Raw genomic sequence first — 72,089 nt, 5'->3', positions numbered from 1 at the left:
ATTATATTCAAATTTAAAACTATTCGCAAAAATCTTGGCTAACCGTCTTGCTGGGGTGATATCACATCTGGTCCACCCAGATCAGGTGGGTTTCATGCCGGGTAGACAAGCCTATGACAACATTAGAAGAGCAGTCGATACTATCCAATTTACCAATACCTCTAAAACCCCAGCTATGGTTATGGGCCTGGACGCGGAAAAGGCCTTCGACCGCATCTCCTGGCTGTATATGTAATGGACCCTGGCACAGTTTGGTTTCAGAGATAATTTCCTATCGGGAATTAATGCATTATACAACTCTCCCACGGCCCGCGTTCTAGCCAACGGCTGCTCTTCTCAACCCTTCACGATACATAATGGCACTAGGCAGGGTTGCCCCCTATCCCCGCTCATTTTTGCCCTCATGGTAGAGCCCTTAGCCTCCAAAATACGTGGTTGCCCGGACGTCTCGGGTATCACGGTTGGCCCTGATGAATATAAAATATCTCCCTATATGCGGATGATATCCTCCTCACTGTCTCTAGTCCACTTATCTCCCTCCCCAACTTGTTCCAGATTTTGCAGGATTTTAGTGTCATCTCCAACTTCAAAATTAATGACTCGAAATCGGAAGTTTTAGATTTCTACCTCCCTGGCCCACTTAGTCCTTGGCCTCGAGCTTCTCCTTCAGATGGAAACACCTCCATATGAAGCATCTGGGGATATACCTGACCAAAGAGTACTCCCAACTATATACCTCCAATTTTCCTAGACTTATCAATTCAATATCAGCGGATCTAACAAAATGGTCGGGACAGTTTATCTCCTGGACTGGCAGAGCAAATGCTTTAAAAATTAATGTTTTGCCTCATTTGCTTTATCTATTTCAAGCCCTTCCGATTATGATTCCCTCGCATGTCTTCATAAATTTACAGGAAAAGCTGTTTTTGTTCCTGTGGGCTGGTAAGAGACCTAGAGTTCGGCTTAAAACTTTGTACAGTGGGGCCAAGGAGGGAGGTCTGGGGGTTCCAAATTTAAAGTTTTACTACTACGCTGCTCAATTATCGCAGGCCACTCAGTGGCATGTAGATAGCTCTATTAGGCGTTGGGTACAGCTTGAGTCTGTACTTACGCAGCTGACTTCGGTTTCCACTTTGCTCTGGATTCCTTGAGCTCAGCGGCCCCCCAATTTGACCCGTTTCCCATCTATTGCTTTAACGCTCACTCTCTGGGATAGGCTTTGTAAGACCTTTTCGTTAGTCTCCTCCCCTCCCACGCTTTACCCCCTTTGGGATAATCCAGCATTCCCTGAGGGTATTGGCCACCTCATTTATAGAAACTGGAAATCTCATAACCTACTGTTTATTAATGACATAACCCCATTACGAGGATTTCCAGATTTTGCCGCCCTTCAGGACAAATCAACTTGCCGTCCCAATGTTTTTTCCAATATTTGCAGCTGCGTAGCTTTCACTCCACCTGGTCTCGGAGAGTTGGAGTTTGGTCCGGTTCTGCTCTAGAGCGGCTCTGCCTTCGTCGGCCACCGTCCAAGGGTCTTATCTCTACGCTATATCAGATGATGCGTAAACACAAACAGCCCCCTTTGGCCAAACATGAGATCGTCTGGGAAATAGATTTCCAGGAACAGTTGGGTACTGACACATGGGTCCAAGTTAGACGAAGTATAGTAGCCTCCTCAATAGCAGTGAGACAGAGAAAACTCATATAAAATCTACGCGAGATGGTATTTAGTTCCGTCTCGTTTGAAGCGTATGTTCCCTAACTCTTCGGGCCTCTGTTGGAGGGGATGTGGGATGGAAGGCACCCTGCTCCACACATTTTGGGAATGCCCAAAAATCACTCCGTTATGGCGAGCGGTCAAAAGATTGATCATTACTATCACTAAAGGGGGGTACTCACGGAGCGATATTCTAAGCACCGCTGGGTGAAATGAGCACCTCCCCGTCTCCCCCCGCACGCTCAGCACAGATCGCGCTGTGCTGAGCAGCGGGAGAGATGTGTGCTGAGCGGTTCGCTCAGCACACATCTCTCCCGCATCGGCCCGTCTATATGGACCTTAACACTAGTATCCCCTTCTCTCCTTCCTTTTTCCTTCTCCCACGGGAGATCCAGGGTTTAGAGATAGCGGATCAGAGATTAATCTGGCACATCACCAGTGCAGTGAGGTGCAGGATAGCGTTTCATTGGAAATCCGATACCATTCCCTCCATGGCTGCTATTACAATGAACATCTGGAACACCTATCAGATGGAATTCCTGTCTAGTATAGTGGAGAGTAGATCCTCCACTTTCTCTAAAACATGGGCAGCGTGGCTACGTTTTCACGATGCTCCCCCCCCCCCCCCTTTCACCTGTGGTTTGTAAAGTAGCATGGCCCCATAGGCCTCTCTGTTCCGCCTCTCACATGTGTTTTTCAGTCGATTGAAGTGTTGTCTCCTAGCGCAGATGCCACAAAGGCGATTTTTATCTCTTGTTGGTTATGTTCACGATTATGCCTATGGATAATTTTCTCCACTCAATGTAGTGTGGTTGCACGATCCCCCCCTCCCCCCTTGCCTCCTCTTCTCCCCCTCAATCCCCCCCTTTAGATGGTTATTGCATTACCACTGTTATTATTGCATTTTTGCTGAAATGTCTATGCTGTATTCCAAATGAAAATCTTTCAATAAATTGTTCTATAAAAAAAAATATATATATTGTATTAAATGACCTTCAGGCTGTGTGTATAAGGTGTATATGAAATATAAATGAATTGTGTGAATGTACACACACTTTGTTTAATGCACAGTTATTAAAAATATTAGCTAAAATGACCTTCAGGCTGTGTGTATAACGTGTATATGTAACATAAATGCATTCTGTGCTTAGACTTGGGTCCCATCACCATGATATCTCATTATGGTATGCAATTATTCCAAAATACAGAAAAATCCCATATCCAAAATACCTCTGGTCCCAAGCATTTTGGATAAGGGAGACTCAACCTGTATTACATTCTGTCTTAAGCGGATTAGTAATATAGGTCTGCAGCCATTTAGACTTTTAAACTTGGTATCATTTTTTGTCTAACAAGCAATGGTTAGTTAGTACCAAGATTGCAGCTGAAGCGGGTTAGTGATGTAAGTCCTTTCTATTAAGGAGATGACACTCCCACTTTTTCGCTGTCAGGAATCCCTCCTGCAGTTGTGAATTCAGGTGTCCTGTATCCTTACAGGGAAGACAAGGTTCACACACTCCGGTTGTATGGCTGTTATTTTCGTTATAGGAGCAATTTACCATTACCCGAACCTCCAGGTAAATTAGTCCAAATTGGTACAGCAGTCCAGGGGCAGCTTATGACTCGATTCCCTGCCTCAATACAATCAGCGGCTTCCTCAGATAAGGCTTGTCTGGAAGGATAGAAAGTATACACCTCAAGGAACACGATCGGGCTGATCAAACAAGGTATATACTAAGGGGCCCTATACACGGGAGAGATGTGTGCTGAGCGAAACCACTCAGCACACATCTCTCCCGCCGCTCAGCACAGCGCGATGTGTGCTGAGCGTGCGGGGGGAGACGGGGGGGGGGGGGGGGGGGGGGCGCTCATTTCACCCAGCTGGTGAAATGAGCGACCTGCTAGATTGCAATCTAGCACCAGCGATAGCGATGCGTGGGGCTGCGCATTGCTATCGCTGTAGGGGGTACACATGAGTGATCTATGCTTAAACTCTAAGCAATCTAGTCAGACTGCTTAGATTTTAAGCATGGATCTTTCCGTGAGTACCCCCCTTAAGGAGCAAAGGTATGAAAGTCTAATGCTTGCGGACTCTAATGCTCGTGACTTACATCACTAACCCGCTTCAGCTGCAATCTTGGTACTAACTTAAGGGGGGCACTGATGCGAGAGATGTGTACTGAGCGATCTTAACACAGACCGCTCAGCACACATCTCTCCCCCCACTCAGCACAGTGCGATGTGCTGAGCGAGGGGGGGGTGGGGCGATGACGGGGGACCGCTCACTTCACACAGCACTGAGGTGAACGACCCGCAAGATTGAGCCTGCATGCAGCTCAATCTAGCACCGGCGATAGCGATGCGTGGGGCCGCGCATCGCTATCGCTGGGGGGCATACACACGGCAGATCTAGTCAGATTGCTTAGATTTTAAACACGGATCTCTCCATGTGTACCCCCCTTAACCGTTGCTTGTTAGACAATAAATGATACCAAGTTTAAAAGTCCAAATGGCTGCAGACTCATATTACTAATCCGCTTAAGACAGAATGTAATAACACTAACCAACTATCACATGATTGACGTTTATAGTATTATACAGCGTTCTTCGGCAGGATTTTGATCCAGCAAATGTAGAAGGGCTGACAGGCTGATGGGCCAGACTGACCATGCAGAAAGACTGGGGCTGGCCGTGGTGCTCAGCTTTCAGGCACTCTGCTCAGCTGCCTGGCTCTCATAGATGGCTGGCAAAGCACCTCCTAGTGCTCTGCTCGGCTGCCCGGGAATAGAGAGATGGGGGCTTGCCGGGAGCCCAGGCCCCCGTGACAGGTGGCACGCCCCCATGAGCCATAATCATGCCCCCTTTTCATGCGCGATCACTCAGTTAATTACCAGAGCACAGTCCCAGTCCATCACTGACTGGGGCACATCAGATCTGAAAATCTTGGTGCTTTTTTTTTGACATTAATAGTTTTTATTGAAGTCACTTTTATGGGATACAGAACAAAAAGAGGGGTTACATAACAACACAATATAGAGGCAGATATAGAAGGGGGTACATTGGGGGTGGGGGGGAGGGGGGGGAGCATCCAGACTAAGGGTGAGGATTAGAACATCAGAACCAAATACATATAATTCAACGGTTATATTTATGTACAGGAGAAACCTTTACGTTGCATCAGGAAAAACATGGCTCTAGCCCTGGGGGTCAATGCATATAGTTATAGATTGGTAGAAAGTAGGGAGGAAAGTCTAGACTAGGGTTGCCACAGTTTGGGGTGGGGGGGTATAGAGGTACGCTTAGTAGGGAAGAGTAGTCTAGCAATCAACACTATATATATCTTCAGATAATGTCTGGTTGTTCGATTAAGCTAAATGGGGTTGGGTTGTGTGTATGTGGTTTATGAAAATGTTGGGATCCTTCATCAGTGGAGACATAGCGGCGCCACAGGGACCAGCTTGCTTTGAGAGGAGTGGTATCGGTGGGAGGAGGGATATATTCCGTTTCCATGAGAAAGTGATGGTTTATCTTATGGATAACTTTTAGCAAGGTAGGGGGTGAGGATTGTTTCCAGAGTTGAGCCAGGTTGGCGCGGGCGGCTATTAAGATGTGACCCAGAACATATCTGGCGGATGGGGGGACAGAGGGAGGTACTACGTGAAATAGTGCTAGGATCGGGTCTGGCGTGGTATGAATGGACAAAACCTTGTTTATCAGGTCAAATACCTTTGACCAATAATCGGCGATCACTGGGCACAACCAGAATATATGGTAGATATGGCCTACCGAGCCACACAGTCTCCAGCACTTATTGCTATGGGAGGGCCAAAATTTGTGGAGCCGATCAGGGGTCAGGTAGAGTCTGTGTATCAGTTTTATATGCATTTCAGTGTGGTTTAAGCATTTGGACATGGAGTAAGAAGTTAAAAAAATGAGGCGCCAGCCATTTGGCATCAGGGTTCTTCCCAGGTCTTGTTCCCAAGTCAATTGGGCCTTAGATTTGGTGTAGGAGGTAGGGGTTATCAGTAGTTTGTACCAGTACGTAATGTCGCCTTTAGATTCAAGTAGGGAAAGGCGAGAAAACAGAGTATAAAGTTGTGTGTAGCGTTGAGTAGGTAGAGGGGATTGATTTCCACCAGTGCGCAACTTGCATATAGTGGAAGAGTTCTGTGGCGGGTAAGGAAAATTGTGACTGAAGAGCTGAGAAGGATATTAAAGAGAGTCCGTCAAGTAGGTCACCTAGGCAGAGTATACCTGCACGTCTCCATTTGGATAGATTAAGATGGGGTATCATTAGTGCTAGTGTAGTAATGGAGATCTGAGAAATGTGAGAAATAGGGGATGGAAGATCGGCAGATAATTTGTCCCAGGTTTGAAGTGTGGCTTGCGTGGAGGGAAGAAGAGTCATAAGGGTGGGTCGAAGCGGCTTTGGGATGCAAAATAGATCAGCTAGAGGGATTGGGTTCGCTCGAATTTGTTCCAGCTCCACCCATCCTAGGTGTGAGTGGGCCTCAAAAAAGTATTTAACGGGGGCCAGAAGGGAGGCCTCCTGGTATAGGGGAATATTAGGCAGACAGAGACCTCCGAATGCTCGCGGGAGGACCATTCTGGAGAGAGCCAGCGAGGGTGGTTTTGAAGACCAGACATATTTAGACATGAGAGAGGAACATGTCTGTAGGGACTTTTTTGGAAAAGTATATGGGATTGTGCGGAAAAGGTACATTAGTTTGGGTAGTAGGGACATTTTGAATGCTGCCATACGTCCCAGCCAGGAGACCTCATAGGATGACCAGGATTTTGTTAGGGCTTCTAGTGTCTCTATTAGGGGAGAGAGATTGACGGTGAAGACGTCAGTAGTGGAGATAGGGATGTTTATACCCAAATATTTTATCGTGTGTTTCCGCCAATTGTATGGAAAGGAGGATTGGAGGGTTGAGAGGGAGTGGGGTATGTTGAAGGGGAGGGCGTCCGTTTTGGTAGTGTTGAGTTTATAATAAGATGCTAGGCTATAGGTATCGAGAATAGAGTGTAAGACAGGTAGAGTTGTAGCGGGTTCAGAGACAAAGAGGAGAACATCGTCTGCAAAGAGGCTCAGTTTGTGGGAGGATGAGCCAAATTGTAGAGCCGGGATAAGGGGGTTATCACGTATTGTGATTGCAAGGAGTTCGATTGACAGGACGAATATTAGGGGGGATAGAGGGCAACCCTGTCTAGTACCATTTGTGATAGGGAAAGAATCGGACAAGAAGCCATTGCTGTACACCCGGGCCATAGGAGAGCTATATAATGCCAGAATAGAGGTTAGTATTCGGTCTCTAAAACCGAATCGGAGGAGGGCTTGCCGCATGTATTCCCAATTTAATCTGTCAAAGGCCTTCTCAGCATCTAAGGACAGCAAGAGAAGGCCCTGATCCCTAGACAGGGAGTCTATCAGGTTAAAGACCCTACGCGTGTTATCAGACGCTTGTCTTCCAGGCACAAAGCCAGTTTGGTCCGGGTGTACCAGCAGTGGGAGGAATCTATTAATGCGTGTTGCAATCATTTTGGCATATAGTTTGATGTCGCAGTTAAGTAGGGCGATAGGTCGATAATTTTGCACATAGGCGGGGTCTTTTCCGGGTTTAGGGATGGTAACAATCCGCGCTTCCAGGAGTTCTGGAGGGAGAGAGCCGTGGTCAGAAAATGCATTGAAGAGGGCAGTTAGATGGGGGGAGAGAACGTCATGGAAAGTGGCATAAAAATCGGAGACAAATCCGTCTGGACCTGGGGCCTTGTTTCTAGGAGTGGATTTAATAGCTGCAGAGATTTCCTCCGCCGACCATGGGGCATTGAGTGTAGTTAGTTGCTCCTGGGTGAGAGTAGGGAAAGAGAGGTTATCTAAAAAAGAAGTGATAGAAGAAGAGGTGGGTTGAGGAGTTGAAGGGTCAATTGCTAGATTATATAGTTTGGCGTAATATTGTGCAAATTGGCTCGTTATGTCTCTGGGGTTTAATATTTTCTGTTTGGTGGGGGAGTAGATACACTTAATCTTGTTTCTGGCTTGTTGAACCCGTAATTTACGCGCCAACATTCTGCCGGCTTTATTGCCAAGAAGGTAGAATTTGTGGCGCATCCTATTCAGAGCCGCTTGAGTGCGGGCAAGAAGCGATTTTTGTAGTTGACCTCGAATCTTGGAGATTTCATTTTTAAGAGTTCTAGAGGGATGGGCTATATTTTGAGTTTCGAGATCTAACAGTTCAGCTTCCAGATTCGCTTGCAGTTGGCGGGCTTGTTTTTTGAGGGTGGCACCTGCTTGAATAGCAGCTCCACGAGTGACAGCCTTAAAGGCACACCAGTGGTTGATGGAGGAGGTGTCCTGGGGAGAATTAGTGGCTAAGTAAGAGTTGATGGAGTCAAATATAATTTTTTTAGACACAGGGTTATTTAAGAGGTACGGGTATAAACGCCATTGGCGGGGTGGATTGCGGAGGTCGTGTAGGTTCCATTTCCAGAGAACTGGGGCGTGGTCAGACCATGTAATTGGCAAAATATCGACGTCTTTAGTTCTCTGGAGAGACCATTTGTCGCATAGAATCAGGTCTATTCTGGAGTAGGTATTATGGACAAGGGAGTGGAATGTATATTCCCTACCCGAGGGGTTGAGTCCTCCAGACATCGTAAAGGTCGAATTCCGCAAGTAGATTACGAAAGGCTGAGAAGGGGCCAGAGTGAGCGGAGAAAGCAGATTGGGAGGGTGAAGGGTTAAATCTCCTCTGTCATTGTGCATTGTGTAAATATTGTTTCTTTTTCTTTTGCCTTGGATTTAGCTTGCATTGCATAAAATAAATATAGTTCCACCCATAGTTTGTTGGGAACTGTGTGAAATCACCACCCCTAGATGAAGTACTAGGCTGTATCCTACATCCCCCCCATGTAGCCTGTTTTATCCCTCCTATGCAGTAAAGTTAAACCAATAAAGTATTTACTTTTGCCTACCCCTCCCTGGACATTCCAATCCCTCCCTAGACAATGATGCCTTATATACCATTGTTATGAACAATAAAGGCAGAGTGATTCTTAACTACATGGTGTCGTGTATTATGTGTAACGTTAAGGATTGCTCTCACTGACGTCAGTGGCCATCACATCGAGGTAATCAAAGAGAGGTAGGGATCCTTTCAGCTGGGGGCTCTATGTCCGGAATTCAGTGATCGTCCCTGAATGGTAAAAAATAGAGAATTTATTGTCTATCTTTGCCATACAGGATTGCGGTCATACACTGAAGCTGAATCCGTGTCAGTGTTCCGGGAACACGTGACAAGGTAATATTTAAGTCCGGGACTTAATATTACGAAGTTTTATGTAAAAAAACATAAAACAGGTATCAGGGATACCATAGAATCTTTAATGTCTGGGACTTAAAGATACGTCTGAGAAAAGCGCAATTCTCCAAAGACGTTAGTATCTGGGATACTTAAAAAAAAAAAAAAATAGACCTGGGGTCTATACGTAACATAGACTATACCTCGATCTGATCGTCTATATATATATTCTTGTATGTTGTAGTGAGATAAGTTCTTATATTTGGTTCAGACGGCTGGTAAGTTTTCGTCTGCCAGATATCTTTACTCAAAACTCTTTTCTTGCTTCCTGTTTAAAACGCTGTATTTTTTCTGACATCTTGTACGAAGGTAAGCGTACCCGTCAAAAGATTTCATGTTCTCATTATACAGATAATATTGTGATATTGTCAATGACTAATTAACTGGTGTTAGCTAATGCATGCATAGAAAGTTTTTAAATTGCATTTTTTGTTGTGAAATTGCATAGAACGTATTTTTGTTGTGAAATTGCATAGAATGTTTTTTTTGTAAACTGCATTTTTGTTGTGATATTGCATAGACAGTTGTTATAAGTTGTTGTAGAAATTGCGTAGAAAGCTGGTGTAGATTGTATTCTTTACTATGGGAGGGGGTCAGAGTAAGACAGTCATTTATCCTCCACCTTTACCAGGGGAGACATGTAAAGAGTATGTTGCCCGTAACTCCACCACAGATTATTATTTAGTTAACCCTTGGGTGGATAACTTAGCAGGATGGACAGAGAAAGTTGGCAGCCCCAGTCCATTCCCCCGTGACGGTATTAATTATCCCTTTTATATGGACATGGTCAAAGGTCTTTGTCTGGAAGATAAGGAAGCCTGGCCATGGTATGATCATGACCCACAATGGGACATGACATATATGCGTGCTGGAGGAGAGCAATGGCTCACGATAGCACCTCATTGGTATGACAAGAATATCAAGCAGAAACAGCGTAGAATAAAATCTGTAACTTCCAGACTGCATAAAGCTGAGGAATTTAGAAGCAACAAGTTTCTGAAAAATTCTTCTCCCCCGCCTTACACTCCCCTATACCCCTCCTTAAAAGACACAGATCTTTTAGCTGCAGTTGCTTTGTCACGAATTCCGATGCAAAGGGGAGGGGGAGGAGGGGAAGGGGAAGGAGAAGGAGGCTCAGGAGGAATAGCCCCCCCTGACAGTACCCTCCACATAGACGTAACCACCCCCGCCCCTAGTGCCCCTACTCCTAACAGACAAACCGTCTCCCGCCGCAACGCTGACTTAACTATTGCTACTGACAACCCTCTCACCCCCTCCACAACGCGATCCGGCACTGGTTTCCTCGGTGTCGCCACCCACCTGCCCTTCATGACAGTAGGGGATCAGTTGTTAAAGAAACCCATTGAAATAGAGGATTTAGACAGAATTGTTAAGAACTGTCCCAAACCCACTGTTGCACCTGACGGCTGCATAGCTTACTTGAAAAAGGCTTGCACAGGACGCAGCTATACTCAAGAAGATATGAAGCTGATCATAGATGGGGTTATAGACCATTACAACGGGTGGGATTGGAAAAAGATTCCCACCATAAACACTCCTACCACCCTTAACGATGCCGTTCGCTACCCTCTCAATACTGGGGACGGTGTAACGGAGATGTGGAAGGAAATTGAGACCCATATGAAAGAGATTTTTAAAACCCGAGCTTCTCTTCCTATTGCCGTAGCATGTAAACAAAAGCCCACTGAAACTGTCACTGAGTTTTGGAAGAGGTTTAAAAAGTGTTGGTCTGAAGATGCAGGTCTTACTCTTGTAGATACAGACCATTTACTAATTTCTACCTTTGTAAATAACTTGTTGCCATCTGTTATGGTCCCAGTTAAGCAAGGTGTTTCTTCCTGGACCTCTGATAATATTAAGGAATTTGAAAAGCACTTATATGAAAAGGAAGCTGCAGGATGCTTTGATGTTAAAAAACCCTTGCAGAATGCCCCAACTCATAATTACCAAAATCAGAGAGGTCGGGGAGATAGACGCCAGCAGCACTCCACTGGCCCACCCCGTAATCCAGCCCGATATCAAAACCCACAAGCCAGGCCACCCCACCCCCCTGACTCTGCCAGCAGGAAACAAACCTCCTGCTTCAACTGTGGAAGGGACGATCACTGGGCAAGGGATTGCCCTTGTCCCTCACAAAACCACCGACAGCCCCAAGCTCCGGCTCCCTCCCGGGATCATCCCCGACAGTCACACAACAACCCCTTTCAGGATCATGTCCGATTCCGAGTTGACTGGCAGGACCCCTCCCACTGACGGGGCCCGGAGGAGGGTATCCCAGCCTTTGCCCAGCTCACCAGACACTGGAAGGACCCACCGCTACTAACCTTGATTATAGGAAAGAGAGCAATCCCTTTCCTGGTGGATAGCGGGGCAACTACTAGTGTTTTGTGTGTCGACCTGTACGATGGTCATTTGGAAAAGACTGCTCCTTCAATGGGAATCAATGGGATACCCACAGATGCTTACCTGACAGATGCCCTTAGTGTCAGAACCACGGGAGGCACGTATATGGGTAAACACAATTTCACTGTAATACCTGAATGTCCAATTAATCTTCTGGGAAGGGATCTTCTTAGCAAACTCGAAATCTCCATTCTCCCTTCACCCACTAGCAGTGGCCTGGAGGTCGAGTCCCCACACCTACCGGTGTGGGAAGCAACAGACATTACACCTGATTTTGACAAAGTAAACCCTGCTCTATGGTCGGAGGGTCCCTATGACACTGGCCTCATTCCTTGCACACCATATAGAGCAACCCTGAAACCTGACACACAACCTGTCTATCAAAAGCAATACCCCTTGTCACAAGAGAAGGTTGAAGGTCTTAGACCAATGATACAACAGTTTCTCCAACAAGGCATTCTCAGACACGTAATCTCACCTTACTGCACACCAGTCAACCCTGTTGCTAAGTCAGATGGCAGTGTAAGGTTTGTACAAGACCTTAGGGCAATTAACCAACTCATTGTGCCTATAGCACCCATTGTACCTGACATTAACTCACTCATTTCAGCTATCCCTGCAGATGCTGTATTTTTTTCGGTAATTGATTTAAAAAATGCATTTTTTAGCATTCCAGTGGATGCACAGACACAGTTACTTTTTGCATTTTCTTTTGAGGGCAAGCAACTCACCTGGTGTCGTTTACCCCAGGGCTTCATTGACGCACCTGTTGTGTATAGCATTGTACTCCAGGCCACATTGGGGCCCTGGCACCCTCACCATGGTTCAGTCCTGCTACAGTATGCAGATGATCTGCTGCTCTGTAGTCAAACTGAGGAGGCCTGCCGGGAGGATGGTATATCACTGTTAAACTGGCTCTGTGAATGTGGACACAAGGTGTCCAAAACAAAAATGCAATGGTGTAAGAAGCATGTGGATTACTTAGGTTTTGTGCTCACTCAGGGGGAAAGGAAAGTCAGTCCACAGCGCATTCAGTCTGTATTGGGCCTGGTCACCCCAACTACCCAGAGAGAACTGCTGTCTTTTCTGGGTATGGTAAATTACTGCAGACAGTGGATATCTGATTGTTCCTATTATGATAACATCTTGAGACAAGCCACACTGAAAGACAAACCTAACACTGTACAATGGTCACAGGAAATGTTAACTGCATATGAGAGCTTAAAGTGTATGTTAATGAAAAGTCCGGCACTTGGCCTCCCCAACTATGTACTACCTTTTCATTTGTTTGCAAGGGACAATTGTAAAACCATGGCGGGGGTGCTCACACAGTTTCATGGAGGAAAGTTGCGCCCAGTGGCATTTTTTTCCAAAGTAATGCCTGTCACTGTGCAAGGTATGCCTGCTTGCCTCAGGGCACTTGCAGCCTGTGCAATGGTAACTGAAATGGCCACCACACTCACCCTAGGCCACACAACAATACTTCACACCACTCATGATGTTCTAACCATTTTAAAAGGGTTACACACACAACACATGTCAGCTCAGCGCCTCAGTGGATATGAGGTTCTCCTTTTGAACAACCCCTCCCTCACCATTAAGTATGCCACCAACTCTTCAGGTCCTGCACCCATTCTCAACGCTCTACTGGGGCTCAAAGGTCCTGAAGACCACCCTCCTCAACCCCATGACTGCTCGGCCTCCATTGAGTCAGAAACATCCCCCAGACTGGACATGTCCCCTGTCCCTGTCCCCGACGCGGATGTCATTTTTGTAGATGGTTCCTGTAGCAGACCCAATGACACCACGTACCAAGCGGGTTATGCTATTGTCACTCTCCCTGACATTATTCTGGAAGCACAGCCCATTCCTTACCAGTCAGCACAGGCTGCAGAGCTCATTGCTCTCACAAGGGCTTGTCACCTTTACCGGAATAAACCAGTCACCATCTACACTGACTCCAAATACGGGTACGGCGTCGTGCATGACCATGGGGTCATTTGGCAACGCCGTGGTTTCCTTGGAGCTGATGGAAAAGGCATATCACATGCCCAACTCATCTCTGACCTTCTGCATGCCATAACCTTACCCTCTGACATTGCAATCCTCCATTGCAGGGCACACACCGGGGGGAAGGATGCAGTCTCCCTTGGAAATGCCCTTGCTGACTCTGCTGCCAAACATGCAGCCTCACAGCCCATCACTCAGGCCCACATGACCATCATGACCCCCCCAGCTCTCGACAACCATTACCTGATCACCCAGTTACAGGCCTCAGCCTCCAATGCCGACCTAGCTGACTGGACTTACCCAGTTTTGCAGAAGAATCCTAAAACAGGATTAATCTGCAAAGAGGGGAAACCTTGTATACCCCAGTCCAGTGCACCCTTGTTTATTGCCCACTACCATGGCATAGGACACCACAGTAAGGCAACAACTACCTTACTCTTACGTAATGATTTCTATGTCACGGATGCCAAGTCATTAGTAGATCAGTATGTCAGTAGATGCATCACTTGCCTGCGAAACAACCCCAACAACCCTGACAAGGCAAAACATCAGCATCTTGAATACCCCACCACACCCTTTACACACCTGCAAATTGACTTCACCCATATCCCAGGTACTGGTAAACAGGAATATGCCCTGGTCATTGTAGACATGTTCTCTCGATGGCCAGAGGTATTCCCCACTAAATCTGAGGATGCAAAGACAGTTGCTAGGATCCTAACTCAGGAAATCATCCCCAGATGGGGGTGCCCATTGCAAATCAATAGTGATAAAGGCTCCGCCTTTACAGCAAAAATTACACAGGCCTTGGTAAAGGCCCTGCAGGTGGAATGGAAGTTCCACATCCCGTATCACCCGCAAAGTTCAGGGGTCGTAGAACGCATGAATAGGACCCTCAAAGACAAGCTTAGGAAGGCCACAGGAGGCACCTTCCACAAATGGAAGCAAGTCCTTCCCATTATCTTGGCAGAAATTAGAATGACACCACAAAAGACTTTGGGTTACTCCCCCTTTGAAATATTAATGGGTAGGCCCTTCCCTACACCTTGGGCTAAGAAACCATTAGTAATACAGGAGGGAGATCTAGAACTTATCAGAGAAGAGTATGTCAGGTCCCTGATAACAAAACTGAATGAAATTGAACATGAGGTTGTTTGTAAAAACCCTTTGAATCCACAGGAACCTACACACCCCTTTAAAGTCGGAGACAGAGTCGTGGTGAAGGTGCTCCCCAGGAACAAGAGCCCAGGAGACTTTACCTACGGTCCAGAGACAGAGGTCGTAGCAGTAACCAGAACAGCAGTCCTGACAGAGGAAAGCCCCACCTGGATCCATGCATCCCGAGTGAAAAAGATTCCTAGACCAGACCTAGAGAGGGAAGCAAGTGATTCCAGCGAGGTACAAACGGGGGCAGACAGCCCTGACCTCCCACCTAGCGAAGACAGAAGAACAGAGGAGGATGAGGAACCTGTCCCCTACCTCTATCCTGGGGACTATGTTGATAATCCTAATGGTCCTCACTTGCCAAGCTACAGCTGAAGTAGACATTACACAAAAATCCGGCACCTACACATTTTGGTATAACTCCTCCAATACTGAGGTTGCCGCCTATAAAATAGATTTCTGTACCATTGCTCCCTGTCTTAACAAACATTATGCCTGGCAGTGTGATCAGTATGGTACACGTAATACCCCCACTGAAGCCTATATTTGTGTTACTAGTAAATATTGGGGAAATAAATGTGCGTATTGGGGATCAGTGGGATGGAATTCTGGCCATAGTTATGGATACCAGCCCAAAGAGGCTCTCTCAAGAAAAGACAAATATGGTGAGTCCCTGCTTACCCGTCTTACCCTTCATAGACAAAACAGATGTGATAGTAAATTCATATTAAGCATAAAACATCCCCAGTCTACTGATGCAGGCACCTATGTCCTAGGTGAATCCTTTTTTTTAAACCCATCCCTTACACCATTCTTGTTACAGGATATGTTTAACAATGAAAAGTATGCCCAGCTCAAGCCCCCTAAACCACGCCCCAACCTCTTGAAACCTCATATAACCACCTTCAAGGATATGATGGCCGTTAACAATCCTACCTTTAAAGACACCCTAGCTATTGAAACTGGTTTCTCTGACATCAATTTCTGGTTAGAATGGATGAAGTATAGTGCTAGCAAACATAATAAAAGTAACTGTTATGTCTGTGGCAAATCTAGGCCCCACCTAGGTACAGTGCCCCTTAATATACCCCTAGAACAGGAAAATTGTTTTTTCAGCCTTTTTAATGACACCAAAACAAATGACAGTCAGTGCGAAATGTGGAAAAGGGAATATCCCATATTGTCAAAAAATCCCAACCCAGGAAGCACCATAACCATATATCCTGGAAACTATACCTGTTATACATCTAACACTACCACAGGTAGAAATTTAAAAACCTTCCCACCAGGGTATTGTGCAAATAAAAGAACAACTGTTTTAGTTAACCAAACTAGATCACTAGGTGACATTTATTATATATGTGGGGATATGAAGCTTAGAACTAAATTAGACACACCATGGTATGGTGAGTGTGCCCTGGCCAAAGTCATAATGCCACTCCTAATGATCACCGATGACCCCACTCCTCCCTCTAATACTCCTGCTAATCGAAAGAAAAGAGCACTCCCAGGAGGTAGCTTTGACCCCCACGTATACATTGATGCTATAGGGGTCCCAAGAGGTGTTCCAAATGAGTTCAAAGCTAGAGATGAGGTGGCTGCGGGTTTTGAATCATTGTTCCCTATAGTAACTGTAAATAAAAACGTAGCCTGGATTAATTATATATATTATAATCAACAAAGATTTGTTAATGATACCAAAGATGCTCTTAAAGGTATAGCTGAACAGCTAGAAGCCACTTCCCAAATGACATTTCAAAATAGAATGGCCCTTGACATGATTCTAGCAGAAAAAGGCGGTACATGTGTTTACATTAGTAAGGTGGAAGGCTGTTGTACATATATTCCTGACAACACTGGTCCCAATGGTAAGGTTACTTTAGCCATAAACAAGTTAGAAACCTTATCCATAGAACTCAAGAAAAATTCAGGTATTGATAACCCATGGAGCCAATATTTTGGGTGGTTTGAAAATTGGAAACAGGCTCTGGTGCAAATAAGCATATTCATACTTGTAACTTTAATTCTTTTAGGCATTATAGTTTATTGTGTAATTCCCTGTGGAAAGAAACTTACCTCCAAAGGCATTGATAAGGCCCTGATGTACTATGATATAACCCCCAGTCCTGTCACCTCCTCTGATAGTAAGGGACCCGATGATTATGTTCAATATCTAAAAAATTGGAGAAACAAAAAGGGGGCTCTACAGAAGAATCATGTCGTATAACAATCATGATTCTAAGAGGGGATTGAAGGGTTAAATCTCCTCTGTCATTGTGCATTGTGTAAATATTGTTTCTTTTTCTTTTGCCTTGGATTTAGCTTGCATTGCATAAAATAAATATAGTTCCACCCATAGTTTGTTGGGAACTGTGTGAAATCACCACCCCTAGATGAAGTACTAGGCTGTATCCTACATCCCCCCCATGTAGCCTGTTTTATCCCTCCTATGCAGTAAAGTTAAACCAATAAAGTATTTACTTTTGCCTACCCCTCCCTGGACATTCCAATCCCTCCCTAGACAATGATGCCTTATATACCATTGTTATGAACAATAAAGGCAGAGTGATTCTTAACTACATGGTGTCGTGTATTATGTGTAACGTTAAGGATTGCTCTCACTGACGTCAGTGGCCATCACATCGAGGTAATCAAAGAGAGGTAGGGATCCTTTCAGAGGGTTGGCGGGATTTGTCCATTTTCGGGTCTAGAACAAGGTTATAATCACCCAAAATAACCAGGGAGCCCTTTAGTGTGTTACGTATGGTGAGGAATAATTTACGCAGGAAGGGGACTTGGTTAGAATTAGGTGCATATAGGGATACCAATGTGACAGGCTTGTCGTCTAGCAGGCCAGTGAGGATAAGATAGCGTCCACTTTTGTCTGAGAGTTGGGAATGGAGGGTAAAAGAGACATTTTTGCTAAAAAGGATAGCCACCCCGTTCCTTTTAAATGGACCATTTGCGTAGTACCCCACAGGGAAGTGACTGTTCTTAAAAAGGGGAGGGTTAACAGAAGAGAAGTGTGTTTCTTGCAGTGCGACCACGTCCGCTTTTTGTTGGTGGAAGGATGTGAGGGCCAGCCTACGCTTGTTAGGCGAGTTCAGGCCTTTGACATTGAGGGATAAAAGGTTCAGCATTGCAAACATATATCAGAGATGATGGATAGGGATCTATATTGGGCCAGTTTAGAGGATATGCACCGAATACTAGGGTGTAGCTGTGGATGGAGGTGTGAGCCATGTCTGGAGCTCAGGGGGGAGGGAGGGATGTGGGGATAACGTGGGGAAGAATCAAATCGGGAAAGTGGGAGGTAAACACCAACACAAAAAAAAAAGGTCCGGTATATTGGACCTGCATGACTACTGCAGGGAGGGGGAAAAGGTTCAGGGGTTTGCAGTCAGAGCCGGCTCTAGCCAATTTGATGCCCTAGGCAAAATTTTGTCTGGTGCCCCCTAGCTCCGCCGCTAGTTCTGCATCTGTACCTGCAACGCTCAGGTAGTGGGGCCCACTGGGGGGTTACCCTGTGGGCCATTTCAACTCTGCACAATGCCACACAGTAATGACCATAATACATATAATTCCACACAGTAAAGGAACCTTACACATATGCCCCACATTAGTAATGCCCATAATACACATAATGCCACACAGTAATGCACTTTACACATATGCACCACATTAGTAATGCCCATAATACACATATACTGCCACAGATACTGCCACACTTGCTGGTTATACAAAAAGATCAGTATCAAACATGTAGAAACTGTCCGTTCTCTTCACTATTCAGTGTGTTTGCTGGTGTCTGTTACTCCCGTTAACTGCATGCACTTTACTTTATACTGTGGGAGCTAAATGCTCTGCCCTCCAGTCTGATGTGTCCAAAAGTCACGCTGCACTGATGTTTCATATAGAAATAGCACAACGCAACTTACTGACCACGTTACAGTGCTAGATGGCAGGGGAATTTTACGGTATGGACTGACTAGGAAATAAAGTGTGGGGAGAACACTGCCCATGTTATGTCCCTGCAGAAACCTGGGGTTTGCACAGGGATAAGGGACACACACAGAATGCCAGGGTCCCCCTCCCCCATGTGCACAAGCAGTATAGGTGATGTCAGGTTTCTGTGAAGCAGTCTTCCAAAATACACGTGTTATCATAAGAAGCCATCCAGTAATAACCTTATATAGTCAGTAAAAATGTCACAGGTCCAGGAATTGCATTTACTGGGCTTCTGCTGTCTGTCTGTCTGAGGTCTCACAAGTCAGGGGCATTCAAGCATGTCAGAGGAAGTTTAAGGCACAGTGTGCATTTTTTTTGACAAATGTAAACAGCAGTGTATACAAGTACTGATTGAATACATTTGGAAAGTAACAGTTAGTTTGCGGACTGTCCCTCTCAGCATGAGATGCTGCAGGGACATGCTTGGATGCCCCTAGACATGCTTGAATGCCCTAGGCAAATGCCTGGCCTGCCTATAGCTAAGGCCGGCTCTGTTTGCAGTAGTACAGAAAAAGGCGGGGGCGGGCTGGAGTAACATGCACCGCCACTCTAATATAACTTCTGAAAGGGTAGTACTAAGGCACGTACATATAGTATATTCCTCACTAATTAGCAGGTGAGTGTGCATGGGGCAATAGCAGGTATACAGTAGGTAGTAATAACAAAACAAACTGAAGCCCCTTAAGGGAGGACAGCGATTAAACAACTTGTGAAAGAGTAAACCTGTAACTTATAGACCTAGATATGAAACATGTAATTAGGTATATAATGGTGTTAGAAAATGAAAAACTCCTTCCCCTCTCAGTAGAGGGGAAGAGGTCTACATTCTCCGTGAACCGGAGATATCACCAGAAAAATTTGAAAGGACCTGATACAGTAGTCCAGAAGATCAAATAGTCGACCATTCCTGGCGGATGGCAGCAGCTCGGGACGAATTAGCCGGCTTCTGGATAGATATGTCCCAGTCTAGTAATAGCTTCACACCCGCGTCTAGGGAGGAGATGATATAGGTCGAATCTTCGTAGGTGACTATCAGTTTGACCGGGAATCCCCAGCGGTAGTGGATGTCGTGAGATCTGAGGGCGAGGGTGATAGGAGTAAAAGCACGTCTCTTTGCTATAGTAGCAGCCGAGAAATCTTTAAATATTTGAAGGCCTCCTAAAGTGTCGGAGTTCTCGGATTCTCTAGCGGCCCTCATAATACGCTCCTTAACTGGGAAGAAATGCACTCGGAGGAGGGTGTCTTTAGGGAGGTCAGATGAGACGTTGCGTGGTCTAGGGAGTCGGTGGATGCGGTCGATCAGGAGTTCTGCGGAGTCCGCAGCTGGAAGAAGCTTCTTAAATAGAGCAGTAGCATAAGACTCCAGTTCAGAGTTGGTGACTGAGTCTGGGATGCCTCTGATCTTGACGTTATTCCGCCGTGATCTGTCCTCCATATCTGCCAGCTTGGACTTGAATTGGTCCAGATCTTGTTGTTGGCGGTCATGGGAAGTGACCAGTTCTTCCATCTTGCGTTCTAAATGGTCTGTCCTGTCCCCCAGTGCCACCAGCTCAGTCTTGACCTCGCGGATGGCAGAGGTCAGATCCTTAGAAAGTTCAGACTTGAAGGCGGAGAGGATCTGGCAGAGGGATCTCACGGTCAGGGGGGTGTCCGATTCGCAGTCCACTCCAGACACTGAGAGAGCTGAAGCCAGGACACTTGATCTCGTATGGTCTAGCATGACAGAAGGGGAAGAGACATTTTGTAGAGGGGAAATTTGGAGGGACTTCTGGGGGGGGGGGAAGGACACCTTAGGAGGTATTACATCTTTGGTTTTTTTAGGAGCCATTTCTCGCCGGTAGGGGCGTACGCAGAAAGCACTGAGAGGTGCACCTCTTGGCTGGGTCCAATCAGTGAATTATAGTGAAACAGGAGAACTCAGTCACCTTGATAATATGTACATGTTGTTTTAGACAAACATGAGTGGCGGTGGTCGGATCTAAGAGCTCTTACATTTTGGAGGTTTTGCAAATGCAGGACATCGGGGTCGCAGAGCTGTTAGGTTGAAAGTACAGGATAAGATCGGAGTGGGGTGGGTTAGCACTCAAATCAATGGTTCCAGGGGGGAGGGGATTTCTCCTTTAGGGACAGCTAGGCAACGGTATTTGGTGTTCTCCGTCTTCCAAATTTCGGGAGATGTGAGGATGACTATGTTTCTCTCTGAGTGTGTCTCCCAACATGCCGGTTTCGTCTTTTTCGTATAGTGGGTGATGGTAATGGGGAGTTCTCAGATTGTGCCCCTTCAGTGCTAGTGTATGGGGGTGAGCTGGTCTGTGGACTGTGTATCCCCACAGGTTGGAGCGTCTGGTGGGGAGAGAGGGAGGGGGGTAGATGTCTGCTACCCTCGCTTCACGGGCGCCCCCGGCAGGCGGGCACCTCACTTGAGTGTTCCGATTCCCGGGACTCCGGGGAGACACCTGGCGGGTAGGGCTCAGGATGTATTGTCTGTGAGAATGATCGTCAGTGCTCAGGCGGGACGAGAGGAGCCGGGGTTCAGGGACCGCGCGGCGGGCCGTCGCCTACGGCGTCTAACCCCTGGTATGCGGGTCCCGGAGGTCAGGGCACCCAGACAAGGGGGAGATATGGAAGGAGGTAGGCTGGTATGTGGTGCAGCGTGGGCAGCGGCAAGCCGCGGTCAGCAGCAGCCCTCACCTCTCCGCCCTCCCGGCTCCGGAGGGCTCCGCGAAGATGGCCGCCAGCAGCGGGACGAGCAAGGGGATCCGTGCGGCTGTCACACCTCCTGCGGCGAGGTAGAAGAGATGTCTCGGAAATGTAGCGGCCGGCGGTCAGGCACTGGGTGGAGAGGGTTGCGGGTAGGGCTAGGTGGGTAGGCTCGTCGCCCCGGGTCTCGTGCAGCACTAGTCACTGGTCCGGAGCTCGGAGTCCGGCAGGCCCCAAACTCAAGGCCCCGGCTTGACGGGGGGCCGAGGTGAGGGGTATGTGTTGCCCCTACCAGATGAGCGAGACAGTATGGGATGCCCAGACGCAGCGGGGGTATTGCTCTGATGGGAGCAGCTCGTGGGGGTGCAAGGCTGTGAACTTTGGCAGATCTGCAGCTCTGCTTCCCACCAGAGTGTTATAGGTTGTGGGTCAGGGGTCGGTGTCTGGAGGGAGCCTGGTATATGGGCCAGCCTCCTTTGCCCCCTCAGCGTGCCTACCTCCTTCAGCTGAGACCTCAGATCCACGTCCCTAGCCCTGCCAGGGTTCCACCGCAGTCTGCTGAGTGAGGCTGGAGAGGAGGGTGTCGCTCCCCGTCTGCGTGGTCCGGAGCGCAGCGTTCAGCGGTGGTAGCTGTCAGCCGCGGGACGATGAGTATCCGTCCGGCAGGGGGAGAGGGTAAGTCCGGCACAGCCGCGAGGGGCTGAGGCAGGAGGGGGAGTGCAGAGTCCTCTGCCGCAAGTGCCGCGGAGAGCGGTCAGGATGCCGACGGAGCCGCTGATTCGGGTGCCGGGCAGGGCCGGAACTCTAAGTCCCGGTCCGTGAGGGGGAGACGGGCCGCAACCCGCAGAGAGGCCTAGAGCCCCTCCCGGCTCCGCGAACACCGTTCACCCGCAGGTAGAGAGGGGGGGGGAATCAGGTACAAGGGTTTGGAACGTGGCTGGGGGATATATGACCACTAAAAGCAGTCTTATTAGCAGGAGCCCCTGATGCACGCTTCTTCTCTTAATGGCTGCCAAACCACGCCCCCGAAAATCTTGGTGCTTTTGCTAGTCATGCACATTAGGAAACAGCACACAGCATCAAACACTAATGAATGCACGGGGTGGGTGCTGTCATGAATATAAAGCTGTTAACAGTTCCTGCAGCTGTCTACCGGCATTATAGGTACAGTATAAACAGCAATGTTGATAGTAATAATAATATCCGTCACTGGCCCGGCCCATTCCTTCTCTATGGGTGTCGTGGACACACATGAGTGGAAATAGTCCCTGTTGGTCGGGATTGTGAGGGGCCGGGATGTAGGTGGGAGGTTATGTAACCGTCGGTCTCCTGACCGCCGGTCACATAACTACATCCCTTTTCACCCTGCTACTTAGTATTGTTCTATTAAATATATTGCAGGGGACATATGTGCATCACTTCTGTGCATCATCTCTCCCCAAGTAAGCAGATCAGTATTATATAAAAATCTGTGGTATTGGAAAGGCTCCGATGAAATGACATCTGGTGCCAGGTGTGAATGACTATGCTGCCCTCTAGTGTTCAAAGTATGTAATGTATTAGACTTTAGGGGGAGAGTTATCAAAGCTGGGGGAGAGAGAAAGTACCAACCAAACTGTTGTTTATATATATATATATATATATATATACAGAAATTGAAATAAGGCGGCACTCAGGAGACTTGGATACGGTGAAATCAAAAAAGTGCTTTAGTCAACGTTTCGGGGATCGTGACCCCGTCTTCAGGACATACATATGTCTTGTATAGAGTGCACTCACCAGACGGGTCATGAAGTCAGCAAAGTTTTATTGTGGCATAGGGTGAGTGCACTCTATACAAGACTTATGTACTCATGGAGAGAGGACTAGGGGGGTAATTCCGAGTTGATCACAGCAGGAACTTTGTTAGCAGTTGGGCAAAACCATGGCCCTCATTCCGAGTTGATCGCTTGCTGCCGTTTTTCGCAGCGCAGCGATCAGGTGAAAAATCGTCATTTATGCGCATGCGCATGGTACGCAGCGCGCATGCGCTAAGTACTTTCACACACAACTTTGTAGTTTTACAGTCGCTCGAGTGTTCGTTGTTTGAATGACAGGAAGCGGCTGTTTCTGGGCGGCAACTCAGCGTTTTTAGGGAGTGTGCTAAAAAAACGCAGGCGTGCCTGGCAAAAACGCAGGAGTGGCTGGGGAAACGGGGGAGTGGCTGGCCGAACGCAGGGTGTGTTTGTGACGTCAAACCAGGAACCAAACTGTCTGCAGTGATCGCAAGGAAGGAGTAGGTCTGGAGCTACTCAGAAACTGCATGAAAAGAATTCAGAGCAGTTCTGCTAATCTTTCGTACGCACTTCTGCTAAGCTAAGATACACTCCCAGAGGGCGGCGGACTAGCGTTTGCACTGCTGCTAAAAGCAGCTACCGAGCGATCAACTAGGAATGAGGGCCCATGTGCACTGCAGGGCAGGCAGATATAACATGTGCAGAGAGAGTTAGATTTGGGTGGGTTATTTTGTTTCTGTGCAGGGTAAATACTGGCTGCTTTATTTTTACACTGCAATTTAGATTGCAGATTGAACACACCACACCCAAATCTAACTCTCTCTGCACATGTTATATCTGCCTCCCATGCAGTGCACATGGGCCTTCATTCCGAGTTGTTTGCTCACTAGCTGCTTTTAGCAGCATTGCACACGCTAGGCCGCCGCCCTCTGGGAGTGTATCTTAGTTTAGCAGAATAGCGAACGAAAGATTAGCAGAATTGCTACTATATATTTTCTTGCAGTTTCTGAGTAGCTCCAGACCTACTCCTAGATTGCGATCACCTCAGTCCGTTTAGTTCCTGGTTTGATGTCACAAACACGCCCTGCGTTCGGCCAGCCACTCCCCCGTTTCTCCAGCCACTCCCGCGTTTTTCCCTGACACGCCTGCGTTTTTTAGCACACTCCCGGAAAACGCTCAGTTACCACCCAGAAACGCCCCTTTCCTGTCAATCATTTACCGATCAGCAGTGCGACTGAAAAGCGTCGTACGAACACCAGCAAAACTGCTAAGTTTTGTGTTAAATAACTTAGCACATGCACGCTGCGTACCATGCGCATGCGCATTTAGCAGCAAATCGCAGCATAGCGAAAATCGTCAACGAGCGAACAACTCGGAATGACCACCATGGTTTTGCCCAACTGCTAACAAAGTTCCTGCTGCGATCAACTCAGAATTACCCCCAATGCCTTTTGACCTATGATGTTTGAGTGACATCCCAGCAAATTCATTTGGAAATGAAAGTGCAGACAACTTTTGTTTTATATATATATATATATATATATATATATACACACACACACACACACTCACATAGCTAATGGGGTTTTGGTTCATGGATTGTACGATGCATTTAAGCTTGCGGGCAAGCATCATGGGGCGCCATTTCACTGAAAATCCTATTCTATTACCCAGATTTTTGAGAACCTGGACACTGCTATCACATATTTTTATTTATTTAAGCAAAGTGGTCACAGGCCTCTGCACCCCAACATTGGAATGGGTAGTGCAGCGGATTTCTGTATGTGTGTGTGTTTGTGTGTGTGTATATATATATATATATATATATATATATTTATTAATTAGAGATGTGCGGCGGGAACTTTTTGGGTTTTGGATCTGGATCCCCGCTCGTGTTTTGCATCTGGATTGGTTTTGCCAAAACCACCTTTTCGGGTTTTGGTTTTGGGTCTGGATGATTTTTAAAAAAAAACATAAAAACAGCTAAAATCACAGAATTTGGGGGTAATTATGATCCTACGGTATTATTAACCTCAATAACATTCATTTCCACTCATTTCAGTCTAATATGAACAGCTCACACCTCACAATATTGTTTTTAGGCAAAAAGGTTGCACGAGGTTGCTGGATGACTCAGCTGGGCGACACCAGTGGACGGCACAAACACCTGGCCCATCTAGGAGTGGCACTGCAGTGGCAGACAGGATGGCACTTTTAAAAACTAGGCCCCAAAGAGCACATAATGCAAAGAAGAAAAAGAGGTGCAATGAGGTCGCTGGATGACTAAGCTAAGCGACACAAGTGGGTGGCACAAACACCTGGCCCATCTAGGAGTGGCACTGCAGTGTCAGATAGGATGGCAGTATTAAAAACTAGGCCCCAAAGAGCACATTATGGAAAGAAAAAAATAAGAGGTGCAAGATGGAATTGTCCTTGGGCCCTCCCACCCTTATGTTGTATAAACAGGACATGCACACTTTAACAAACCAATCATTTCAGCGACAGGGTCTGCCACATGACTGTGGCTGAAATGATTGGTTTGTTTGGGCCCACACAAAAAAAGAAGCAATTCATCTCTCCTTGCACAAACTGGCTCTACAGAGACAAGATGTCGTCCTCATTCTCTGATTCCTCACGCCTTTCAGTGTGTAGATCCTCCTCCTCACAGAGTATTAATTTGTCCCTACTGGAATCCACCATCACAGGTCCCCGTGTACTTTCTGGAGGCAATTGCTGGTAAAGGTCTTCCTGGAGGAATTTATAATCCTCATCCTCCGATTCCTCACACCTTTCAGTGTGTAGATCCTCCTCCTCACAGAGTATTAATTCGTCCCCACTGGAATCCACCATCACAGGTCCCTGTGTACTTTCTGGAGGCAATTGCTTTTAGATGTCTTCCTGGAGGAATTTATAATTCATTTTGATGAACATCATCTTCTCCACATTTTCTGGAAGTAACCTCCTATGCCGATCGCTGACAAGGTTACCGGCTACACTAAACACTCTTTCGGAGTACACACTGGAGGGGGGGCAACTTAGGTAAAATAAAGCCAGTTTGTGCAAGGGCCTCCAAATTGCCTATTTATCCTGCCAGTATACATACGGACTGTCTGTCGTGCCTACTTGGATGCTGTCACCGATATAATCCTCCACCATTCTTTCAATGGTGACAGCATCATATGCAGTGACAGTAGACATGTCAGTATTTGTTGGCAGGTCCTTCAGTCCGGACCAGATGTCAACACTTGATCCTGACTGCCCTGCATCACCACCAGTGGGTGGACTAGGAAATGTTATCCTTTTCCTCGCAGCCCCAGGGCAGGAGAAAATGAAGGAGGAGCTGTTGACGGGTCACGTTCTGCTTGAGTTGACAATTTTCTCACCAGCAGGTCTTTGCACCTCTGCAGACTTGTGTCTACTGGAAAGAGAGATACAACGTAAGTTTTAAATGTAGGATCAAGTACGGTGGACAAAATGTAGTGCTCTGCTTTCAACAGATTGACCACCCTTGAATCCTGGCAAAGCGAATGAAGGGCTCCATCCACAAGTCCCACATACTTAGCGGAATCGCTCCGCTGACCTGACTCAAGCTCGTAGCATCTGAACTGACTTCACGTGTGGCAAGTTCGAAGGGTTGGAGAATCTTGCACAACACGGAAATCATTCTCCACTGCGCTTGAGTCAGGTGCATTCCCCCTCCTTTGCCTATATCGTAGGTTGATGTACAGGCTTGAATGGCCTTTTGCTGCTCCTCCATCCTCTGAAGCATACAGAGTGTTGAATTCCACCTTGTGCTTCAGATGAAGGCAGGGCAGGTTCAGGAGTGTTTGCTGTCGAAAGTGGCCCTCAATTTTTCAGGCCACCGACAGCATCTCCTGCATGCCCCCGTCATTTAAAAAAAAAATTCTGCACCACCAAATTAATTGTATGTGCAAAACATGGGACGTGCTGGAATTTGCCCAGAATTAATGCACGCACAATATTGGTGGCGTTGTCCGATATCACAAATCCCCAGGAGAGTCTAAGTGGGGTAAGCCATTGTGCGATAATATCAGCGGTGTGCCTCTTATGGAAACCGGTGATACACAGCGTAGCCTACCTAGGAACGAGCTGGCGTTTGTGAGATGCTGCTACTGGCGCCGCTGCTGTTGTTGATGCAGGAGGCAATACATCTACCCAGTGGGCTGTCACAGTCATGTAGTCCTTAGTTTGCCCTGCTCCACTTGTCCACATGTCCGTGGTTAAGTGGACACTGGGTACAACCGCATTTTTCAGGACACTGAGGACACTTTTCTTAATGTCCCTGTACAGTCCGGAATCGCTTTCCTAGTGAAGTGGATTTGGTACTGAGGAAACACACTACCTCCATCAATTGTCGAAACCCCACTGCACTAATGGCAGATACCGGATCCACGTCTAACACCAACATAGCTGTCAAGGTTTCAGTTATCTGCTTTGCAACAGGATGACTGCTGTCATATTTCATTTTCCTCGCAAAGGACTGTTGGACAGTCAATTGCTTAGTTGAAGTAGTACACGTGGTCTTCCGACTTCCCCTCTGGGATGACAATAAACTCCCAGCAGCAACAACAGCAGCGGCAGCAGCAGCAGGCGTACCAATCAAGGATCCTCTGGAGGAATCCCGGTTAGGAGTAGACTCGTCATTCATGCCAGTGACATGGCCTGCAGGACTACTGACGTTCCTGACTGAGGGGGAAATTGACGTTGAGGTAGTTGGTGGTGTGGCTTGCAGGAGCTTGGGTACAACAGGAAGAAGGGATTTAGGTGTCACTGGACTGCTTACTCTCTTACCCAAAGTTTCTGAACTTGACAATGACTGATGAATGCGCTGCAGGTGACGTATAAGGAAGGATGTTCCTAGGTGGTTAACGTCCTTACCCCTACTTATTACGGATTGACAAAGGCAACACACGGCTTGACACCTGTTGTCCGGATTTGTGGAGAAATAATTCCACTCCGAAGAGGTGGCTTTTTTGGTATTTTGCCCAGGCATGACAATGGGCTTATTCATCCCATGGACAACAACTGTCTCCCCCGGTTCCTGATTTAAACAAACCACATCACATCAGAATCCTCCTTGTCAACTTCCTCCTCAGCACCAGCAACACCCATATCCTCATCCTGGTGTCTTCAACAGTGACATCTTCTATTTGAATATCAGAAACCGGACTGTGGGTTTCAGCACTTGCAGAGGGCGTGCTAATGGTGGAAGGAGCCACCTCTTCCCATCCAGTGTTGGGAAGGTCAGGCATCGCAACTGCCGACACACTTGATCTCTGCTTGGGGATTTCTGACACAATCTTAGAATGCACAGTTCTTTGCTGTGCTTTTGCCAGCTTAACTCTTTTCATTTTTCTAGCGGGAGGATGAGGGCTTCCATTGTCATGTGAAGCTGAACCACTAGTCATGAACATAGGCCAGGGCCTTAGCCGTTCCTTGCCATTCCGTGTCATAAATGGCATATTGGCAAGTTTATGTTTCTCCTCAGACGATGTAAATTTATTTTTTGGGGTCATTTTACTGAACTTTGGCTTTTTGGATTTTACATGCCCTCTGCTATGACATTGGGCATACGCCTTGGCAGACGACGTTGATGGCATTTCATCGTCTATGTCATGACTAGTGGCAGCAGCTTCAGCACTAGGGGGAAGTGGTTCTTGATCTTTCCCTATTTAATCCTCCAAATGTTTGTTCTCCATTATTTTTATGGAGTTATATAACAATATGCGGCACAGGAGAGCATACTCTTACACCACACAGGGCAAACCCTGTAAAAATTATTTGGATAATTACCCTTTTATTTGGAGTTATTTTAATAATATGTAGCACAGGAGAGCGTACACCTACACCACACAGGGCAAACCCTGTAAAAATTATTTGTATTTAAATAAGAATTTACTCACCGGTAATTCTGTTTCTCGTAGTCCGTAGTGGATGCTGGGAACTCCGTAAGGACCATGGGGAATAGCGGGCTCCGAAGGAGGCTGGGCACTCTAGAAAGATCTTAGACTACCTGGTGTGCACTGGCTCCTCCCACTATGACCCTCCTCCAAGCCTCAGTTAGGTACTGTGCCCGGACGAGCGTACACAATAAGGAAGGATTTTGAATCCCGGGTAAGACTCATACCAGCCACACCAATCACACCGTACAACTCGTGATATGAAACACAGTTAACAGTATGAAACAATAGAGCCTCTCAACAGATGGCTCAACAATAACCCGATTTAGTTAACAATAACTATGTACAAGTAATGCAGATAAACCGCACTTGGGATGGGCGCCCAGCATCCACTACGGACTACGAGAAACAGAATTACCGGTGAGTAAATTCTTATTTTCTCTAACGTCCTAGTGGATGCTGGGAACTCCGTAAGGACCATGGGGATTATACCAAAGCTCCCAAACGGGCGGGAGAGTGCGGATGACTCTGCAGCACCGAATGAGAGAACTCCAGGTCCTCCTCAGCCAGGGTATCAAATTTGTAGAATTTTGCAAACGTGTTTGCCCCTGACCAAGTAGCTGCTCGGCAAAGTTGTAAAGCCGAGACCCCTCGGGCAGCCGCCCAAGATGAGCCCACCTTCCTTGTGGAATGGGCATTGACAGATTTTGGCTGTGGCAGGCCTGCCACAGTATGTGCAAGCTGAATTGTACTACAAATCCAACGAGCAATAGTCTGCTTAGAAGCAGGAGCACCCAGCTTGTTGGGTGCATATAGGATAAACAGCGAGTCAGATTTTCTGACTCCAGCCGTCCTGGAAACATATATTTTCAGGGCCCTGACAACGTCTAGCAACTTGGAGTCCTCCAAATCCTTAGTAGCCGCAGGCACCACAATAGGCTGGTTCAGGTGAAACGCTGACACCACCTTAGGGAGAAACTGGGGACGAGTCCTCAATTCTGCCCTATCCATATGGAAAATCAAATAAGGGCTTTTACAAGACAAAGCCGCCAATTCTGATACTCGCCTGGCAGAAGCCAAGGCCAATAACATAACCACCTTCCATGTGAGATATTTCAGATCCACGGTTTTTAGTGGTTCAAACCAATGTGATTTTAAGAAAAACTCAACACCACGTTGAGATCCCAAGGTGCCACAGGAGGCACAAACGGGGGCTGACTATGCAGCACTCCTTTTATAAATGTCTGAACTTCAGGTACTGAAGCTAGTTCTTTTTTGAAAGAAAATCGACAGAGCCGAGATCTGTACCTTAATGGAACCCAATTTTAAGGCCCATAGTCACTCCTGCTTGCAGGAAATGCAGAACTCGACCTAGTTGAAATTCCTCTGTTGGGGCCCTTTCGGCCTCACACCATGCAACATATTTTCGCCATATGCGGTGATAATGAGTTGCTGTAACCTCTTTCCTGGCTTTAGTAAGCGTAGGAATTACTTCCTCCTTAATGCCCTTTTCCTTCAGGATCCGGCGTTCAACCGCCATGCCGTCAAACGCAGCCGCGGTAAGTCTTGGAACAGACAGGGCCCCTGCTGCCGCAGGTCCTGACTGAGTGGCAGAGGCCATGGGTCCTCTGATATAAATTCTTGAAGTTCTGGGTACCAAGCTCTTCTTGGCCATCCACGAGTATCGTTCTTACTCCTCGCCTTCTTATTATTCTCAGTACCTTTGGTATGAGAGGCAGAGGGGAGAACACCTAAACCGACTGGTACACCCACGGTGTTACCAGAGCGTCCATAGCTATCGCCTGAGGGTCCCTTGACCAGGAGCAATATCTTTTATAGCTTTTTGTTAAGGCGGGACGCCATCATGTCCACCTGTGGCCTTTCCCAATGGTGTACAATCCTATTGGAAGACTTCTGGAGGAAGTCCCCATTCTCCCGGGTGGAGGTCGTGTCTGTTGAGAAGATCTGCTTCCCAGTTGTCCACTCCGGGAATGAACACTGCTGACAGTGCTAACACATGATTTTCCGCCTATCGGAGAATCCTTGTGGCTTCTGCCATCGCCATCCTGCTTTTTGTGCCGCCCTGTTGTTTACATGGGCGACTGCCGTGATGTTGTCTGATTGGATCAGTACTGGCTGGTTTTGAAGCAGAGGCCTTGCTGGCCTCAGGGCATTGTAAATGGCCCTCAGATCCAGAATATTTATGTGTAGGGAAATAAACTGACTTGACCAAAGTCCCTGGAAGTTTCTTCCCTATGTGACTGCCCCCCAGCCTCAAAGGCTGGAATCCATGGTCACTAGGACCTAGTCCTGTATGCCGAACCTGCGGCCCTCTTGAAGATGGGCACTCTGCAGCCACCACAGTAGAGATACCCTGGTCCTTGGAGACAGGGTTATCAGCCTATGCATCGGAAGATGCGATCCGGACCACTTGTCCAACAGGTCCCTCTGAAAAGTTCTTGTATGGAACCTGCCTAATGGGATTGCTTCGTAAGAATCTACCATTTTTCCCAGGACTCGCGTGCAATGATGCACCGCTACCTATTTTGGTTTCAGGAGGTCTCTGACTAGAGATGACAACTCCTTGGCTTTCTCCTCCGGGAGAAACACTATTTCTGGTTTATGTCCAGAACCATCCCCAGGAACAGTAGACGTGTCATAGGAACCAGCTGTGACTTTGGACTGTTTAGAATCCACCTATGCTGTTGTAGCACTTTCCAAAATAGTGCTACCCCGACTACCAACTGCTCCTTGGACCTCGCCCTTATAACGAGATTGTCCAAGTACGGGATAATTACAACTCCCTTTTTTTTGAAGGAGTATCATCATTTCGGCCATTACCTTGATAAAACACCCTCGGTGCCATGTACAGTCCAAACGGCAGTGTCTGGACTTGGTAATGGTAATCCTGTACCACAAATCTGAGGTACTCCTGGCGAGGATGGTAAATGGGGACATGCAGGTAAGCATCCTTGATGTCCCGGGATACCATGTAATCCCCCTCGTCCAGGCTTGCAATAACCGCCCTGAGCGATTCCATCTTGAACTTGAATTTTTTTATGTTCAAGGATTTTAAATATAAAATGGGTCACAGCGAACCATGCGGTTTCGGTACCCCAACCCGTGTGGAATAGTAACCCCGTCCTTGTTGAAGTAGGGGCACCTTGAGTATTACCTGCTTGGAATACCGCTTATTAATTGCCTCTAGCACAGCCTCCCTGCCTGAGGGAGTTGTCAGCAAGGCATATTTTAGGAAACGGCTGGGGGGAGACATCTCTAATTCCAGCTTGTACCCCTGAAATACTACTTGGAAGAAACAGGGATCCACCTGTGAGCGAGCCCACTAATTGCTGAAATTTTTTGAGGCGGCCCCCCACTGTACCTGGCTACACCTGTGGAGCACCCGCGTCATGGTGTGTACTCACAGGAGGCGGGGGAAGAATCTTGATTCTGGGAACAGGCTGACTGGTGCAGCTTTTTCCCTCTACCCTTGTCTCTGTACAGAAAGGAAGCGCCATTTGACCCGCTTGCTTTTCTGAAGCCGAAAGGACTGTACCTTTTTCTGTGAGGAAACCTGAGGTAAAATTATTTCTTCCCAGCAGTTGCTGTGGATACGAGGTCCCAGAGACCATCCCCAAATAATTCCTCACCCTTATAAGGCTCTCTATGCGCTTTTTAAGTCAGCATCACCTGTCCAGTGACAGGTCTCTAATACCCTCCTGACAGAATGGACATTACATTTATTTTGGATGCCAGCCGGCAAAATATCCCTCTGTGCATCCCCCATATATAAGACAACGTCTTTAATATGTTTTTATGTTTGCCAACTATTATCCCTGTTTGACAGGGTCACCAACCACGCTGCAGCAGCACTATCTGCAGGTCTCAGTCTAGTACCTGAGTGTGTAAATACAGACTTCAGGATAGCCTCCTGTTTTTTATCAACAGGTACCTATTAAAGTGGCCGTATCCTAAGACGGCAGTGCCACCTTTTTTGACAAACGTGTGAGCGCCTTATCCACCCTAGGGGATATCTCCCAGCGTAACTTATCCTCCTGGCGGGAAAGGGTACGCCATCAGTAACTTTTTTTTTTTTTTTTTTTTTTTTTTTTTTAACGGGGGAACCCACGCTTTTCACACACTTCATTTATTCATCTGATGGGGGAACAAAACACTGCCTGTTTTTTCTCCCCAAACCTAAAACCCATTTATAGAGGTTAAAGTCAGAAATGTATAACACATTTTTTATTGCCGGGATCAAGTCCCGGATTGGATTGTGTATATGTCTCCACCTTGTCGACACTGGAGTCAGACTCCGTGTCGACATCTGTGTCTGCCATCTGAGAGAGCGGGCGTTTTTGAGCCCCTGATGGCCTTTGAGACGCCTGGGCAGGCGCGGGCTGCGAAGCCGGCTGTCCCACAGCTGTTACGTCATCCACCCTTTTATGTAAGGAGTTGACACTGTCGGTTAATACCTTTTACCTCTCTATCCACTCTGGTGTCGGCCCCACAGGGGGCGACATCACATATATCGGCCTCTGTTCCGTCACCATATAAGCCTCCTCATTCAACATGTCGACACAGCCGTACCGACACACCGCAGACACACAGGGAATGCTCTAAACGAGGACAGGACCCACAAAAGCCCTTTGGGGGGACAGAGTGAGAGTATGCCAGCACACACCAGAGCGCCATATACTGCAGGGACTAACTGAGTTATGTCCCCTATAGCTTTATATATATATATAATGTATACTGCGCCTAAATTTAGTGCCCCCTCTCTCTTTTTTTAACCCTTGTAGACTGCAGGGGAGAGCCAGGAAGCTTCCCTCCAACGGAGCTGTGAGGGAAAATGGCGCCAGTGTGCTGAGGAGATAGGCTCCGCCCCTTTTTCGCGGCCTATTCTCCCGTTTTTTATGGACTTCTGGCAGGGGTATTTACCTCATATATAGCCCCTGGGGCTATATATTGAGGTATTTTTGCCAGCCAAGGTGTTTTTATTGCTGCCTCAGGGCGCCCCCCCCCCAGCGCCCTGCACCCTCAGTGACCGGAGTATGAAGTGTGTGAGAGGAGCAATGGCGCACAGCTGCAGTGCTGTGCGCTACCTTGGTGAAGACTGAGTCTTCATGCCGCCGATTTTCCGGACCATCTTCTTGCTTCTGGCTCTGTAAGGGGGACGGCGGCGCGGCTCCGGGACCGAACATCAAGGCTGGGCCTGCGGTCGATCCCTCTGGAGCTAATGGTGTCCAGTAGCCTAAGAAGCCCAATCCGGCTGCAAGCAGGCGAGTTCGCTTCTTCTCCCCTTAGTCCCTCGCTGCAGTGAGCCTGTTGCCAGCAGGTCTCACTGAAAAGAACAAATTCTAAGACTATAACTTTCTAAGAGCTCAGGAGAGCCCCTAGTGTGCATCCAACCTCGGCCGGGCACGAAATCTAACTGAGGCTTGGAGGAGGGTCATAGTGGGAGGAGCCAGTGCACACCAGGTAGTCTAAGATCTTTCTAGAGTGCCCAGCCTCCTTCGGAGCCCGCTATTCCCCATGGTCCTTACGGAGTTCCCAGCATCCACTAGGACGTTAGAGAAATATTACTAACCCCTTTATTTGGAGTAAATAATTTACAGCACAGGACAGCACCACTGGATTTATACGGCAGTACCCCTGGACTTATACGGCAGTACCCCTGGACTTATACGGCAGTACCGCTGGAGTTATACAGCAGTACCGCTGGAGTTATACGGCAGCACCGCTGGACTGGACTTATACGGCAGCACCACTGGACTTATGGCAGCACAGGACACCACCACTGGACTTATTGCAGCACAGGACACCACCACTGGACTGATGCAGCACAAGACAGCACCACTGGACTGGACTTATGCAGCAGCACCACTGGACTTATGGCAGCACAGGACTCCACCACTGGAGTGATTGGACTGATGCCGCACAAGACAGCACCACTGCACTGGACTTATACAGCAGCACTGGATTTATGGCAGCACAAGACACCACCACTGGTCTTATGGCAGCACATGACACCACCACTGGAGTGACTGGACTGATGCAGCACAAGACACCACCACTGGACTGATGCAGCACAAGACACCACCACTGGACTGGACTTATACAGCAGCACCAATGGACTTATGGCAGCACATGACACCACCACTGGAGTGACTGGACTGATGCAGCACAAGACTGCACCACCGGAAAGGACTTATACAGCAGCACTGGACTTATGGCAGCACAGGACACCACCACTGTACTTATGGCAGCAACGGACATAACCAATGGACTGATGCAGCACAAGGCAGAACCACTGGACTGGACTTATACAGCAGCACTGGACTTATGTCAGCACAGGACACCACCACTGTGACTGGACTGATGCAGCACAAGACACCACCACTGGAATGATACAAAAGAACAGGTCGCCACCCCACGCGCCATGCCACTTTCCCGCACAGACACTGAGGAGACACATCCTCTCGCTACACTCTCCAGCACTGAAGTGAAAATGGTGGTGACGCGCGGCTGTTTATATGGAATCCAAAACCAGCGAGAATCCAACAGCGTAATGATGATGTTTTGCCTCGTTCTGGTTCCCGAGTCTGGTGGGAAAACCTAACCCGGACTCAGAGCTTGAAGTTTCCGAACCAGCTCATCTCATACATACACACATATATATATATATATATATATATATATAAAGCAAAGAAGGCTGCGGTACTCAGAGGCTTAAATCAGTGAAGCAGTGTATTAAAAATAACACATGGTGTCCAACGTTTCGGGGTCGACACACCCCTTGCTGTTTATCCTTGACAAAGGGGTGTGTCGACCCCGAAACGTTGGACACCATGTGTTATTTTTAATACACCGCTTCATTGATTTAAACCTCTGAGTGCCGCAGCCTTCTTTGCTTCTTTCATATCCTATGTATCCTGGAGGCACCGGAGCACTAGATTTAATAACCAGGGGAGTGCCGGTCCACACATTGCCTATATATATATATATATATATATATATATATATATATATATATATATATATATATAATTGGTTTGTTTTTTTATTTGACATGTGATATATTTTTACGGATCAGTTTGTTTCCCTCTGCTGTGTCCCCCACTCCTGCAATCAGCTGTGCACTTCTGTGCATGATATACAAAATACACCCCTCCCTGTTTGAAAGAAATCTTTATACACCTGACCTACCCACTCAACAAGTGAGTCTCGGTACGCTGGATGCTATTGATTTGGACCATCTATTATTAGAATTGTAAAACAAAAACCATATAAAACGGTACTACACATTGGGGGGAATTCAATTGTTTGAAAAGTCAGTTTGGTGTCTTTTTCCCCCTGTCTATTAGATAGGAAAAAAACAGACACCCAACCGACTTTTCAAACAATTGAATATCCCCCCATTGTGTCAATTTTTATTTTTATTTACATGAATCACCACCGGAGGGAAAACCTGTTTTAGAAGAGGATCTACCATCAGTGAAACAGTGGACTCATTGGTTTGATTTCTCATATGTATTGCCTTTGATCTATTGTCACATCTTGTGTATTTTGTGTATTACTCTACCTGACTTGGGCAGATTCTTTGACAATTTTATTTGGACGTGCACTCCATCTTTGCGCCCGGAGTCCCTTCAAATCCGTTTTCTTTAACCTCTGCGCATGATGCCTGTATCTTTGAATTGTTGCAATTTTCTTCTCTTATTTTTATATTTATTTTAATCTATTTTTAACTTTAAGATATCTGGGTTCTCAGCTGTCTCACTGGCTAACACATGCACAGATCCACAGAGATTGCCCTGGCGAAATGGTAAATTAATTCTTACCACGTGAGAGCCGTATCGCTATAGCAACAAAGTTTTACTCACCTACCCCTGAGATATAGCTCGATAAATTAACATTTAGGCCGGTATTCAATTAGCTGTGGTAATTGGAAAGTATGGTGCCCCCATGCTGTCCAGTTCCTACAATTCAGAGGTAGCCAATGTGTGGTTCATCCGCCAGTGCCGATGTAAAACCTGGGGATACCTCCCTTTCCCAAGCAAACAAGAAATTATCTCTGGCACAGTGTACTCATTACCCCTAAATGAAATCCACAAATAAGGGAAATACAGCAGCTAGCTACAGAGAAAAAAGGATGAAGTCTTAAGGACAACAGATTAGAAATTGGCTGCGCTCAAATTCCGTATATGAATAAATGGGTATCTCGACAGTATCGCAGGCTAATTTATATTTACTTACCTACGTAGAAGCTGCACCCACACCCATTGCTTCTTAGCTTGGCAAGCAGGGGGTGGCAGCCACATCCTATGATCCCCAGACTGGGAGTCTGACATTATAGTCAAGTGCCACACAGTCCCAGCGTAACAATGACATGAAGAGGCAAGAGTCAGCAGCTTCACATGGAACAATCTCATACAAGGCTCATTATCTTAAGTGCCCCCTGAACAGGAATCAGCTGTCTAAGTTCACTTAACGGTAGCACTGGCTTTGTCTCCAACTTTTATACAACTACAATTCCCAGCATGCTTAACCTGCTGGGACAGCTTTTCCGATAATGAGCTGTCCTGGCGATGAAAAGCGCATATGTGGCCGTTGGTCTGCGAATGCATGCAGTAATAGGGAACGGAGAGGGATCATTTGGATCCCTCTGTGGCATTCTTTACTTCCGGGAACGTTACACTTGTCGAAGTTTAACTTTTTTTATTGTAGTACATATCAGGAAACTGCGGCTTTCAAAGGTTTTACTACTATTTTTATGCATGATACATCCTTCCCTTTGAATATCATAATAAACAAGGAGAAATGTGAGCACACACATATTGTTAACGTATTTCCAGGTGCACCCTATTCGTTGAAAATAATCATGGACGAATTGATTGATCGAATGATATTTTGTTTAACTATCTTCGTCTCATTTGGCATTACTAACCAAGAAAGACAAGTGACTTTATCGGGTTGGAAAAAAAGTCCTATTTTAGAAAGAAAGAAAGAAAGAAAGAAAGAAAGAAAGAAAGAAAGAAAGAGAGAAAGAGAGAAAAAAGAAAGAAAAAAATCTAAAACACACGGATACCCTAGTTTGCACATAAAAACATGTCCAGTCATGTACATTACACAATCAGAGGTAGGAGCGTGCACTTCCCCAATTCATCCAGTAGGTGTCGTTGTTTATTTATATTCATAACAGGAATCGTTTCGCATGCCCAGGCAGTGACATGACATATTAATAAGCTCAGGGCAGGAAGCTGGAGGTAAACAGGGAAAGAGACTGCAGCAGTGAGAGACATACTGCACATCTCTGAGTATGGACGGAGAGCGCCGGCTGACTGACTGTCTGCGGGTGGTGAGACATGGCAGGGAAAGGAGCAGTCTTGCCAAGGGGAAGGAGGAAGAGAGAGCCAGTGTGGGCAGGAAGAGGAGCGCAGTAAAGAGAGAGAGCAACACTGAGCATGAGGGTAATTGTACTATCACTGGCTGTGTAGTGTGACTGTCTGACCTGTGTGTGTGTGTATACTAAGCAATCCTCCCCTTTGATGGTGCCATAGGCTCTGCTGGTCTCCCACAAGTGCCCCTAGAATGTTGCAGCTTGTTGGGATCCAGGGCCGGTTCTAGCCCTTGTGTCACCCCGGGCGAAAGTAGAGGCGTGGCTTCATAAAGCGGCGTGGTCAGTTATGCCCCCTGTAAAGCTGTGCCCTCAGTAGAGTTGTGCCCCCGTTTGTGCCCCAAGTAGAGTTGTGCCTGCAGTAGAGTTGTGCCCCCGTTTGTGCCCCCAGTAGAGTTGTGCCACTTACAATTAATACTCACCATCCCCGCTCCTGATTCCCGACCGCTGCTGACCTCTGTCTCCGGCCGCCGGCGCCGCTCCTCGGATCTATGGGAGAGACGTCATGACGTTTCTCCCATAGCACAGCATAGACACTAGAGGTCAATTATGACCCCTAGCGTCTATGTGCTGGTCCCACAATGCCGTGCGCTGCACGATGACGTCATCACGCACCGCACAGCAGTGACAGCACCGGGGGCACCACCAGTAGCGGATCTTGACATGGCGGCGGCGCCCCGGGCAAAAATCCTGTGTGCCCGTAGCAGATCCGCTACTGTTGGGATCACTCTACTTTTCTCTAACGTCCTAGTGGATGCTGGGGACTCCGTAAGGACCATGGGGAATAGACGGGCTCCGCAGGAGACTGGGCACTCTAAGAAAGATTTAGTACTACTGGTGTGCACTGGCTCCTCCCTCTATGCCCCTCCTCCAGACCTCAGTTAGAATCTGTGCCCGGACAGAGCTGGGTGCTTTTAGTGGGCTCTCCTGAGCTTGCTAATAAGAAAGTATTTTAGTTAGGTTTTTTATTTTCAGAGAGCTTCTGCTGGCAACAGACTCTCTGCTACGTGGGACTGAGGGGAGAGAAGCAAACCTACTAACTGCGGCTAGGTTGCGCTTCTTAGGCTACTGGACACTAGTTACTAGCTACTGGCTATTAGCTCCAGAGGGATCGAACACAGGACCTGACCTTGTCGTCCGTTCCCGGAGCCGCGCCGCCGTCCCCCTCGCAGAGCCAGAAGACAGAAGCCGGCAGAAGCAAGAAGACATCGAAATCGGCGGCAGAAGACTCCTGTCTTCACATGAGGTAGCGCACAGCACTGCAGCTGTGCGCCATTGCTCCCGCATTACACCCACACACTCCGGTCACTGTAGGGTGCAGGGCGCAGGGGGGGGCGCCCTGGGCAGCAATTAAGTACCTCCTGGCAAAAGCAGCATATATACAGTTGGACACTGTTATATGCATGAGCCCCCGCCATTAATTTTACACAAAATCGCGGTAGAAGCCCACCGCTGAGGGGGCGGGGCCTTCTTCCTCAGCACTCACCAGCGCCATTTTCTCTCCACAGATCCGCTGAGAGGAAGCTCCCCAGGCTCTCCCCTGCACGATAGAGAGGGTGTAAAAGAGAGGGGGGGCACATAAATTTGGCGTAAAAACAATATATACAGCAGCTACTGGGTTAACACTAAGTTACTGTGTGATTCCTGGGTCATATAGCGCTGGGGTGTGTGCTGGCATACTCTCTCTGTCTCTCCAAAGGGCCTTGTGGGGGAACTGTCTTCAAATAGAGCATCCCCTGTGTGTGTGGTGTGTCGGTACGTGTGTGTCGACATGTCTGAGGTAAAAGGCTCCCCTAAGGAGGAGATAGAGCAAATATGTGTGTGAGAGGGTGTCTCCGTCGACAACGCCGACACCTGTTTGGATATGTGTAAGAGCTGAGGTGAATTTATTGCACAAAAGATTAGAGAACAGACAGGAAATTTACCCTTGTCTGTCCCTATGTCACAGAGACCTTCAGAGTCTCACAATGTTCACTATCCAAAATTATAAACACTGAGATCGACACGGAGTTTGACTCCAGTGTCGACTACGATAATGCAAAGTTACAGCCAAGATGGCTGAAAGGTATTCAATATAGGGTTATTGTAATAAAAGATGATTTGCATATCACTGATGACTCATTTGTCCCTGACACAAGGGTACACATGTTAAGGGGAAGAAAGCTGAGGTAAATTTCCCTCCTCTCATGAGGAAAAAGAGCGGGAAACTCCAGACAAGAGACTGCAGCTTCCCACAAAAAATTCCCAAGCAGTATCCTTTCCCCACTAGGGCCAGGATGTGATGGGAATCTTCTCCTAGGGTGTCCTGTTTGCCCAGAAGGTAGCACTAGCTATTCTCAGGGATCCTGCAGATAGCGTGCACATTCTAGTATACTACTCAGACCGGCGATTGTGTCGGCATGGGTTTATAGCGCTGTGGCAGCGTGGACAGGTACCTTATCAGCAGAGATTGAGACCCTAGTATGCATATAGATATATATATATGTATATATAGAAATATATATATTAAAGATGCTGCCGATGTAATTGTTTTTATATGACATACTGTTTGATTCACTGTAATCAGGTTTATATGCTCACTCTAGCTCAGTTGAGCGTGTTTTGTATTTGTGAGCAGTTGTATCACATGAGATTGTCACATTCGTGTTTTGTTATTGTTTGTAGGGCTCCCAGCGCGTTGCCACGGGGACCGGCTGACGTGATCGCGTCACTTCCGGCCGGGCCGTGCTGCCGAAACCGGAAGTGCGGGACATGAGACGCCGGACACTCCGTGGTCCACGCAGCTGAGAGTCATGACTATGGGGGTAAGTGGGATTTATGGCTCTATTTAAACACTGTTTATGCACTGTGTTGTTGTCTGAGGAAGGGGACACGTCCCCGAAACGTCACCTGTTTGTTTCAATAAAGACTCCACGGCGTGGAGGTCGTTTTTCACCATTTACAAGACTGTGAGTGCCACCTGTTCTTTCCTATTGCATGTGGGTGGACCAGCATGTCCACAAGGAAGGGCACCTCAGCAAGTTATCAGGAGGAGTGCCGGGGCAAAATTTTGTGTATATATATATATATATATATATATATATATATATTAAACATGCCCAAAGAGACATGAGTATACTGGGTCCTAGAGTCAAAGCTATGTCGATTTCTGCTTGACGTGTCCTGTAGAATATGCAATGGACAGATGATGCCGACTTAAGAGGCATGTGGAAGGCTGAGGATTGTGTGAAGAAGGGTTCTCGGACCTGGTCTCCACAGCTATAGCTGGTAATTCTGATATTTTGCCTTATATTCCTGCACAGTCTAGGAAAGCACGACATTATCAAATGCAGCCTTTCGAATAAAGAAACAAGAAAGTCCGAGGTGCGTCCTTTCTTGCCAGAGGCGGGGGCAGAGGAAAGAAGCTGCACAACACAGCTAGTTCCCAGGAACAGAAGTCCTCCCCGGCCTCTACAAAAATCCACCGCATGTCGCTGGGGCTCCACAGGCGGAGCTAGGCCCGGTGGGGGCACGCCTTTGTAAGTTCAGCCACAAGTGGGTTCACTCCCTGTTAGATCCCTGGGCAATAGATATTGTGTCTCAGGGATACAAGCTGGACTTTGAGAAGATGCCCCCTCACCGACGGCCCTGCCGGCTTCTCCCCACGAGAGGGAAACAGTGTTAACTGCAATTCATAAATTGTATCTTCAACAGGTGGTGGTCAAGGTTCCCCTCCTTCAACAAGGAGGGGGTTATTATTCGACCATGTTGTAGTCCTGAAACCAGACGGTTCGGTCAGACCCATATTGAATTTAAAATCCCTGAACATATACCTGAAAGGGTTCAAGTTCAAGTTGGAATCGCTAAGAGTGGTGATTGCAAGCCTGAAAGGGGGAGATTTTATGGTGACTCGGGACATTAAGGATGCATTCCTTCATGTCCCCATTTATCCACCTCATCAGGCGTACCTCAGAAATGCGGTACGGGATGGTCATTACCAATTTCAAACGTTGCCGTTTGGTCTTTCCACGGCCTTGAGAATATTCACCAAGGTAATGGCGGAAATTATGGTGCTCCTGCGGAAGCAAGGTGTCACTATTATCACATACTTGGACGATCTCCTCATAAAAGCGAGATCAAGAGAGCAGTTGCTGAACAGCGTATCGCTTTCTCCGGCTGGATTCTATATATTCCAAAGTTGCAGTTGGTTCTTACAGCTCATCTGCCTCTCCTAGGCATGATCCTAGACACAGACCAGAAAAAGGTTTATCTCCCGATAGAGAGAGCTCAGGAGCTCGTGACACTGGTCAGGAATCTATTAAAACTAAAACAGGTGTCAGTGCATCACTGCACTCGAGTCCTGGGAAGGAGGGTGGCATCATACGAGGCCATTCCCTTCGGCAGGTTCCATACCTTCCAATGGGACTTACTGGACAAGTGGTCCGGATCACATCTTCGGATGCATCGGTTAATCACCCTATCCCCCAGAGCAAGGGTGTCTCTCCTGTGGTGACTGCAGAGTGCTCACCTTCTCGAAGGTCGCAGATTCGGCATTCAGGACTGGGTCCTGGTGACCACGGATGCAAGCCTCCGAGGGTGGGGGGCAGTCACACAGGGAAGAAATTTCTTTTTCATCCACTAGGGGTCACTGGAGTACTCTTGGGATATGGACGGGCTTCCGTAGGAACACAGCACTGAATATTTAAATTTAGTAACACTCCACCCCTCCATATCCCCGAGCACTTACTCAGTGTTTTTTCTGTGCTGCACGTGGCAACACATGCTTAGCTGAAGTCAGAAGAAAGTTTTATTTTTCATTTTTATTTTTATTTTTTCTACTGTTTGACACATCCCTGTCCCCCTTCCAAAAGGCAGGGTCAGGGATAGTGCAGCTGCTGATTGCAGCACGGGCGTGTCGGGCCTCTCTGAAAGAGCTCCCTCACAGCCCTCACATCCTCCTGCACTGGCTGGCCGGCGCTTACTGAAAAGCCCCGTCGGAGCCTCCGCACGTCTGCAGGAGTGAGGTATGTGAAACGGGGCGGTCAGCTCCCGCTGCCGCCCCGACGTATGGGGACATAGTGCTGGGTGACGGCAAGTGGCAGAGCGGCTCTCCCCTCTCAGCCTCCGGCATCTTCCCGCTCAGGCGCCCGCCCATTCCGGCCCGCTCAGAACCTCCGTGCAGGCACGCGGCTCTCTCCACTCAGACGCCCGCACGTTCGGCACGGACCTCCGTGCAGGCGCCGCGGCTCTCCCCACTCAGACGCCCGCACGTTCGGCACAGACCTCCGTGCAGGCGCAGCGGCTCTCCCCACTCAGGCGCCCGCACGGTCGGCACAGACCTCCGTGCAGGCGCCGCGGCTCTCCCCGCTCAGGTACCCGCCCGTTAGGCCACAGCCTCCGGCCAGGCACCTCGGAACAGCAGCGCTACCTGGGTAGCTGACACGCTATATATAGGAGCCCACCGCTGGGACACACGAGGCACATAGCGCTCTACGATACCCGCTGGGGGCCCACACGCTGCGCTGCCGCTGTAATAAGATAAACAGCCATTACAGGGGGGACATATCAGTGAAATACTGCAGCAGCAGAGGGATTATTACAGTATAATCAGTGAATGCAGCACTGTGATTATATGTATAAGTAGAGCAGGGCAGCCATTTTTAACAGCTTCCTGTGTCTTCCTCTGTGATTCCAGAACGTTCCTGTCCTACATCTCTTCTCCACCGGAGGCGCAGGGGTGTTCGTGGGAATTTGGGATCAAATTTCATAGTACTGGCCACGTGTATTGCACTGGGCCAGATATATATACAGAGCCACCTTATTGCTATTTTACTGAGCCGTGCAGGTGTCTGTGTTTTGTGTATTGTATTGTCTGTCGCCATAATGAGTAAGACACCAGCAAAAACTAAAAAGCATATTTGCAAAGTATGTGGCAGTGTGTTACCGGATGGATCTACCACATGTAACGTATGTTTTGTGGATTCCGTTCAGAATACCATTTCTGCTCCGGTTTTGCAACCAATTTCATCACCGGACCCTCCGTGGGGTATGTTAGTAAATGTACTGGAGAAATTTCAGACAGAAATGACCGCTGCTCGTCTGGAGCGAGAAACGCTAAGAGCTGAGTCTAGGGTGAGACCGCCAGAACTACCGGAGGCGTCTCAGCCTTGCGTAGGGTCCAAATCCATTTTGGGCAAACGGGATAATTTTCATATGTCTTATGATTTTCCAGTGTCTGCTATGTTGCAGTCTGACGATTCCATCCCAGACCTCACGGAACACGATGAGGGGGAGGAGGGCGAAGTGGAGTCAGACGGCGAGGATGTTAACAGTTCCGGCATTGATGATCTCATCAGAGCGGTACGGCAGTCGCTAAGGTTTCCTGAAGCTGAGCAGCCTCTCACCAATGATCAGGTCATATTTACTAAACGACGGAAGACGCCAGTAAGTTTTCCTGTGTCGGATTCTCTAAATCAGATGTTAGTAGAATCCAGACAGAATCCAGATAAACGGTTTTCTATACCTCGCAGATTTAAGTCTAGTTATCCGTTTCCAGAATCGGTAACGGGTACATGGGAGAATCCACCAATAGTTGATTCTTCAGTGTCAAAGCTTACCAAGAAATTAACCATACCAGTGCCATCAGCTACTACGCTTAAAGATCCGTCAGATCGTAAGATAGAAACTATGCTTAAATCCATGTATGTAGCAGCAGGTGTGATGCTAAGACCTGGATTGGTTGGCATTTGGGTCACTAAGGCGCTCATAATATGGCTTACAGAACTCAAATCGGCTTTACATGACGAAAACCTGATAATTCAGGTGAATCAAATGATTGAGGCTGTAGAGTATCTCTGTACAGCGTCTACTGACGTCTGTCAGCTCACTTCTCGTATTTCATCTTCGCTAGTTACGGCACGAAGAGCACTCTACCTGCGTACTTATCAAGCGGAGGCAGAGGTCAAACGAAGTATAGAGGCGTTGCCTTACGATCGCAAGAAGTTGTTTGGTCCAGAATTGGACGCATGGATTAAGGAGGCTACGGGAGGTAAGTCTGTGTTCTTACCATTGCCTCCACCTGCGCCAAGAAGAAGGTACGCTGGACCTTCGTTCAAATCCTTTAGACCTCAGCCCTTTCGAGGACGTGGCAGAGGATCCGCCACGCCAGCTAGACGTGGTCGAGGACGTGGTTTCCGTCAAACCAACACAACTCGCCAAGACGCTAAGGTTACCGACAAGCCAGTGGCATGACGGGTTACCAGCCCATCTCGGATCTCCAATTGTGGGAGCACGCCTTCACACGTTCCATGGGGCGTGGTTCCACACGTCCGCGGAGGGCTGGATTCGCAATTTAGTGTTAAAAGGTTACAAAATAGAGTTCGACTGTCTTCCGCCTCTGCGGTTTTTCAAGACAGGTTTGCCTCTGTCGGACGACAAGAGGACAGTTTTGCAAATTGCCATTCAGTCCTTACTGGATTCGGCAGTGTTGATTCCGGTCCCTGTACACCAACAGGGTCAGGGTTATTATTCAAGTCTATTTGTGGTCCCGAAGCCGGATGGCTCAGTCAGACCAATATTGAACTTAAAGGGCCTCAATCAGTACGTAACTTACTACAGATTCAAAATGGAGTCTCTACGGTCGGTGATTGCGGGGTTAGAGACCAAGGAATTTATGATTGCGCTAGACCTCAAGGATGCGTACTTACACATTCCGATTTGGCAGCCTCATCAGAGGTTCTTGCGGTTTGCAATACGCCAGAACCATTACCAGTTTCAGGCTCTGCCGTTTGGCCTGTCATCAGCGCCTCGGGTATTCACCAAAGTAATGTCTGTGATGATAGCTCACCTCAGATCCCTGGGAGTGACGATAGTTCCGTATTTAGACGATCTGCTCATCAAAGCTCCGTCTCAACAGATACTTACCCAACATGCGCTGCTAACTTACAATGTATTGGTTCACCACGGTTGGATTGTCAATTTCAAGAAATCACATCTGATTCCGTCTCAACGCCTTCAGTTCCTAGGTATGATTCTCGATACGGTCAATCAAAGGATTTACCTACCACAACAGAAAGTACAAATGCTACGCCATCTAGTACAATTAGTACTCAAACCACGCACAGTGTCGGTACACTTGTGCATTCGCCTGTTAGGCACAATGGTGGCAGCTTTCGAGGCGCTTCAGTTCGGGAGATTTCACTCTCGTCCATTTCAGCTGAACGTGCTTGCCCAGTGGTCGGGCTCGCATCTGCAGATTCACCACAGAGTGAGGTTGTCACCAATAGCAAGAGTTTCTCTGCTATGGTGGCTCAAGGAACACAATTTAACCGCAGGAAGACGGTTCGGAGTTTGCAATTGGATAATTCTAACTACGGACGCCAGTCTCAGAGGTTGGGGAGCGGTAATTCAAAATTGTCAGCTCCAGGGTCTCTGGGCGGATCACGAAAAATTGCTGTCAATAAATGTTCTAGAACTCCGCGCGATTTTCAATGCGCTACGACAAGCGGTGCACATGGTTCGCTCTCAGCCTGTCCAAGTGCAGTCGGACAATGCGACAGCGGTCGCATACATCAACAAACAAGGAGGAACGAGAAGCCGCATGGCAATGCGGGAAGTAGCTCGAATCCTCAATTGGGCAGAATACCACCAGGTGATATTGTCGGCCGTGTTCATTCCGGGAGTGGACAACTGGGAAGCGGATTATCTCAGTCGTCGGGATCTTCACCCAGGCGAATGGTCATTAAATCCAGAAGTGTTTCACATGTTGGTTCAGCGATGGGGTTATCCTCAGGTGGACCTGATGGCATCTCGACACAATCATCAAACGCCCCAGTATGTGTCCAGAACAAGAGATCCAAAGGCAGTCGCGGTGGATGCTCTCACTGTCGCGTGGCCGTACAGTCTGGTGTATCTGTTTCCACCGTTTCCGCTGCTCCCTCTGGTGCTAAAACGGATCAAAAGAGAGTCGCTCACAGTCATACTAGTGGCGCCTCATTGGCCTCGGAGAGCTTGGTTCTCGGATCTTCGAGGATTACTCGCAGACGATCCGTGGCCGCTCCCGATACGTCCAGACCTGTTACAACAGGGTCCTTTTCTTTACCCCGATTTAGCGCGGCTGCGTTTGACGGGGTGGCTGTTGAGACCGCCCTCTTAAAAAGAGAGGGCATTCCAGATTCAGTTATACCAACCATGTTACGAGCTAGAAAGCCGGTTACGGCAGCTCATTATTACAGAATATGGCGAGCCTATATAGGTTGGTGTGAAGCTCGGAAATTTCCGACATCAGCTTTCAAGTTATGCCGCCTTTTGTTGTTTCTACAATCAGGCTTAGATGGAGGATTGCGTTTATCTACACTAAAGGTGCAGGTATCTGCTTTGTCAATTTACTTTCAAAGACGATTGGCTCTATTGCCGTCTATACGCACCTTTCTCCAAGGTGTAATCAGGGTACAGCCTCCTTTCATTCCACCTACAGCGCCATGGGACTTGAATCTGGTTTTGGAGTTCTTACAGTCTTCATATTTTGAACCCTTACAACAAGTGGATATAAAGTTTCTCACTTGGAAAACAATTTTTCTCTTAGCCTTAGCTTCGGCAAGGCGTGTTTCGGATTTGGGTGCCTTGTCATGCAAGCCACCGTATTTGGTGTTTCATGATGACAGAGCGGAACTTCGGACGAATCCCGCCTTCTTACCAAAGGTAGTGTCATCTTTTCACATCAATCATCCAATAGTAGTTCCTGTGTTGACAGCACATTCTGGAACTCTGGATGTGGTTCGTGCGTTACGCGTTTATGTAACCCGAACGTCTTCAGTTCGTAAGACGGATACGTTATTTGTTCTCTATGATGCTGCCAAGATGGGTTGGCCAGCATCTAAACAAACTTTATCCAGATGGATAAAACTGACCATACGCCAGGCTTACCTTCATGCTAGGTTACAACCGCCTACGTCAGTAACCGCTCATTCCACACGTTCTGTGGGAACTTCATGGGCAGCTGGTCGTGGGGCTTCTGCGACGCAGCTTTGCCGGGCGGCTACATGGTCTTCAGTGCACACGTTTGTGCGCTTTTACAAGTTTGATACTTTTGCGGCATCAGCATCTAGCTTTGGCCGCCTAGTGTTACAAGTGCCAAACTGCTCTCCCGCCCACGGGGGAAGCTTTGGTACGTCCCAAGAGTACTCCAGTGACCCCTAGTGGATGAAAAAGAAAATAGGATTTTGGTACTTACCAGGTAAATCCTTTTCTTTGAATCCATAGGGGTCACTGGACGCCCACCCAGAGCAGTTTACTTACTTGGGGTTAGTTCTGAGGATCTTATGGTAACACATTTTCACCGACTGGTTCAAGTTACAAGTGCTGGTTAGGGTGTCAACTGTTAGTTGTCAGTAACGTTATGGGTTAACTTCGTTATTGTCAGTTATGTTATATGTAATACTCCATTATTAACCTCTCTTAATTCCTGTTCGGCTCAGTAAAAAACACTGAGTAAGTGCTCGGGGATATGGAGGGGTGGAGTGTTACTAAATTTAAATATTCAGTGCTGTGTTCCTACGGAAGCCCGTCCATATCCCAAGAGTACTCCAGTGACCCCTATGGATTCAAAGAAAAGGATTTACCTGGTAAGTACCAAAATCCTATTTTCCAAGGGCTGTGGTCAAGGCAGGAGACTTGCCTTCACATCAATATCCTGGAACTAAGGGCCATATACAAAGCCCTAAGTCAAGCGGAGACCCTGCTTCGCGACCAACCGGTTCTGATCCAGTCAGACAATATCACCGCAGTGGCTCATGTAAACCGCCAAGGCAGCACAAGGAGCAGGGTGGCGATGGTAGAAGCCACCAGAATTCTTCGCTGGGCGGAGAATCACGTAAGCACACTGTCAGCAGTGTTCATTCCGGGAGTGGACAACTGGGAAGCAGACTTCCTCAGCAGGCGCAACCTCCACCCGGGAGAGTGGGGACTTCACCAAGAAGTCTTCTCGCAGATTGCAAATCGACGGGAACTGCCACAGGTGGACATGATGGCGTCCCGCCTCGACAAAAAGCTAAAATGGTATTGCGCCAGGTCAAGGGACCCTCAGGCGATAGCTGTGGACGCACTAGTAACACCGTGGGTGTTCCAGTCGGTCTATGTGTTTCCTCCTCTTCCTCTCATACCAAAGGTGCTGAGAATTGTAAGAAAAAGAGGAGTGAGAACAATACTCAGTTCCGGATTGGCCATGAAGGACTTGGTACCCGGAACTGCAAGAAATGCTCACAGAGGCTCCATGGCCTCTGCCTCTCAGACAGGACCTGTTGCAACAAGGGCCCTGTCTGTTCCAAGACTTACCGCGGCTGCGTATGACGGCATGGCGATTGAACGCCGGATCCTAGCGGAAAAAGGCATTCCGGATGAAGATATTCCTACGCTGATAACGGCTAGGAAGGACGTGACAGCAAAGCATTATCACCGTATACGGCGAAAATATGTTGCTTGGTGTGAGGCCAGGAAGGCCCCTACAGAAGAATTCCAGCTGGGTCGATTCCTGCACTTCCTACAGTCAGGAGTGACTATGGGCCTAAAATTAGGGTCCATAAAGGTCCAGATTTCGGCCCTATCCATTTTCTTTCAAAAAGAACTGGCTTCACTGCCTGAGGTTCAGACGTTTGTTAAGGGAGTGCTGCATATTCAGCCCCCTTTTGTGCCACCAGTGGCACCTTGGGATCTTAACGTGGTGTTGGGTTTCCTGAAATCCCACTGGTTTGAGCCACTTAAGACTGTGGAGCTAAAGTATCTCACGTGGAAAGTGGTCATGCTGTTGGCCTTAGCTTCGGCTAGGCGTGTGTCAGAATTGGCGGCTTTGTCATGTAAAAGCCCCTATCTGGTTTTCCAGATGGACAGGGCAGAATTGCGGACTCGTCCGCAATTTCTGCCAAAGTTGGTGTCATCTTTTCATTTGAACCAACCTATTGTGGTGCCTGCGGCTACTTGTGACTTGGAAGATTCCAAGTTGCTTGACGTAGTCCGGCTTTGAAGATTTATGTAACCAGAACGGCTGGAGTCAGGAAGATTGACTCGCTGTTTATCCTGTATGCATCCAACAAAGTGGGTGCTCCTGCTTCAAAGCAAACTATTGCTCGCTGGATCTGTAACACGATTCAGCAGGCTCATTCTGCGGCTGGATTGCCGCATCCAAAATCAGTTAAAGCCCATTTCACAAGGAAGGTGGGCTCTTCTTGGGCGGCTGCCCGAGGGGTCTCGGCATTACAGCTTTGCCGAGCTGCTACTTGGTCGGGTTCAAACACATTTGCAAAATTCTACAAGTTTGATACCCTGGCTGAGGAGGACCTTGTGTTTGCCCATTCGGTGCTGCAGAGTCATCCGCACTCTCCCGCCCGTTTGGGAGCTTTGGTATAATCCCCATGGTCCTTACGGAGTCCCCAGCATCCACTAGGACGTTAGAGAAAATAAGATTTTACTCACCGGTAAATCTATTTCTCGTAGTCCGTAGTGGATGCTGGGCGCCCGTCCCAAGTGCGGACTTTCTGCAATACGTGTATATAGTTATTGCTTAATAAAGGGTTATGTTATATTGGCATCCATTGGTTGATGCTCTGTTGTTTGTTCATACTGTTAACTGGGTAAGTTTATCACAAGTTATACGGTGTGATTGGTGTGGCTGGTATGAGTCTTACCCTGGATTCCAAAATCCTTTCCTTGTAATGTCAGCTCTTCCGGGCACAGTTTCCTTAACTGAGGTCTGGAGGAGGGGCATAGAGGGAGGAGCCAGTGCACACCAGTAGTACTAAATCTTTCTTAGAGTGCCCAGTCTCCTGCGGAGCCCGTCTATTCCCCATGGTCCTTACGGAGTCCCCAGCATCCACTACGGACTATGAGAAATAGATTTACCGGTGAGTAAAATCTTATTTATCTGCCTGAACTTGCATGGTGTCAGTCAGTCATTCGCAAAAACAATAGGTAGCCCTGTTTGCCTTGGTTAAATAACACAAAAGCACCGCCTATGGGCACGTTTATACTTTGTTGCCCAGTGATCACTGAAAAGGTTAATGCTTATGAGTAAGCGGTATCCGGTCTCTATGTTGACCACACTTAGGTCGGCAGTCATTACGTCTATTGGTCGACATGACAAAAGGTTGACGTGAGTTTTTCACAATTTTTTTAATCTTTTGACCATTTTCTTACTTTACGATCCACGTGGACTACAATTGGGAATGGTAACCTGTGCCGGGCGCAGCGGCAGCGGAGCGAGCCATGCGAGGGGACACTGTGCACCAATTGGGGTTCCCGGTCACTCTACGAAGAAAACGACACCCACAAAAATAAAAAAAATCATGTTGACCTTTTGGCATGTCGACCTTGCTCATGTCGGCCTAATGCGTGTGTCGACCTATTTTAGGTGTCAACTAAGTCACTGTCGACCAATAGTGGTCGACCTAAGTGTGGTTGTCCCTATGAACCACACCCGAGTAAGCAGTGTGTACTGACACTTCTCTGCCACGCTCTTATCTATTATGTATGTATGTCTCCTGTCGTGCAGGTGCTCCAACCCCAAAACCAGCGACCTTAGAGGAACTTATTCAGTTTGACCTGGACTGGCGTTTTGGACCATGTACAGGTGAGATATAATAATATAAACACATAGGCATTGATAGAAAAGTAGAAAGATAGCACTCTATGTACCAGTATAATAAAACTGATTGATTTTTATACTACTACATATAGGGCCTGATGCAGGTGTGGTTGGAGGTGAGCCCACCGGTGCAAAGTACTGATTTTTGATACTTTGCGCATGCGCCGGACCTATTCTGCGAATGTGCGATAGGGTCCTGCGACATTGGACGCAAAGCGGCAGCAGACTGTCAGTGATTGACAGTCTGTTGGAGTTGGGGAGGGGGGGGCGGGGAGTGGAGCGGCGACGGCCTCTGTTTGTGAAAACAGAGACGTGTTGCCGCCATTTACGGGGTGGGAAGAGGCCAGGGATCTCTCTTGTAACATGGCGATTTCTTGGCCTCTGTGACGGCTGGCTTGTGCGACACCATGGGTGCTGTAAGCTGCCCGATGGTGACTGAGTGATCCGATGCTGCTCCCAAAGAAGCAGGTCGGATGACTACGGCAGCGACACCTCCTGCTGCATCACCATACAGCGCTATCACTGCTGCTCCAAGTGATAGTCACTCCAACCACATCTGAATCCGTCCCATAATGCAAAGCATTGATTTGGGTGCATGAAGTAGGGGAGAGCGGTTGTAAGGATCAGTCTCATTGCCATGCATGTGGACTCTAGCTCCACCCTAATTCCTCCTCCAGGCACACCCTACGGTGGATGACTGCAAAGCGATTATAAGGAAAGCTGTATGGATCATAGAGCATTTTGCACTTCAGCAAAGTATCTTTCACATAATACAGCAGCACTGCTTGAGTAAAGTCCAAGAAATTATTAAAATGACTAAAATGAAAATGTAGCACTCTGTAACCCAGTTCTAGTTTATCCCCTCCTCTCCTCTCTGCTGTGTCTAACTTAATGGTGTGCTTGGTGGGAATAATACAATGATAGGTCTGCACAGATCCCTGATTATATAGGTAGTCCAACATCATAGATTCTCCTGCACACCTCTGTGGAGTACAAGGGGAAATGTGCACCTCCTGTCTATCACTACTAATTGATTTGTCCCCCTATGTTCAATATGCAGAGGACCAATCATTTATAGGCCCTCATTCCGAGTTGATTGCTCGCTAGCTACTTTTAGCAGCCATGCAAACGCATAGTCGCCGCCCACGGGGGAGTGTATTTTCGCTTTGCAGAAGTGTGAGCGGCTGCAAACACATTTTGTGCAGAACAAGACCAGCCCTGTAGTTACTTATCCTGTGCGATGTTTGCTGCAACGAGTGACACGGTAATGACGTCAGATACCCGCCCAGCAAACGTCCGGCCACGCCTGCGTTTTTTCGAAATACTCCCAGAAAACGGTCAGTTGACACCCAGAAACGCCCTCTTCCTGTCAATCTTCCTGCGTTCGCCAGTGCGACTGAAAGCACAACTAGAACCTGTGCAAAACCACAATGCTCTTTGTACCCGTATGCCGCGCGTGTGCATTGCGGTGCATGCGCAGTTTTGCTCTTTTTTTAACTAATCGTTACGCAGCGAACAACGGCAGCTAGCGATCAACTCGGAATGAGGGCCATAGTGAGGCAAAACCATAGGCTTATTCTCTATTTCTCTATCGTCCTAGTGGATGCTGGGGTTCCTGAAAGGACCATGGGGAATAGCGGCTCCGCAGGAGACAGGGCACAAAAAGTAAAGCTTTAGGATCAGGTGGTGTGCACTGGCTCCTCCCCCCATGACCCTCCTCCAAGCCTCAGTTAGATTTTTGTGCCCGGCCGAGAAGGGTGCAATCTAGGTGGCTCTCCTAAAGAGCTGCTTAGAAAAGTTTAGCTTAGGTTTTTTATTTTACAGTGAGTCCTGCTGGCAACAGGATCACTGCAACGAGGGACTTAGGGGAGAAGAAGTGAACTCACCTGCGTGCAGGATGGATTGGCTTCTTGGCTACTGGACATTAGCTCCAGAGGGACGATCACAGGTACAGCCTGGATGGTCACCGGAGCCTCGCCGCCGGCCCCCTTGCAGATGCTGAAACGAGAAGAGGTCCAGAATCGGCGGCAGAAGACTCCTCAGTCTTCTTAAGGTAGCGCACAGCACTGCAGCTGTGCGCCATTTTCCTCTCAGCACACTTCACACGGCAGTCACTGAGGGTGCAGGGCGCTGGGAGGGGGGCGCCCTGGGAGGCAAATGAAAACCTTTTTTGGCTAAAAATACCTCACATATAGCCTCCGGGGGCTATATGGAGATATTTAACCCCTGCCAGAATCCGTTAAGAGCGGGAGACGAGGCCGCCGAAAAAGGGGCGGGGCCTATCTCCTCAGCACACAGCGCCATTTTCCCTCACAGAAAGGCTGGAGGGAAGGCTCCCAGGCTCTCCCCTGCACTGCACTACAGAAACAGGGTTAAAACAGAGAGGGGGGGCACTAATTTGGCGTTAGAAATATATAAAAAAGATGCTATAAGGGAAAACACTTATATAAGGTTGTCCCTATATAATTATAGCGTTTTTGGTGTGTGCTGGCAAACTCTCCCTCTGTCTCTCCAAAGGGCTAGTGGGTCCTGTCCTCTATCAGGCATTCCCTGTGTGTGTGCTGTGTGTCGGTACGTGTGTGTCGACATGTATGAGGACGATGTTGGTGAGGAGGCGGAGCAATTGCCTGTAATGGTGATGTCACTCTCTAGGGAGTCGACACCGGAATGGATGGCTTATTTAGGGAATTACGTGATAATGTCAACACGCGCCAAGGTCGGTTGACGACATGAGACGGCCGACAAACAATTAGTACCGGTCCAGACGTCTCAAAAACACCGTCAGGGGTTTTAAAACGCCCGTTTACTTTAGTCGGTCGACACAGACACAGACAGGGACACTGAATCCAGTGTCGACGGTGAATAAACAAACGTATTCCTTATTAGGGCCACACGTTAAGGGCAATGAAGGAGGTGTTACATATTTCTGATACTACAAGTACCACAAAAGAGGGTATTATGTGGGATGTGAAAAAACTACCGTAGTTTTTCCTGAATCAGATAAATTAAATGAAGTGTGTGATGATGCGTGGGTTCCCCCCGATAGAAAATATGGGCGGTATACCCTTTCCCGCCAGAAGTTAGGGCGCGTTGGGAAACACCCCTTAGGGTGGATAAGGCGCTCACACGCTTATCAGAACAAGTGGCGGTACCGTCTATAGATAGGGCCGTCCTCAAGGAGCCAGCTGACAGGAGGCTGGAAAAATATCATAAAAAGTATATACACACATACTGGTGTTATACTGCGACCAGCGATCGCCTCAGCCTGGATGTGCAGAGCTGGGGTGGCTTGGTCGGATTCCCTGACTAAAAATATTGATACCCTTGACAGGGACAGTATTTTATTGACTATAGAGCATTTAAAGGATGTATTTCTATATATGCGAGATGCACAGAGGGATATTTGCACTCTGGCATCAAGAGTAAGTGCGATGTCCATATCTGCCAGAAGATGTTTATGGACACGACAGTGGTCAGGTGATGCAGATTCCAAACGGCACAAAGGTGTATTGCCGTATAAAGGAAGAGGAGTTATTTGGGGTCGGTCCATCGGACCTGGTGGCCACGGCAACTGCTGGAAAATCCACCGTTTTTACCCTAAGTCACATCTCTGCAGAAAAAGACACCGTCTTTTCAGCTTCAGTCCTTTCGTCCCTATAAGAGTCATATCTGCCCAGGGATAGAGGAAAGGGAAGAAGACTGCAGCAGGCAGCCCATTCCCAGGAACAGAAGCGTTCCACCGCTTCTGACAAGCTCTCAGCATGACGCTGAGACCGTACAGGACCCCTGGATCCTACAAGTAGTATCCCAGGGGTACAGTTTGGAATGTCGAGACGTTTCCCCTGCGCAGGCTCCTGAAGTCTGCTTTACCAAGGTCTCCCTCCGACAAGGAGGCAGTATGGAAAAAAATTCACGAGCTGTATTCCCAGCAGGTGATAATTAAATTACCCCTCCTACAACAAGAAAAGGGGTATTATTCCACACTATATTGTGGTACTGAAGCCAGAAGGCTAGGTGAGACCTATTCTAAATCTAAAAAAATTTGAACACTTACAAAGGTTCAAATCAAGATGGAGTCACTCAGAGCAGTGATAACGAACCGGGAAGAAGGGGACTGTCTGGTGTCCCGAGACATCAGGGATGCTTACCTCCATGTCCCAAATTTGCCCTTCTCACTAAGGGTACCTCAGGTTCGTGGTACAGAACTGTCACTATCAGTTTCAGACGCTGCCGTTTGGATTGTCTACGGCACCCCGGGTCTTTACCAAGGTAATGGCCGAAATGATGGTTCTTCTTCGAAGAAAAGGCGTCTTAATTATCCCTTACTTGGACGATCTCCTGATAAGGGCAAAGTCCAGGGAACAGTTGGAGGTCGGAGTAGCACTATCTCGGATACTGTTACAACAGCAGGGGTGGATTCTAAATATTCCAAAATCGCAGCTGATCCCGACAACAAGTCTCCTGTGCTTAGGGATGATTCTGGACACAGTCCAGAAAAAGGTGTTTCTCCCGGAAGAGAAAGCCAGGGAGTTATCCGAGCTAGTCAGGAACCTCCTAAAATCAGTGCATCATTGCACAAGGGCCATGGTAAAAAAAATGGTGACTTCCTTCGAAGCAATTCCAGTCGGCAGATTTCATGCAAGAACTTTTCAGTGGGATCTGCTGGACAAATGGTCCGGATCGCATCTTCAGATGCATCAGCGGATAACCCTATATCCAAGGACAAGGGTGTCTCTCCTGTGGTGGTTACAGAGTGCTCATCTTCTAGAGGGCCGCAGATTCGGCATTCAGTTTTGGATGTTGGTGACCACGGAGGCCAGCCCGAGAGGCTGGGGAGCAGTCACACAAGGAAAAAATTTCCAGGGAGTGTGATCAAGTCTGGAGATTTTTCTCCACATAATTATAGCTAAGGGTAAATTTATAATGCTCTAAGCTTAGCAAGACCTCTGCTTCAAGGTCAGCCGGTATTGATCCAGTGGGATAAAACATCACGGCAGTCGCCCACGTAAATAGACAGGGCGGCACAAGAAGCAGGAGGGCAGTGGCAAAAACTGCAAGGACTTTTCGCTGGGCGGAAAATCATGTGATAGCACTGTCAGCAGTGTTTCATTCCGGGAATGGAAACTGGGAAGCAGACTTCCTCAGTAGGCACGACCTCCACCCGGCAGAGTGGGAACTTCATGGGGAAGTTTTCCACATAATTGTAAACCGTTGGGAATTACCAAAGGTGGACATGATGGCGTCCCGTCTGAACAAAAAACGGGACAGGTATTGCGCCAGGTTAAGAGACCCTCAGGCAATAGCTGTGGACGTTCTGGTAACACCGTGGGTGTACCAGTCGGTGTATGTGTTCCATCCTCTGCTTTTCATACCTAAGGTACTGAGAATTATAAGACGTAGAGGAGTAAGAACTATACTCATGGCTCCGGATTGGCCAAGAAGGACTTGGTACCCGGAACTTCAAGAGATGCTCACAGAGGACTTATGGCCTCTGCCGCTAAGAAGGGACTTGTTTCAGCAAGTACCATGTCTGTTCCACGACTTACCGCAGCTGCGTTTGACGGCATGGCGGTGGAACGCCGGATCCTAAGGGAAAAGGCATTCAGGAAGAGGTCATTCCTACCCTGGTCAAAGCCAGAAAGGAGGTGACCGCACAACATTATCACCACATGTGGCGAAAAGATGTTGCGTGGTGTGAGGCCAGGAAGGCCCCACGAAGAAATTTCAACTCGGTCGATTCCTGCATTTCTTGCAAACAGGAGTGTCTATGGGCCTCAAATTGGGGTCCATTAAGGTTCAAATTTCGGCCCTGTCGATTTTTCTTCCAGAAAGAATTGGCTTCAGTTCCTGAAGTCCAGAAGTTTGTCAAGGGAGTATTGCATATACAACCCCCTTTTTGTGCCTCCAGTGGCACTGTGGGATCTCAACGTAGTTCTGGGATTCCTCAAAACACATTGGTTTAAAACCAGTCAAATCTGTGGATTTGAAGCATCTCACATGAAAAGTGAACATGCTCTTGGACCTGGCCTGGACCAGGCGAGTGTCACATTGGTGGTTTTTTTCTCAAAAAAGCCCATATCTGTTTGTCCATTCGGACAGGGCAGAGCTGCGGACTCGTCCCCAGTTCTCTCCCTAAGGTGGTGTCAGTGTTTCACCTGAACCAGTTTATTGTGGTGTCTTGCGCCTACTAGGGACTTGGAGGACTCCAAGTTGCTAGATGTGGTCAGGGCCCTGAAAATATAGGTTCCAGGACGGCTGGAGTCAGGTAAACTGACTTGCTGTTATCCTGTATGCACCCAACAAACTGGGTGCTCTTGCTTTTAAGCAGACTTTTGCTAGTTGGATGTGTAATACAATTCAGCTTGCACATTCTGTGGCAGGCCTGCCACAGCCAAAATATGTAAATGCCCATTCCACAAGGAAGGTGGGCTCATCTTGGGCGGCTGCCCGAGGGGTCTCGGCTTTACAACTTTGCCGAGCGGCTATTTAGTCAGGGGCAAACACGTTTGTAAAATCCTACAAATTTGATACCCTGGCTAAGGAGGACCTGGAGTTCTTTCTTTCGGTGCTGCAGAGTCATCCGCACTCTCCCGCCCGTTTGGGAGCTTTGGTATAATCCCCATGGTCCTTTCAGGAACCCCAGCATCCACTAGGACGATAGAGAAAATAAGAATTTACTTACCGATAATTCTATTTCTCGGAGTCCGTAGTGGATGCTGGGCGCCCATCCCAAGTGCGGATTATCTGCATTACTTGTACATAGGCCCTCATTCCGAGTTGATCGGTCGCAAGGCGAATTTAGCAGAGTTACACACGCTAAGCCGCCGCCTACTGGGAGTGAATCTTAGCTTCTTAAAATTGCGACCGATGTATTCGCAATATTGCGATTACTAACTACTTAGCAGTTTCTGAGTAGCTCCAGACTTACTCTGCCTGTGCGATCATTTCAGTGCTTGTCGTTCCTGGTTGACGTCACAAACACACCCAGCGTTCGCCCAGGCACTCCCACCGTTTCCCCGGCCACTCCTGCGTTTTTTCCGGAAACGGTAGCGTTTTCAGCCACACGCCCCTGAAACGCCGTGTTTCCGCCCAGTAACACCCATTTCCTGTCAATCACATTACGATCGCCGGAGCGAAGAAAAAGCCGTGAGTAAAATTACTTTCTTCATAGTAAAGTTACTTGGCGCAGTCGCAGTGCGAACATTGCGCATGCGTACTAAGCGGATTTTCACTGCGATGCGATGAAAAATACCGAGCGAACAACTCGGAATGAGGGCCCTAGTTACAAAAATCGGGTTATTATTGTTGTGAGCCATCTTTTCAGAGGCTCCGCTGTTATCATACTGTTAACTGGGTTCAGATCACAGGTTGTACAGTGTGATTGGTGTGGCTGGTATGAGTCTTACCCGGGATTCATAAATCCTTCCTTATTGTGTACGCTCGTCCGGGCACAGTACCTAACTGAGGCTTGGAGGAGGGTCATGGGGGGAGGAGCCAGTGCACACCACCTGATCCTAAAGCTTTACTTTTTGTGCCCTGTCTCCTGCGGAGCCGCTATTCCCCATGGTCCTTTCAGGAACCCCAGCATCCACTACGGACTCCGAGAAATAGAATTATCGGTAAGTAAATTCTTATTTTTTTATCTCTGATAGACTATTCTATTTAACAAGTAAGAGTTTTACATCAGAATGGGGGAGATGTATCCAGCCTTGTAGCGCGATTCAGTGAAGAAGCTGCCCAAAGTAACCAATCAGCTTCTGTTATTCCAAAGACCGTGCTAGTTAAGTGACAGTTAGAAGCTGGTAGGTCACTTTGGACAACTTCTCCGCTTTATCTCCAAGGCTTGAAACATCTCTCTCTCTTTATGTGAAAATTATTTAATGTTTCAGTTTAAAACTAATTAATAGGATATGTTCCCTGTTTAAACTCTTTGCTTTGCCCCCAGGTATCACCCGATTGCAGCGATGGCAGAGGGCACAAGATTTGGGACTAGCACCGCCAGAAAACATAAAAGACATACTGTTGGCCGCCAGTGCAGATCCCCAATACCAGTACAAGTGAGTGCTTGGTGGATGAGGAGTGCTGTGTTATGGGTGCGCATACAGGGAGCTTATAGCTCAGCAGTGCTGTAAGTACAGTAAGGGATAGGCAGGTAGTGAGAGGTTGGTGGGTGACGAGTGCTGTGTTATAGGTGCGCATACAGGGAGCTTATAGCTCAGCAGTGCAGTAAGTACAGTAAGGGATGGGCAGGTAGTGAGAGCATGGTGAGTGAGGAGTGCTGTGTTATAGGTGCGCATACAGGGAGCTTATAGCTCAGCAGTGCTGTAAGTACAGTAGGGGATGGGCAGGTAGTGAGAGCTTGGTGGGTGAGGAGTGCTGTGTTATAGGTGCGCATACAGGGAGCTTATAGCTCAGCAGTGCAGTAAGTACAGTAAGGGATGGGCAGGTAGTGAGAGCATGGTGAGTGAGGAGTGCTGTGTTATAGGTGCGCATACAGGGAGCTTATAGCTCAGCAGTGCAGTAAGTACAGTAAGGGATGGGCAGGTAGTGAGAGCATGGTGAGTGAGGAGTGCTGTGTTATAGGTGCGCATACAGGGAGCTTATAGCTCAGCAGTGCAGTAAGTACAGTAAGGGATGGGCAGGTAGTGAGAGCATGGTGAGTGAGGAGTGCTGTGTTATAGGTGCGCATACAGAGAGCTTATAGCTCAGCAGTGCAGTAAGTACAGTAAGGGATGGGCAGGTAGTGAGAGCATGGTGAGTGAGGAGTGCTGTGTTATAGGTGCGCATACAGGGATCTTATAGCTCAGCAGTGCAGTAAGTACAGTAAGGGATGGGCAGGTAGTGAGAGCATGGTGAGTGAGGAGTGCTGTGTTATAGGTGCGCATACAGGGAGCTTATAGCTCAGCAGTGCTGTAAGTACAGTAGGGGATGGGCAGGTAGTGAGAGCTTGGTGGGTGAGGAGTGCTGTGTTATAGGTGCGCATACAGGGAGCTTATAGCTCAGCAGTGCAGTAAGTACAGTAAGGGATGGGCAGGTAGTGAGAGCATGGTGAGTGAGGAGTGCTGTGTTATAGGTGCGCATACAGGGAGCTTATAGCTCAGCAGTGCAGTAAGTACAGTAAGGGATGGGCAGGTAGTGAGAGCTTGGTGGATGAGGAGTGCTGTGTTATGGGTGCGCATACAGGGAGCTTATAGCTCAGCAGTGCTGTAAGTACAGTAAGGGATAGGCAGGTAGTGAGAGGTTGGTGGGTGACGAGTGCTGTGTTATAGGTGCGCATACAGAGAGCTTAGCAATGCTGTAATTACAGTAAGGGATGGGCAGGAGAGCTTGGTGGGTGAGGAGCTGTGTTATAGGTGCGCATAGCTTATAGCTCAGCAGTGGTGTAAGTACAGTAAGGGATGGGCAGGTAGTGAGAGCTTGGTGGGTGAGGAGTGCTGTGTTATAGGTGCGCATACAGGGAGCTTATAGCTCAGCAATGCTGTAATTACAGTAAGGGATGGGCAGGTAGTGAGAGCTTGGTGGGTGAGGAGCTGTGTTATAGGTGCGCATAGCTTATAGCTCAGCAGTGGTGTAAGTACAGTAAGGGATGGGCAGGTAATGAGAGCTTGGTGGGTGAGGAGTGCTGTGTTATAGGTGCGCATACAGGGAACTTATAGCTCAGCAGTGCAGTAAGTACAGTAAGGGATGGGCAGGTAGTGAGAGCTTGGTGGGTGAGGAGTGCTGTGTTATAGGTGCGCATACAGGGAGCTTATAGCGCAGCAGTGCTGTAAGTACAGTAAGGGATGGGCAGGTAGTGAGAGCTTGGTGGGTGAGGAGTGCTGTGTTATAGGTGCGCATACAGAGAGCTTATAGCTCAGCAGTGCTGTAAGTACAGTAAGGGATGTGCAGGTACTGAGAGCTTGGTGGGTGAGGAGTGCTGTGTTATAGGTGCGCATACAGGGAGCTTGTAGCTCAGCAGTGCTGTAAGTACAGTAAGGGATGGGCAGGTAGTGAGAGCTTGGTGGGTGAGAAGTGCTGTGTTATAGGTACGCATACAGAGAGCTTATAGCTCAGCAGTGCTGTAAGTACAGTAAGGGATAGGCAGGTAGTGAGAGCTTTGTGTGAGGGGTGCTGTGTTATAGGTGCGCATACAGGGAGCTTATAGCTCAGCAGTGCTGTACGTACAGTAAGGGATGGGCAGGTAGTGAGAGCTTGGTGGGTGAGGAGTGCTGTGTTATAGGTGCGCATACAGGGAGCTTATAGCTCAGCAGTGCTGTAAGTACAGTAAGGGATAGGCAGGTAGTAAGAGGTTGGTGGGTGAGGAGTGCTGTGTTATAGGTGCGCATACAGGGAGCTTATAGCTCAGCAGTGCAGTAAGTACAGTAAGGGATGGGCAGGTAGTGAGAGCATGGTGAGTGAGGAGTGCTGTGTTATAGGTGCGCATACAGGGAGCTTATAGCTCAGCAGTGCAGTAAGTACAGTAAGGGATGGGCAGGTAGTGAGAGCATGGTGAGTGAGGAGTGCTGTGTTATAGGTGCGCATACAGGGAGCTTATAGCTCAGCAGTGCAGTAAGTACAGTAAGGGATGGGCAGGTAGTGAGAGCTTGGTGGGTGAGGAGTGCTGTGTTATAGGTGCGCATACAGGGAGCTTGTAGCGCAGCAGTGCTGTAAGTACAGTAAGGGATGGGCAGGTAGTGAGAGCTTGGTGGGTGAGGAGTGCTGTGTTATAGGTGCGCATACAGAGAGCTTATAGCTCAGCAGTGCTGTAAGTACAGTAAGGGATGGGCAGGTAGTGAGAGCTTGGTGGGTGAGGAGTGCTGTGTTATAGGTGAGCATACAGGGAGCTTATAGCTCAGCAGTGGTGTAAGTACAGTAAGGGATGGGCAGGAAGTGAGAGCTTGGTGGGGGAGGAGTGCTGTGTTATAGGTGCGCATACAGAGAGCTTATAGCTCAGCAGTGCTGTAAGTACAGTAAGGGATGGGCAGGTAGTGAGAGCTTGGTGGGTGAGGGGTGCTGTGTTATAGGTGCGTATACAGGGAGCTTATAGCTCAGCAGTGCAGTAAGTACAGTAAGGGAAGGGCAGGGCAGGTAGTGAGAGCATGGTGAGTGAGGAGTGCTGTGTTATAGGTGCGCATACAGGGAACTTATAGCTCAGCAGTGCTGTAAGTACAGTAAGGGATGGGCAGGTAGTGAGAGCATGGTGAGTGAGGAGTGCTGTGTTATAGGTGCGCATACAGGGAGCTTATAGCTCAGCAGTGCTGTACGTACAGTAAGGGATGGGCAGGTAGTGAGAGCTTGGTGGGTGAGGAGTGCTGTGTTATAGGTGCGCATACAGGGAGCTTGTAGCTCAGCAGTGCTGTAAGTACAGTAAGGGATGGGCAGGTACTGAGAGCTTGGTGGGTGAGGAGTGCTGTGTTATAGGTGCGCATACAGGGAGCTTGTAGCTCAGCAGTGCTGTAAGTACAGTAAGGGATGGGCAGGTAGTGAGAGCTTGGTGGGTGAGGAGTGCTGTGTTATAGGTACGCATACAGAGAGCTTATAGCTCAGCAGTGGTGTAAGTACAGTAAGGGATAGGCAGGTAGTGAGAGCTTTGTGTGAGGGTTGCTGTGTTATAGGTGCGCATACAGGGAGCTTATAGCTCAGCAGTGCTGTACGTACAGTAAGGGATGGGCAGGTAGTGAGAGCTTGGTGGGTGAGGAGTGCTGTGTTATAGGTGCGCATACAGGGAGCTTGTAGCTCAGCAGTGCTGTAAGTACAGTAAGGGATGGGCAGGTAGTGAGAGCTTGGTGGGTGAGGAGTTGTATTATAGGTGCGCATACAGGGAGCTTATAGCTCAGCAATGCTGTAATTACAGTAAGGGATGGGCAGGTAGTGAGAGCTTGGTGGGTGAGGAGCTGTGTTATAGGTACGCATAGCTTATAGCTCAGCAGTGGTGTAAGTACAGTAAGGGATGGGCAGGTAGTGAGAGCTTGGTGGGTGAGGAATGCTGTGTTATAGGTGCGCATACAGGGAGCTTATAGCTCAGCAGTGCTGTAATTACAGTAAGGGATGGGCAGGTAGTGAGAGCTTGGTGGGTGAGGAGTGCTGTGTTATGGGTGCGCATACAGGGAGCTTATAGCTCAGCAGTTATGTACAGTATGGGATGGGCAGGCAGGAAGTGAGAGCATGGTGAGTGAGGAGTGCTGTGTTATAGGTGCGCATACAGGGAACTTATAGCTCAGCAGTGCTGTAAGTACAGTAAGGGATGGGCAGGTAGTGAGAGGTTGGTGGGTGAGGAGTGCTGTGTTATAGGTGCGCATACAGGGAGCTTATAGCTCAGCAGTGCAGTAAGTACAGTAAGGGATGGGCAGGTAGTGAAAGCTTGGTGGGTGAGGAGCTGTGTTATAGGTACACATACAGGGAGCTTATAGCTCAGCAGTGCTGTAAGTACAGTAAGGGATGGGCAGGTAGTGAGAGGTTGGTGGGCGAGGAGTGCTGTGTTATAGGTGCGCATACAGAGAGCTTATAGCTCAGCAGTGGTGTAAGTACAGTAAGGGATGGGCAGGTAGTGAGAGCTTGTTGGGTGAGGAGTGCTGTGTTATAGGTGCGCATACAGGGAGCTTGTAGCTTAGCAGTGCTGTAAGTACAGTAAGGGATGGGCAGGTAGTGAGAGGTTGGTGGGTGAGGAGTGCTGTGTTATAGGTGCGCAGACAGGGAGCTTGTAGCTCAGCAGTGCTGTAAGTACAGTAAGGGATGGGCAGGTAGTGAGAGGTTGGTGGGTGAGGAGTGCTGTGTTATAGGTGCGCATACAGGGAGCTTATAGCTCAGCAATGCTGTAATTACAGTAAGGGATGGGCAGGAGAGCTTGGTGGGTGAGGAGCTGTGTTATAGGTGCGCATAGCTTATAGCTCAGCAGTGGTGTAAGTACAGTAAGGGATGGGCAGGTAGTGAGAGCTTGGTGGGTAAGGAGTGCTGTGTTATAGGTGCGCATACAGGGAGCTTATAGCTCAGCAATGCTGTAATTACAGTAAGGGATGGGCAGGTAGTGAGAGCTTGGTGGGTGAGGAGCTGTGTTATAGGTGCGCATAGCTTATAGCTCAGCAGTGGTGTAAGTACAGTAAGGGATGGGCTGGTAATGAGAGCTTGGTGGGTGAGGAGTGCTGTGTTATAGGTGCGCATACAGGGAACTTATAGCTCAGCAGTGCTGTAAGTACAGTAAGGGATGGGCAGGTAGTGAGAGGTTGGTGGGTGACGAGTGCTGTGTTATAGGTGCGCATACAGGGAGCTTATAGCTCAGCAGTGCTGTAAGTACAGTAAGGGATGGGCAGGTAGTGAGAGCTTGGTGGGTGAGGAGTTCTGTGTTATAGGTGCGCATACAGGGAGCTTGTAGCTTAGCAGTGCTGTAAGTACAGTAAGGGATGGGCAGGTAGTGAGAGCTTGGTGGGTGAGGAGCTGTGTTATAGGTGCGCATAGCTTATAGCTCAGCAGTGCTGTAAGTACAGTAAGGCATGGGCAGGTAGTGAGAGCTTGGTGGGTGAGGAGTGCTGTGTTATAGGTGCGCATACAGGGAACTTATAGCTAAGCAGTGCTGTAAGTACAGTAAGGGATGGGCAGGTAGTGAGAGCTTGGTGGGTAAGGAGTGCTGTGTTATAGGTGTGCATACAGGGAGCTTATAGCTCAGCAGTGCTGTAAGTACAGTAAGGGATGGGCAGGTAGTGAGAGCTTGGTGGGTGAGGAGAGCTGTGTTATAGGTGCGCATACAGGGAGCTTATAGCTCAGCAGTTGTGTAAGTACAGTAAGGGATGGGCAGGTAGTGAGAGCTTGGTGGGTGAGGAGCTGTGTTATAGGTGCACATACAGGGAGCTTATAGCTCAGCAATGCTGTAATTACAGTAAGGGATGGGCAGGTAGTGAGAGCTTGGTGGGTGAGGAGCTGTGTTATAGGTTCGCATACAGGGAGCTTATAGCTCAGCAGTGGTGTAAGTACAGTAAGGGATGGGCAGGTAGTGAGAGCTTGGTGGGTGAGGAGTGCTGTGTTATAGGTGCGCATACAGGGAGCTTATAGCTCAGCAGTGGTGTAAGTACAGTAAGGGGTGGATAGGTAGTGAGAGCTTGGTGGGTGAGGAGTGCTGTGTTATAGGTGCGCATACAGGGAGCTTATAGCTCAGCAGTGCTGTAAGTACAGTAAGGGATGGGCAGGTTGTGAGATCTTGGTGGGTGAGGAGTGCTGTGTTATAGGTGCACATACAGGGAGCTTGTAGCTCAGCAGTGCAGTAAGTACAGTAAGGGATGGGCAGGTAGTGAAAGCTTGGTGGGTGAGGAGCTGTGTTATAGGTAAACATACAGAGAGCTTATAGCTCAGCAGTGCTGTAAGTACAGTAAGGGATGGGCAGGTAGTGAGAGCTTGTTGGGTGAGGAGTGCTGTGTTATAGGTGCGCATACAGGGAGCTTGTAGCTCAGCAGTGCAGTAAGTACAGTAAGGGATGGGCAGGCAGGAAGTGAGAGCTTGACAGATGAGCAGTGATCTGTTATGGGTGCCCATTTAGGGAGCTTATAGCTCAACAGTGGTTTCAGTACAGTAAGGTATGGGCAGTCAGAAAGTGAGAGCTTGAGAATAAATCCACACAGTGTATTCCTGGTGGGCTTTGCCTACCTTATTCCTATGGGCAGGGCAACAAAAAAGCTTATTTTCCAGGTATCCATCATCTCCACACAGAGGATGCAGCAACTAGTATTTGTTCTAGTCTAGGCTAAGGTCAACAAATGTACCATGTACCAAAAATATACTTGTAGCAACCAATCATGTAATCACTTTGACCAGACTAGAACAATATTTACTAACAAAATCAAAGGATGCCTTGTCGCTAATAGGATGTGCCATGAATAGTGTGGTTCCATTGTACTGCGGGCCTGATTCAGGGATGTGTGCAGTGTCAATGTTGGACGCGGTGGAGTGCATGTGCAGCAATGGTTTTGCAACGGTGGTCACAGTGAGGATTTATTGGCACAGTGAGTGACAGGCAGGGAGCGTTTGTGGGAGATAACGGGGGAGTGGCAGATCATGAGGAAGCGTGTCATGATCGTTTCAGGGGCATGCACCCCTGAGCCATGGCCACACCCCTTTGTTGTGCAACACTCGCGCACAGTAACGTTGCCAGGGCTGCTTCATGGCCCCAGTCTGTCCCTGCCGATTGACAAACATTACTAACACTGGATAACTGTACCAAGTAATCTGAACTCTAATGAATACTTATGCCCAAGGCTCATATTTCATAGAAGCATATAACCCAGAGTTTCCCAAACACTGCCATTACAGTCCAGGGGGTATATTTACTAAAGGTCGATTTTTTTTATGTTTTTGTTCAATTTTAGATCAATGTTAAATTGATTTTAATTGATGTTGGGCTTCCAGGCTTGAAACACACATTTACTAGCAGATGATTTTTTATATTCATTTTTAAATATTAGTAAATGTGTGTTTTATCCCTGGAAGCCCAACATCGATTAAAATCGATTTAAGATTGATCTTAAATCGAACAAAAGCAAACAAAATCGACCTTTAGTAAATATACCCCCATGTGTAAGGATATCCATGCTTGAGTGCAGGTGGTTAAATTAATTTGACTGAGGTACTAATTACATCACCTGTGCTCAAGCATGGATATCCTTAAAACGTGGATTGGCGTTTGGGAAACCTAAAATAAGCTTAATTTGTGCCTGTACACACAACACTATTCTCCAAACACAAAAGGCCACATGTGTCAGATACACACGTCTCAGAATACTGCTGTAAGTGGCAGGCATACACAGTACACTTACAAATCACCCACTTATACCCCTTTCACACCACACAAAGTCCCAGATTTATCAAGCCTTTGAGAGTGATAAATTGCACAGATAAAGGACCAGCCAATCAGCTCCTAGCTGCCATGTTACAGGCAGTGTTTGAAAAATGACAGTAATGAGCTGATTGGTTGATACTTTATCAGCATGCAATTTATCGCTCTCCAAGGCTTGATAAATCTGGGCCTAATAACCCAGTATCGACCCGGCATATTGCCAGGTCAACAGGGGTTGCTGTGCGGTGTGAAAGGGGCCATGGTCGAATTCCCGGGAATAGAGCAGTGTTATTCCCGGGTTGAATACCGGGTCAGTGGTAGTGTGAACGGGGTTGATGCGACCCGGGACCCGTTCACTGCATAGGGAGAGGTGGCACAGAGATGAGTTCATCTCCCAGCGCCGCTCCCGCTGCTGGCTCCACCCCCCGTCGCTATGGTTGGGAAGCCTGCTGTTAGGGTCCAATGTTATATCCCACCCAGGAAGGAACCGTTTCTAATTCCCGGGTGGGATCCAGCATTGGCGGTGTGAAACGGGTATTAGTGACGTTCTACTATAATGAAAATATACAGGCCAACAGAATTCCAAGCACAATATCTGGCTTTAAAATGTTATCCATTATATGTAACAAGATGGATGTATAGAGGGTATACAGTATGTGTTACAGGCTCCCGTACGCTATTGAATACACCTGGGACTGCTGTAGGAGCCATTACTAGCACTGTTTTCACTCACAATTCAGTTCTCGCACATTGGGGGTCAATCCGAGTTGTTCGCTCGTTGCCGATTTTCGCTATACTGCGATTAGTCGCTAACTGCGCATGCGCATGGTACGCAGAGCGCATGCGCTTAGTTATTTTACTAAAAATTTAGCTGTTTTGCTGTAGCATCTGCGGCGCTTTTCAGTCGCACTGGTGTTCGGTAAATGATTGACAGGAAAGGGGCGTTTCTGGGCGGCAACTCAGTGTTTTCCCGGCGTTGGCTAAAAAACGCAGGCGTGTCAGGGAAAAACGCGGGAGTGTCTGGAGAAACGGGGGAGTGGCTGGCCGAACGCAGGGCGTGTTTGTGACGTCAAACCAGGAACGAAACGGGCTGAGCTGATCGCAGTGTAGGAGTAAGTCTCGAGCTACTCAGAAACTGCTAAGAAATTTCTATTCGCAATTCTGCTAAGCTAAGATAAACTCCCAGAGGGCGGCGGCCTAGCGTTTGCAATGCTGCTAAAATCTGCTAGCGAGCGAACAACTCGGAATGACCCCCATTGCTAGGAATTATAATAGAGAACATTGCGTACTACTGCTGCCGGGGGAACCGTCCGAACGCAGGCAACCTGTGGCCATCACAGACAGTGGAATCCGCCCCACTGAGAGAGGAAAATAAGGAACTAACGATAAAAGGAAGAGGGTGACTGAGTTATGAATTATTGTAATTGTGTTTAAAATATAACTCTAGTTAAATGTGTTACTTAAAATTGTCATTAAACCGAAGATGACTTTATACAAGTAGATATTGATGACATTTGGTTTATTCATGAAGCAGTGAAAAGAGTGGCAAAACAGACCAGTGGAGAAGTTGCCCATAGCAACCAATCAGCATCTCCCTTATATTTTATAGAATGTTCTTGATAAAGGTTTCCTTCAAAGCTGATTGGTTGTCATGGGCAACTTCTCCACTGGTCCTTTTCTCCACTCTTTTCACTGCTTCATGAATAGATCCCTTATAAATATATGTGAACGTTTTAGACCTTATCCCAACAATAAGGCACCAAGATTTCCTGCCAGTAGCCGTAATTGAGGACACTGCATCCAGCCTCTCTGAGGGTTAAATGGCTGATAAATGCCTCACTAACATTCCAGTTTGCTGCATAGTAAATCGAAATAGAACTTGAAATGCCTCCATTTTAGTCACAGTTTGAGAACCTTTAAAAAGAAAGTGACGGTTTGTGCATCCTCAGCCTGTGGTCAGTCACTGCTCGCCTTTGGACAGTAACGTGTGCATTGTTACTGTTATATGAGACATTACTCAGTGACTTGTGCTTTTTATACCCTATTTCAGCCTGTGGTGCACATATGCCATCTGAGGAGAAGGCGAGGCTAGTACCGACAGCTGCACAGAGGTCCAAGCCACACAAAATGGCGACTGCATCGCTCAGGGATTACAGATCAGTGGTAAAGTGCCACTCTCGTCCGTATATTTCTCTTCTGTCTCCATAGTTAGAAATGTATTGTTACTGAGATAGAAAAGGGCAGAGATACCATGATGGGGATTATTTACTACCGTTGCCCCTAGCACTCACTGTTTGCTTTCATTTTGTAAGAAAGACGTATTAGGTTAAATAACAGGTTTTGGCTCTGCGCCAGTTTTCACAAATGTTATTTTTATATTCTGCTAAAATCACAGTTATCCCGACACACCTCGTACTGATGTCTGGAACATGCCTTTATTTACCCGCCGTTTTTATTGGGAAACTAAATTGACCTCTGTGAGAAAGATATGCCACATTGGGGTAATTCACTAAGATGGGAGTTCTATTTGTTGCCCATAGCAACCAAAAAGATTCCAGGTATTATCTTCTAGAAGGTGCTAGATAAATGAATTGTAGAATCTGATTGGTTGCAATGGGCAACATTCCATCTTAAATAGAACTCCCATCTTAGTCAATTTATCCCATGGCCAGCAGTTTGTAATACAATTTTATATTTAGTAATTTCTGTACCTGTCTGGTGAAGAAAACTGCAGTGACACCATCTTAAAGATCTAATTTCTCATTACAATTATTTCTCTGGTCAGAAATGCGCAGATGTTTTTATTTTCCTAGAAATGTTTTTCTGTATAACATGCTGCCGTTGTGCTGCAGAACTGTCCTGATCTCTTGGCTGTTATTTGGCACATTGTAAATCATTGTATACAGTTATAAAGATGTTCTTTAATTAAAATGTCTCCTATGTTTATTTGCAGAGGGGATTGAGCTGTGTAAAATTATTTTAACAGGTGAAAAAGTAATGCAAAGAAATGACCGAGTGTTGTGTGTTTCTTACTCGGAATGGGCATGTTCTTATAAGGGAATACATATGACATCCCGGGGGACGGGATGCCGGCTGTCACTATCCCGACAGCGTCATGCCGTCCGCCAGAATGCCGGCAGCGGGGCGAGCGCTACGAGTTCCCTTGCGGACTCGCTGTGCTCGTCATGCTGTGGGCTCGGTGGATCGCTGCGCTCACCACAGGATCTATTCCGTGGACACCCATGAGTGGGAATAGTCCCTGTCAGTCGGCATGCACTGTCAGGCTCTGAATCAGCCGGGATCCTGGGGTCGGTACAGTAACCGTCAGTCGAGAGACACATAACTACATCCCAACTGCTCAAATTAAATAGGAAAACAATTAACAGGCCCCTAAACCCTCCCCCCCCCCCCCCCCCCCTTCCTCCTTTTACCTCATCACTATGTCCAGTCTCTGTGATCCAAGCTGTATTGCCATCATAATGCACTGAGGGGGTAATTCAGACCTGGTCGCTGGGCAGTGATTTCTGCAGCCCTGCGATCAGATAGTCGCCGCCTACAGGGGGAGGGTATTTTCGCAATTGTACGGTCGCATGTGTAACAGAGCTGTACAAACAGATTTTGTGCAGTCTCTGAGTAGCCCAGGACTTCCTCAGCCACTGCGAACACATCAGCCTGTCTAAGACCGGAATTGACGTCAGGAACCCTCCCTGGTAACGCTTGGACACGCCTGTGTTTTTCCAAACACTCCCAGAAAATGGTCAGTTGCCACCCACAAATGCCTTCTTCCTGTCAATCCCCTTGTGAACGCCCATGCGAACGGATCCTTTGCACAAACCCACCGCTGAGCGGCGATCCACTTTGTACCCGTGCAATGCGCCTGCGCATTGCGGTGCATACGCATGCGCAGTTTAGACCTGATCGCCCGCTGTACGAAAACGCAGCCTAGCGATCAGGTCTGAACTAGCCCTGTTGTACTAGCCTGCTATTAGCACTGGCAGACAGAAGCGAGCACAGGGATTTTCTTTACCTTTTTCAGTTGGCCCCTGTATTTCTCATTAGTACATGGAGCCCCTAATCTTGCACCAATGAAACTCGGCTGTGTCTGCCTGCGGCACTCTCATGTCCACGCAGTGATGTGCGAGGCGCATGGTTTCAGGAAGTCTAAGCTAATAAGTGCATCCTGCACAAGAAGCTGCCCCTG

At 47.9% G+C, this 72,089-nt stretch overlaps 1 protein-coding gene and 1 long non-coding RNA gene across 2 annotated transcripts; both read left to right on the top strand.

The window, feature by feature from the left end:
• Positions 1-8,456: 8,456 nt before the first annotated feature.
• Positions 8,457-17,252, top strand: LOC135054913 (uncharacterized). Its single transcript, XR_010243588.1, has 2 exons — positions 8,457-8,848; positions 14,692-17,252. It is a non-coding gene; the product is annotated as an uncharacterized LOC135054913 (long non-coding RNA).
• A 21,029-nt stretch (positions 17,253-38,281) lies between these two features.
• Positions 38,282-70,819, top strand: POLD4 (DNA polymerase delta 4, accessory subunit). Its single transcript, XM_063958384.1, has 4 exons — positions 38,282-38,553; positions 52,000-52,077; positions 60,038-60,149; positions 69,939-70,819. Exons 1-4 carry the CDS (start codon positions 38,403-38,405, stop codon positions 69,961-69,963), a joined length of 366 nt encoding a protein of 121 aa, XP_063814454.1. The 5' UTR covers positions 38,282-38,402; the 3' UTR covers positions 69,964-70,819.
• The last annotated feature ends 1,270 nt before the right edge of the window (positions 70,820-72,089 follow it).

The sequence above is a fragment of the Pseudophryne corroboree genome, chromosome 3 (assembly GCF_028390025.1).
Source record: "Pseudophryne corroboree isolate aPseCor3 chromosome 3, aPseCor3.hap2, whole genome shotgun sequence".
Lineage (NCBI taxonomy): Eukaryota > Metazoa > Chordata > Amphibia > Anura > Myobatrachidae > Pseudophryne > Pseudophryne corroboree.
This window is presented reverse-complemented; position numbering and strand designations above follow the sequence as displayed.

Coding starts and splice junctions, on each gene's coding strand:
- POLD4 (XM_063958384.1), top strand. CDS start 38,403: ATGGACGGAGAGCGCCGGCTGACTGACTGTCTGCGGGTGGTGAGACAT. Junction 38,554..51,999: donor GAGCAACACTGAGCATGAGG/GTAATTGTACTA, acceptor CCTGTCGTGCAG/GTGCTCCAACCCCAAAACCA. Junction 52,078..60,037: donor GCGTTTTGGACCATGTACAG/GTGAGATATAAT, acceptor CTTTGCCCCCAG/GTATCACCCGATTGCAGCGA.